The 71,915-nt window shown below is 43.6% G+C and overlaps 2 protein-coding genes across 5 annotated transcripts in view; both read left to right on the top strand.

Annotated features, from left to right (window-relative positions):
* Window positions 1–16,241, top strand: part of med25 (mediator complex subunit 25) — a 16,666-nt gene extending 425 nt beyond the window's left edge. Inside the window, exons 2-20 of one of the 3 annotated variants that reach the window (XM_076086314.1) lie at window positions 1,309–1,444; window positions 1,525–1,570; window positions 1,712–1,836; window positions 1,950–2,048; window positions 3,448–3,568; window positions 3,758–3,914; window positions 4,461–4,585; window positions 4,723–4,798; window positions 4,929–5,194; window positions 6,210–6,311; window positions 8,891–8,973; window positions 9,063–9,120; window positions 9,194–9,301; window positions 9,919–10,095; window positions 12,783–12,893; window positions 13,091–13,162; window positions 13,814–13,984; window positions 14,111–14,231; window positions 15,659–16,241. In XM_076086314.1, coding sequence (XP_075942429.1) covers window positions 1,320–1,444; window positions 1,525–1,570; window positions 1,712–1,836; window positions 1,950–2,048; window positions 3,448–3,568; window positions 3,758–3,914; window positions 4,461–4,585; window positions 4,723–4,798; window positions 4,929–5,194; window positions 6,210–6,311; window positions 8,891–8,973; window positions 9,063–9,120; window positions 9,194–9,301; window positions 9,919–10,095; window positions 12,783–12,893; window positions 13,091–13,162; window positions 13,814–13,984; window positions 14,111–14,231; window positions 15,659–15,762 — 2,247 coding nt within the window. In that variant the 5' untranslated portion in view covers window positions 1,309–1,319 and the 3' untranslated portion in view covers window positions 15,763–16,241. Of the gene's footprint in view, window positions 1–1,308; window positions 1,445–1,524; window positions 1,571–1,711; window positions 1,837–1,949; window positions 2,049–3,447; window positions 3,569–3,757; window positions 3,915–4,460; window positions 4,586–4,722; window positions 4,799–4,928; window positions 5,195–6,209; window positions 6,312–8,887; window positions 8,974–9,062; window positions 9,121–9,193; window positions 9,302–9,918; window positions 10,096–12,782; window positions 12,894–13,090; window positions 13,163–13,813; window positions 13,985–14,110; window positions 14,232–15,658 lie in introns of all 3 variants that reach the window. The other 2 variants (XM_076086313.1, XM_076086312.1) reach the window with 2 other exon arrangements.
* A 27,349-nt stretch (window positions 16,242–43,590) lies between these two features.
* Window positions 43,591–50,889, top strand: lrrc4ba (leucine rich repeat containing 4Ba). Of its 2 annotated transcripts, XM_076081097.1 has the most exons (3): window positions 43,591–43,836; window positions 48,937–50,749; window positions 50,810–50,889. In XM_076081097.1, exons 1-3 carry the CDS (start codon window positions 43,591–43,593, stop codon window positions 50,887–50,889), a joined length of 2,139 nt encoding a protein of 712 aa, XP_075937212.1. The 2 variants fall into 2 exon arrangements, with proteins under 2 accessions (XP_075937212.1, XP_075937202.1); XM_076081087.1 differs by having other exon boundaries at window positions 48,937–50,889.
* Window positions 50,890–71,915: the final 21,026 nt, after the last annotated feature.

The raw sequence follows: 71,915 nt of genomic DNA, 5'->3' as shown, positions 1-71,915 counted from the left end.
TGCATTTAGTTTCACATTGTTTCACCAAGAGCACCGAGGATACTTCCTTCATACTCTGTATAGTGAGCCTGTCACCGCTCGGTCTGACAGCCGTTATGTTGGAGCAAGTAGGACGATGATGAGAGCGCAACACTCTCCTGCAACGTTCAGTCTCCACCCGGTGTCTAATATATAAAGTTTATTATAGACGGACACAAAACACGCTTCCCCTCCGTTTACTACTGTGAGGTCAACAGCGCTTTTTCTCTCGACAGAACTGGAAAAAAGACGCTCAAACCTCTGACATGATTCGTTTTTGCAATGGATTTAGTGGGATTAACGTTACAATGTTAGCCACAGTAACGGTAGCTACGTATTACTTTCTCTCGTGGGTTCAGCTAACTTTGATGCAAAAGTCAGTTTATTTTAATACAACCTCACCTCTTATAGAAAGGCTTTATTATTGACAGAATGCAACGAAAGGAGCGAGACTTCTGGTCAGTGCTATTAAAAGAAACAACAAGTTCCACAATAATAAGTGAAATAAATAAATGCAATATAATTGTCCACTAGAATAAATGTATTTCGTGCTCTAGAATAAATGCAATTATTGCACTAGTATGAATGTAATTATTACGCTAGTATAAATGTAATTATTGCACTAGTATTAATGCCATTATTGCACTGGTATAATGCAATTATTGCATTACAATGAATGTAATTATTGCACAAGTATGAATGTAATTCTTGCACTAGAATAAATGTAATTATTGCACACGTGTGAATGTAATTATTGCACTAGTATTAATGCCATTATTGCACTGGTATAATGCAATTATTGCATTACAATGAATGTAATTATTGCACAAGTATGAATGTAATTATTGCACTAGTATGAATGTAGTTATTGCACTAATTTAGTTTAGTTTATTAACTGGATCCCCATTAGCTGACGCCTTAGTGGCCGCTAATCTTCCTGAGGTCCACAGAAAGGACAAAACGTAATACATACAAAACGTGCAAAACATGACGTGAAACAAACAGTTAAAAATAGTACAATCAGAACTCATCAGTTACTGCACTAGTATGAACATTGGTGAGCTTGGATGCTTGTAAAGTAGTGCTGCTCATCTCTCCTTGTTGTTGTGTTACTTTGCGTTGGAGTTTAGAACTTACATTCAGGAAATAAACGCAGTGTATTACGGTTGTAATACAGGTACATTCCCTGCAGTGGAAACGCCCTAATAAAAGATGCTCAGTTATACTGTGGAGGTCTCTCATTTAGACTTATACAAACATGTTCAATCTGTCCTCTCTCATTGGTTGCAGGTCTGGCACTCATGGAGCCGTCCACTAAGCCTGCGACCAACCAGGTGGCTGATGTGGTATTTGTCATTGAAGGGACGGCAAACCTTGGACCTTACTTTGAATCTCTAAGGAAAAATTATATACTGCCGGCCATTGAGTAAGATCATTAAGACACTCCTTTGCTAAGTTATTCCTTCATTCATGTTGTCATAAATGCATCTGTTTTATTTACTATAGATATTTCAATGGAGGGCCCCCAGCAGAAACAGATTTTGGTGGAGATGTGAGTGTTTCACCCTTCTTTTTTTCTTTTTTTTTTTATATTTTATTTATTCTTTGTCAATGGTTTCAGAAGGTAAATCTTAGAAAAGCGTCTGTTAATATTGCTAACATAAATGTTCCTATGTTTCTTTTGTCCTTCTAGTATGGGGGGACACAGTACGGCCTCGTGGTGTTCAACACAGTAGACTGTGCACCTGAGTCATATGTCCAGTGTCACGCACCGACTAGCTCTGCCTTTGAGTTTGTGTCGTGGATCGACAGCATCCAGTAAGTTATTCAAATCATTTACTGGATTATTACAAAGTTGACACTTTTGGCGGTTTCACATTGCTTTTAACAGATTTAGTAAATCTTCAACATTACCCTGTTTCTCCACACAGGTTCATGGGAGGTGGAGCAGAAAGCTGTAGTCTAATTGCTGAGGGACTCTCTGTGGCCTTGCAGCTCTTTGATGACTTTAAGAAGATGAGAGAGCAAATGTAAGGCGCCCTGTTTGGTTCACACTGCTCACTAATTCCGTGGAACAGTCTACACATTTTCAAAGTACAATCTGTGCCCACCAATGAAAGGATCATTACTAAGCATTGCTCTATTAAAATGTGTTTAACAGTTAATATATTACAGCATGGAAGTGTGTCCTGTTTGGTCATGTAGTGGAATAATCTTCCAGAGTCTGTCTTTCTCTGCATGAGTTTCTTTATTACAAAGAAATGAGCTTGTAGTCTGCAGAGTACAGAACTGATTGATACACACACTACACTGGCTTATACACACACACTAGTGATTCTTCCTTCAGCCCGTCCTGTTACCTCCCTTTACTAGGTTCTTCGGGGGTTTCCACTCTTGGGATTTTGTTCACAGCTTCTGGTGTTATGTCAATCAAATACAGTTAACCAATGGCCAAACTTCTCCCGCTCTGATGCAAGTTGTGTCAAGGGTAGCACAGGATTACCTTTTCTCCACGTTTATTAAGCAATTGTTGACCCAAAGGGGAGTATCGAGGATGGGCTGCACACTCTTTGGAAGTCCCTACGCTTTTTGTCAATATATTAGTTTCCTTATATCATGATCAGTGAATGTTGGTATATGTTTTGTATGGATGAATAGTGTCAGTCAAAAGTTATGGATCCACTGTCATGCTTGTTGCATATAAACTACTACATAATAAGGGAAAGGGGGTTCTCGAGGATGATATGAACAGGATTAGGTAAAATGTAACAGATGTATGAAAACGCAGACAATGTCCTTCTACCTTCTCTTTCGTATGAGTCCAGTACCACTGTCTAATCTAATGGGGAGTCTTCACAGACATCCCTTACTCAGAGCTTATAACCTTCTTTCCTAAAGGAAATTGGTTGCATGCAGAATAAACTTAATAATCTGTGCCATATTTAATAGTAAACTGGATAAGTACATGATGAATATTTTAGATCAAAAGTTGTTTGATCTTATTGTGGGCCCACTTTGAACCCCTGGACAACCTGTATTACTGAGATTCATGTGTTTACTAAATTCTCCTGGGAGGAGAAGCTGAATCTGGGTAAACCTGAGCTGCAAATCATTCACAGGGCTCCACACGGAGTCATGTTTTACAAAGTAGTAAACTCTGTGTGAGCCATCAAGGTAACGGAACCTTGTTTACGGATAAAATTGTAGTCGTTTATTTTGTCTCTCTGTTTGAAACCATGAAAAAATGCAAGCTCATCCTCCTCTAAGTGGCAACCACCACAGCAGTGTGTTACCTGTAGTTGCTCTGATGATGTTGTTTAAAGGCCATGAAAATATCCTCCAAATCCCAATATTGAATTCAGGTTTTAAAGAAATCACTCACTAGTAGTGATGAAAATGTTTTTGCTTTCTGTTTCCTACATTTGCCAGAGGTCAAACCCACAAGGTGTGTGTGCTTCTTTGTAACTCTCCTCCATACCTGCTTCCTGCTGTGGAGAGTGTCAGCTACACCGGCTGCACAGCAGACAACTTGGTCAAAATCATCAGAGATGTGAGTCCACTTATATTGTCTCCATCAGGTACTTCGTTGTGTATGACAAACTTAATTTGCGTCAATATTTTTATGATGAATATTTCTATGATTGGGGTAGTATCAGTGGTATTTGTATTTGCTTTACTTTATTTGATTAGGTCAAAAGCATAAAGGACATTGAATACATTTCATTTTCATATTTCTTAGAGAGGAATTCACTTCTCTGTGGTGGCGCCTCGGAAACTACCTGCTCTACGGTCTTTGTTTGAGCGGGCGTCTCCAGTAGGAGGTGCGGTCGAACCCCATCCAGACTACAGTCAGGACCCCTTCCACATGGTCCTAGTCAGCGGCATCTCGCTTCCTGGTGAGAAACCACATTGAACACGCGTTTGTGTGGGGGCCATCTTTGTTCATCCCAACGAAATGCCCCTGATAAAAGAGCTGGCATTAATGTTGTTTGTCATCTCCGTCCATGCATCTTTTTTGTCTTTGCTTTTCAGTGTGGCACTAAATTTGCCTTTTTTATTATGCATTTTCTCTGAGGTAGCAGACTTTCCTCCAGTCTGGTTTTGATTATTTCATTTTGACCTGTTTCCTGTAATATCATCCAGACTAATATGATTGTAATTTGCTAATTTCATGTGTGATAACTACAGCAGAAGATGATGTGATTGTTCATGTAAAGTCATTCTTCAGTTGGTGGTAGCTTCAGCAGTTGTAATTAAAGACTTGAGCTATTCCTACGGGTTACTCTACACCTTTCTGTGAGCAGGTAGGAATTCCTTGATCAATTAGTCTTATCCGTCACATTTAGCAAAGCACCATTTTACTCCCACATTGGGAGCATTCTTAAGTTTACATCTCAGAACTGTGTAAAAAGTCTTAAGCTCATCCCACTGTCTGTCTCCAGTTTCCTCAGGTGGAGGACCTGGGCCACTCAAACCTGTCCTCCCTCCTCAGCCACTGCCTGTCAATCAGCCTCTTGGTGGAGCTTCACAACCCCCTCCACCCATGAACCCAACCCACCCTTATCAGGTAACGGGCAAGCAGCCACACAGCGTAAGGCGAATTCCTGCCGCCTGCTTTTGGCTCAGTTTCAGACAGTGGTGTTTATGTTCCTTCCCTAAAACTTTTTACCTATCATTGTCTTCCTTTAATCTGCTTGCTGACAGAATACAGCCCCAATGACTGCTGCTCAGGTGGCTGCACAGATGGCTGTGGAGGCAGCCAACAACCAGAAGAGTCGCTGTGAGTTACCAGTGGACTCTGGGCCTTTTGTCAACAATTCATGTTTGCCAAGCTTTTAGTTGTGGTGTTTCTGTCTGCATACTGTATGTCTGACTGTGTCTGCATTTTTTGTTCCCGCTGCCTCCTCCAGTCCCGGGAATGGTCAACCAGGGTCCTCCGTTTACCAGTCAGCCAACCATCCCATCAGTTGCTGGAGTGAAGCTCAATCAGCCCAGCATTGCAACAGTCACTACATCAACACAGCCCATGATGCCACAGCAACAAGTTCCTCCCAATCAGCCAGTCCCACCGCCAGTACAGCCAGTACAGCCAGTACCAAATCAGCAGCCGCAGATACCACCTCAGCAGCAACCCACTGTGAATCAGCCCACAGTGCCATCAGCACAGCCCAACATGGTAAGTTATACCCATACCATCAGTTCTGTTGTTTCCGCTACAGGATCTTAAAAACCCGTAACCATGGACAGAGCCAGGCTAGCTGTTTCACCCTGCTTCCAGTCTCTGTGCTAAGCTAAGCTAACTGGCATACTATATTTAATGGAAACATATGAAGGTGGTATTCATCTTTTAATTTAACACTAGTCTAACTTCTCCTTTAAAAATGCAGGACATATTCTGAAAAATGCATGCATTGCTGCCTTATTTAATTGTCTGTGTAAATTTAAGACGCACCGTTTTAATGATGTTTATCCACTCTGTTTGTAAAACACAGTGAAAACACAATGGATTCAGGTCAGGCAAAGCCCCACATTACGGGCCAATAAGTTCTTGTAGTGGAAAAGAGCTATTGGAGAACTGTGGCATCTCTTTACTGCATGCTGACATTTTAACAATAGTACTAATTGTCTTAAGGGGGTCTTATAGTTACAGTTTAAAATCCCAACCAAGGTTTTGATGCATCTCTTGCACTGTAAATTAAAATTAGATTATGCACATATTCAGCTTGTCTTGCTCTAAATATTTTACTCCAGCTCCATTAAATGACACCGTGTTGAAATTTCTAAATAATTGTTTGCTTTTGTCAGTGTAAAAGGGATGTGCTGAGTCTGGAGAACAGGGTCAGATAAAGTTAAAAAACTAAAATATAAACACAGAGTAGATAACAACGTAATGCACTGTCTGTTGTTTTTGTCTTCTCTGTTTTCCAATTCATTCAATCATTTTTCTCATGTTGATGTAAAATAAACTATTATTTAATGATGTCCCGCATGAATCCGCTGTAAAGGATGACATGTTTAGTATTAATCACTTCATGAAAGACATCTGTTTAGTCTACAGTCAGTGTCTTTGTTTCATTTAAATTGACAAGGACACCTGTAATTCTAACTGGCAAAGGGATCAAACTGTACTGGTACACTACATGTAACCCCCCCCCCCCCCCCCCCCCCCCCCCCTTCTGTTCTCTTGACAGCCTGGTGTGTCTGGAGCTCCAGGCAATGCAAATTCAATTGGACAGCAGCAAGGTGTGGCCAATAAGATTGTAGCATGGACTGGTGTCCTGGAGTGGCAAGAGGTAATACCTTGTGAAAAGGTCTGCTTTTGAATGCCCTGAAAATAAATCTGTGAAATAAAGCACTTCAGTCACTTATAGTACGGACAACTGAACATGAAATGGTTAGTAGGGATAAAACTCAAAGTTTAGTCCTCAAGTTTAAATGGACAGAAGTCAGTTAAAGGAATAGTTCAACATTTCACAAACTGTGTTTATTTGCCGTCTTAGAGAAAGATTGATGCCGCTGTCATGTCTGTACTGTAACTACGAAGCTGCAGCCGGTTAGTTCAGGTTAGCATGCACACTGGAAACACAACAGAATCTGCCTACCAGCACCTCTAAAGCTCACACATTTTACAAACATGTTTTATCTCTTTTTGTTTAATGTACAAAATTAACATTTTTGTACGCTTTAAAAGAAATGTTTTGTGTTTTTTTTCTTCTTTTTTTTTCTTATTTTAAGTTGTAAGTTGTGGCTTTATGGGGGATCATGTGCAGGAGTTTTTTCTTGGCGCCAGGCGCAGTAACTTTCCAGAGTCTTAGCTGGTTACCTGGCCAGCTCACTGTGACAACATCACGAGATACAATTTTTTAATTAGTGAGCTTGTAAGAGGTCCTGGTAGGTGGATTTTATTACCTTTCAACACAGCCGGGCTAGCTGTTTCGATTTTTTTCAAGCTAACTGGCTGCCGGCTCCCTTTTTATATTTATCTAACAGATATGAGAGTGCTATTGATTTCATAGTTCAACTCTGAGTAAGAAAAGAATCAGTGAACTATTGTTTTAGTTAACTTTGTTATCTTTGTGGGCTGATATCCCAGCTGTGAGGACTGGAGTTGGGAGTCATTGCCTTGCCAACATGCTGTGAGCATCACCAGTGTCTAGGACCTAGCACTGTTGTGGGTCTTAATAATAACCGCTCATTGATTATCGTACAGTATGATTAATTGCACATTATTTTACCGCCTCACTACTAGTGCTTTAGCTCAAGGTCAAATCAATGTAGTTTGCAGTTGCTGAGGCAGGACAATGGATGCTAATGGCTTTCATGCGACACTCACGAGGCCTTCGAATGTTTGCGTTTGTGGACAGACTCGGATCAATCGCCTCTATCGACTATAGTCTCATTCTCCCCGTTGTGTTTGTCAAAATTATCTAAGTCAGTTAAACGGACAAGAAGGAGAGTGGGAAGCTCAGGAAACTCTAAATCTAGCCTGTGAGCACGTACAGACACACGCAACCTGAGTGTGCAGATCAGCAGCACGAAGCATTGCTCTTAATCTGCTACTTCCTCCTCCAGTTCACTCATTAGGCTTTCAGCTCTGTAAGTGATTCTGCTGTGGAGTAATCTGTAATGTTGAGGAGAATTTTACTGCAGACACTAAAACTCGTTTGAAGAAATGGCTGTTGATGAAAACTCTCACAGGGGATGCCAGCACACTTGGCTGGAGCTTGCTCTGAGTACAGTTATCAATATGATTCTCCCGGTTTGGCTGAATTTCAATCTGTTAATTCCCGAAAGCTTTATTAGTTTAAAATGTGGGGTAAGTTTCCCAAATGGTTCTGCTCACATTATTTCTTTAATCTGCCACTAATTTAGGTAGATGCGTTTTGAAGATGATTGTTTTGTTACTGTTCACATTTCAGTCTCCCGTTCACTCCAGTTTTAGCGAGCCCTGAAATAGATAACCCATTAGTCTGCAGAGAAAACCCAGCACAATACATTAGCAATGGACAGCACAGGGACTACAGTAGGCCTGACTAATATGTGATTGATTGATCATTGATCCTTCATTGATGCTCTGGAGATGAAGCGTGCTGGCGTTTTTCCCAGTGGGATTGCAGCATTGATGCACTTAGAAAGTAGTTCTTTATGTCTTTCCTTCCTGACGTTTTACTAAGGAACAGGTTATCTGCAGATCTTTAAAAGACCATCTGTCCGTCCATTTTTTTTAATTGCTTGTCCTGATTGGGGTCACAGTGGCAAAATGGTGAGCTGGGCAGCGCACCACATGTTCTTTTCCTCAACAATATTCTCCAACTTCTCCAAGGTCCTCTGGAAGATGTAATCCCCCAGCATGTCCTGGGTCTTCCCTTGTGTCCCCAGCAGTTGTTCATTTCCAAAGCATCTCCAGAAAGAGACAGAAAGGAGGCAATCCTTAGCTCACCACAAGTGTAATCAACGGGTCACAACAGCAACTTATGCTCGTTTAAATGTGTTAAAAGTACCTGCAGTAATGCGTTTCCTTGAGCCACTGAGAGGGGCCCCATACTGCCACCTGTAGACCAGCAGCATAGTGTGACACCACTGGCAGAACCTTTTAAAGCAGAACAAACTCAGTGTTTTTAAAAAAATGAAACACAATCAGGATTTATGCTTAATTTTCAATTATTTTATTGTGTTGGCTCTGACAACTTTTACATTTTTTTTTAAACTCTTGTTTGGTCTAAGGGCAGTATTTAAAAGATGACTCAACAGTTATCATGTGGGATTTTAAGTTGTGTGCATTGTGCTCCTCCAGGTGTTATTCAGGCTCACGGTCTAACTTTCCTCTTCTTTTTGTGTCCCACCTCACTGCCCCCCCCCTTTCCTGCAGAAGCCTAAAGCCTCTTCCATGGATTCAACCACCAAACTAACACGTTCTCTGCCATGTCAAGTGCATGTTAACCAAGGGGAGAATCTGTGAGTAGCCAATCAAACCCTATGGACATTAACTAGAGGGGGATTGTTTTGTGCACACAGTTCACCGCTGCCATTTTCTCTCTAAACAGAAACACAGACCAGTGGCCACAGAAGCTCATCATGCAACTGATTCCACAGCAACTACTGGTGAGACCATTTTTTTTTAGTTTTGTGAAAGTGTCGTTTATAAATGATGCGTAACTAAGTCCTGTCTTTGTAGACCACCTTAGGTCACCTCTTCAGGAACTCTCGAATGGTTCAGTTTCTCTTCACCAACAAAGACGTGGAGTCGCTGAAAGGCTTGTACCGCATTATGGCCAATGGCTTCGTGAGTTTTCAAGCACTCTATTTCCTGAGATTAAAATGATGTGTGTTCCCTCCATGTCCCCGATCGTATCCATCATTCAGTGTACCGCAATACATTTTCCATGAAGTGGCAGCTGAGTGCAGGTCCCACCTCTGTCCAGTAGTTGGCCTGAAACATGAAGCTGTGTTGCAGTGTTGTGTTAAAGACTGTAGAGGGGGTTCCAGGCCATGCATTTAGTCACTTTCAAGCCAGATTGTATGATTTTAAACATGCTCTGCCATCAATTCAGTCAAAAACCTTTGAGTTGTTTAGATTCAGTTCCAGAAAGCTTGCATAACGACAGAGGTTTTGTCAGTGTGGTGCGTTGTTGATGAAGTAATACCACTGAGGGATAGCAGAGGCATTAATAGTATTCAGTCCAGCTGAGCTCTGCCTCTTTGCCTGAATGTGATTTACCGCCCAGTGAATCCACAGTATGAGTTAAGTTAATACCATTTGCATTCAATTTATAAAACTGATATGTTTGATTGGGCAAAGGAGCTCAGGAGTACGTTATGTCCACAAGCCCGAGCACATCCCATAATTCTGACCCATGTCCCATGTCACGGTCTTAATCTGCCCTTTGACCCTCCCTGCAGGCCGGCTGCGTCCACTTCCCTCACACTACGTCGCCCTGTGAAGTGCGGGTGCTGATGCTGCTCTACTCGTCCAAGAAGAGAATATTCATGGGCCTCATCCCCAACGACCAGAGCGGCTTCGTCAACGGCATCCGGCAAGTCATCACCAACCACAAGCAGGTCCAGCAGCACAGAGCGGTGAGTGGTGATATCCAGGAGGAGGTGGTGGTGGGGCTGGTGGGAAAGAGAGGAAGGCTTCAGTGGGGAGGCCAAAGGGAGGTGATAACGAGGAGGCATTATTGAGGAGCATTGTTTACGGCGTTAAGGTGCATCGTTATTGACATTTCATTTAGCGCGTCCACTATCTTCACAGCAGCGTCTCTCACTCTAGCCAAGGCTAATGGGGCTAGCATTAGCTAAATTTCTGTTGCTCTCCCACTTCATTGCCTCTGCTTAAGTGAGGGTAATGTAGGCGCAATACATACAGCATGCATTCTTTATTTTGAATTGGTTCAAATAGAATTGTCTCTTTAACACTCTGCAGTGTTTATTGTGTAGGTTATTGTTTATGCACTGTGTTAACATGCATTTTGAGCAACAGTGGCAGTGTAATATTATCCCAGCAGTTTAAGAATACCTTCATGTGATGTCGTCAGTTGATGACTTCATAAAAACTGAATATACGCTCACTGGTTGCTCCGTCCTCTGTTGTAGTTTGTCGATGTAGAACGATGTAGATTTGGCTTTAAACAAAGCACAACTGGGGTAGATGTAATGTTTTTTTAACTTTAGGCAGCCCAGATGTTAACATGAAATGAGATGCGCTAGGAGAGGCGATGGAGTGTATGTGTGTTAGTCTTTAGGGACAGGATAAGGAAAGGAGACAAGGCCCCTCATCCCAGCCTCGCTGCTAAAGGTAGACCACTTCTTGTCTCTGAGTTCATTACAGGTTACAAATGTTGCTGCCTTGTCCACATGACGTGGAGATATTCCCTTTCCCTCTCTGCTCATCCTCATCCCAGCAGACAGGGTGATTTAAAATGTGTCCTCTGGATTAGCTGTCTTTTCTATCACAGGGCTCCACTCCAGCTTATTGCATCCAGTGAGGAGGGATGAAACAATGCAGCATCCAGTCACAGAGAAGCAGCAAGTCTCCATTTAAAAATGAAGCTGGCCGTCTTGGTTTACATGAGTTGGATTACATTTTGTCCTCGCAGTCTGCTCTCATCAACGGTGATGGCGCTTGTTTACTCACCCTACTAATTTTATGTCTTCGTTTAAGCTCTTCAGCCTTATATGTTACTTGAAGCCGTGTGTGCCTGAGCATCAGGGCATTTAGAGGAGGCAGAAGACATGAAATTGTAATGAATATGTTTTTCATCACATATTCAGTGCTGCATTGCTAATAGGGAGTGGCTACAGCAATCTTAATGTAATTAAAATTTCCAGTTGGACTGGTAGCACAGGTTTCTCTGTGCAAAGCGCTGGAGTGGCGTTCTTCAGTTTGTTCTGTTTACAGCAAGATAACATTTTATATTTCTCCCTGAAATGTGATCCAGGATTTTACAGGTTACTGGGTTAAAGACAGAAGATATATCATACACGGGAGAAGAGAGAAGGAGTTTAGCTTTGTTAGTTCCTTCAAAAGACCTAAAGCTGTTATTGTTGGTCGGATAACACACCGTGCATTAGCTAAATCCCAGGGTGATTTGTTCGGATTCAGTAAGATGGATGGGTGGAGGTGTTTTTCTATTGCGTTTTTTTTTTTTTCTGGCTCTGTAGTTAATAATTAGTGCTTGAAGGAGGGATGAAACGCCCCTCAGTCTTCCTCGTCTCTCCCTAAGTGTAGAAACACACACACACCACCACAGCACCTGCATAGCGCAGCTAAGTGCTGCCTGTTTCAAATGTTGCCTTTCTAAGCAGTTATCAATCTCCATATTGCAATTTTAACACAGAATTGAGCAAATTAAATATGCAATGGGCTCAGTTATATCTTTAGAGTGTTAGGAGATATCCCTAAATGATCAGGACCTGCCCCTGGCAGGTGTGTTTGCAGAATCTGTTGGTGGGTAAAGCAACAGGTTGCTTCCTTTCTCCTTCCTCTGCGTTCAACTCAGGATGGATATTGTATACGACTGCTTTTACACTCCAGACTTTGTTGACGGCTTGAGTCATCAAGCTTTAGTTTGTTTTAAACTGTGAAATCGGAAGCAGAAAACACCTCACCAGGTGGTGCTTGAAGTTTAAGTCTCCACCAGTGTATCATGGTATTTTTTTTTTTGTTTTTTTTCTTCTTCGTCTGCACGCTGAGCAAAGTGACTGTTTTGTTTTCAGCCAAACAATATACAAGAAAAAAACTGATTTTGTCCCCAGTCACTCACACTGAAATAGCTTTAAGAAGGAATGTCTTTGGGACCAGTATGAGAAAGAACAGTTCCAGTGATTAGTAAAGCTGTTAATGTACTTACGGGCTTGTGAGCATTTATGTATTTAATTCTTAATCTAAACAGTGTCATTGAGATCAAAATCTCTTTTTCGAGCAAACATGCACAGTAAGAGCAACAATTTACACAGAAATAGCTTGTTAGTAGATGTATGAATTGATTACAGTGACCTTGATGCTCTCCACTACTTTCACTGTTGTGGTGCATAAAAACCAAAGCGTTCAGCCTCAGTCACCTTCAGTCCTTAAGCTCAACAACCGAAACAAGTATTTGTACTGCTGGGCAACTTTAAGGTGTTAACGAGTAAAGAGGTGAAGCAGAGGAGAGAGTGAGCCATGTGCATGCCGAGTCAATAAATAAAGGTGATGAAATGTTCCGCATGGTACCGTTGGAAAAATCAACTTTCTGCGGTTTCACTTTCTGTCCGTTTCTATGTAGCAGTTGGGTGGTGTGGGGCCGATGCAGCCTGTTCAGGTCGCCCCCAATCAGAACTTCCTCAACAGGCCCCCTGGGCCCATTCCTGTCTCACATGGCAGCGTCCAGCAGCAGGTAAATGAACCCACTCGATGCTGGCATGTCTGCCTGGGTTTCCCTCTCACGCTGCCTGGTGACACCTTTACTGCCCTCGCTGATCTCTGCATGCCTTTCTGGTAACCCTCTTCTCCACTGTCCTTCTTTTTCTTTTTTTTCACACTTCCACCACTCTCCCCCTCCTCCTCCCTCTCTCTGATCTGTCCTGTGTCCAGTCTGTGGTGGTGGGCATGCCCCCTGTTAGTCAGGTCTCTATGATGGAGGAGCAGCAGAGGCAGAACAATATGGTGAGACCTTCGGTAGCCTCTAAACATACAAGCAACATGTGCTCAAAGTGTCCACGGGTACTGAATTTAAATTTGAAGGGCTTTAAAGTATTCTATCATCATTCAGTTATAGGTATCCAAATGACAAGTTTCATTGAACCACATAGATTAGCACACACTGGATTTATCAGTACAATGCACATTTTCCAACACAATTACCTTTATCTGCCCTTGTTTTTATTATAGTGTCAGAAATAACCATGAATGAAGAGTAGGCTGCTTTTCCGTTTATTTTGAATTATGTTAAACTCAATTTATGTCTTTGTGGACATCCTGTGTCTTCATCGGAATCCATTTTTTTTTTCCACTACAAAAACACATACACACTGTTACTTCATCCCACTGCTCAGCATCAGGACATTTAATTTCCTATCAGCATGTGTTGACTTTACCGGTCTCTGTTGACTGTTCTCTCTTGTAGCATATTTCATTGATAACATGCATGCATGCACACATTTGTATGTTTGAGGTGACGAGCTCAAAACTAACCGCACGGGTAGACCTGTTCCAAACATGATGGTTTACTTCCACCTTCTATAACTATAAGTATGTCATAACTGGTTTTCTTATATGACAAGAATGTAATGTACGACATCTTAAACTGTCCTTTAGATGACGATGAGAGCAGCCGGACCAGCCAATCAACAGCCGTCGGTCGGCGGAGCTCCACCCAACCAGGTCGCACAAAGCGGACAAGCCCAGCCCCAGGGTCCCATACTCCGCCTCTCAAACCCAGGAGCCAATCCACAGCTTCGCAGTCTTCTCCTCAGTCAACAGCAGCCAGTAAGAGTGCAGCAAATGGCTGAGTGAATTTGCCTGTAGTCAATGTCTCATGTAGTAACTGCTCTTCTGGAAGTCTGAGATTTTGTAGAGGTTAACGTGTCTCCTCTGTCTCTTGTGTCCTTGCAGCAGGGTGGGGTGTCTCACATGTCAGGCATGATGTCTCACCAGGGTTTAGGGCAGCAGTTGGTCCATCCGGCACCAGGAGTGGGGCCACAAATGCAGAGCCAGTGGAGGCAGCCCTTAGGAGGTCAGCAAGCACCCCCCACAATGGTGGAAAGAGTTCAGAAACATATGAGCCAATTGGACATTTTAGGGTATAGGTCTAAAAAATGTACTTTTTGAAGGGTGATCGGGTTGATATCCAAAAGTATTTAAAGGCAACTTCGAAAAGTTAAATGTAGAAATTAGTTATTCTAGTTCTTTGTATCCCATTTACATGGGATTACTTCATGCCAATGTTACATTACTACAGACTGCATACATTTCATTATTATAGTATTTTTATCCGATTTCACATGCAGCCATCTGTGTCTAATAAAAATCAACTTGCAGGCTAGCTTGAGTTAGATATTTCATCCAAGTGTGCATGCTGCCCAAGCTCTAATTGTCAAACTTACTTAATTTTTGTACACATTGATTTAAACGGTTTGGAGAACTTCTGGTGCATTTATATATTGATTTGATGCTCTAACTCTGAAGATATCCATTGCTAAAAGATAAGTATCCCTTTGCACTGAAGATGAGTTACAGCCGGTGAGAGTGCACATTGGGTTTCCCAGGCCCGTTATCAGTCATGGGTTGGCCCTTCGTATTTTGACAGGTGACTTGCACTGCATTTCCTCAAAAAACAATTCAAAATACATTTATGCACGATGTAAACCTTTAAAATCCCTAAACGGTACACCACAGTAAAGACCTCGATGTTTACCTGTCAATCAAATCTCAGGTGCCTCGAAGTTGAAATTCCTAGCAAGTGATTGAAAACAGAAGTGATTGAAAACAGATGGCAGCATGGGAGAAAAAAACATGCTTGAAAAAGTATGTGGTATCATTTGTAAATGGTATCATTTGTAAAACGGTGTGTAGTAATGTAGATAATTATCCAGATGTTGGAGGCAAAACATGACTTTAAACTCCGATTGTCATTCAAACAAAAAATAATTCATTGAACTTATTATATGTTTAATTAATGGAATAACTCACCCTGTTACCTTGAATTCTACAAGGAAACTTACCTCCACTGTGAATTGAATTGAATGAATTAAAGTAAATGGGGGTGGCGCTTAACAACAGCAAAACTATATCAAAACATACATTTACAAACTCAACACATAACAATCACAACTCGTGCTTTTATGATCCAAGTGTCATTTATCCAGTCGTATGCCCGATACTAACACGGCCCCCATTTAACTTACTCCGCTTTTTGATTCTCCGTTCACCGTGGAGGTATGTGAGAAAAACAAGTTTTCTTCAAGATTCCAAGGCAGCACGGGGGGAGTGATTGATATACAAACTGTCATTTCGTGGGCAAAGTATTCCTTTTAAGGATAACACTTGGTACTCAATACTGTCAAGTATTCCCAATAGAAAGTATCAATTCTGAAATAATACAGAGGATCCCTAACTTAAATCTCTGTCCTCTCTCCACTCTCCTCCCAAACCTGTTTGCAGGTCAGATGCTGATGTCTGGAGGTCAGCGGGGCGCGGTACCCCAGCCAGGGATGACTCAGGTCTCCAGCGCCATGGAGGATGAAATCCTCATGGACCTTATCTGATCCTGCTTTGTGAAGTCAGGAACTGGATTGTCAGTTGTATCGCAGCAGCCATTTGCCAGTCTGGACACATGCATCCGCTCTGTTGCTTTATTGCTACAAATGTTCAACATAATTAGGGAACAAATCATGATTTTCTTTTTTTGGGATTTTTTGGGATTTTTTTACGGGACTGAGCCGCGGAAGTTAAGTAGGGGCAGACAATGCGAGCATTAGTTTTTCATGTAAGTGGTCAAACCGACGGCACGCTAATCCTCCATGCTACTCACTGGATGAAGTCAAACCAGTGGAAACAGTTTGATTATCTTATGATTCTGGAAACTCTGCTTTTCTATATGTTTTTTTTGTTTCGAATTTTATCACTGAAATCAGAAATATTGTAATTTTTTCCTTTTTTAATTGAGATTTCACCTTTTCTGTTGTTTCTTGTTTTATTATTGATGAAGTCGTTTTATGAGGACACAATAAAATGATGGACTGTACATCATTGAAGAAGTCGTCTTCATTTTGAAGAGGTATTTGCTGTCGATGCATGCACTTGAGCTTGTGATGTCCAGCCAGAGTCTCCACAGTCCCGCCTCCCCCCTGTGTGAATGTAAGGGGGGGGACTGAAATAGACACAGTAATAGATAGTTCAGGGTATTTTTCTGCCAAATAGTGTCACAGTGTTAATTTTAACTACTCCAATATGTCGTGGAACCACAGAGAGTCCCCTCGTGCCAAGTAGTCCTACCAGATGGCATCAGTTGGCCATGTTTCCTTTGGCATAACGTACAATCAGGCTGCCCGCATGCGCACATGGCACAGACTCCACATACATGCCCACAGTCTGCTTTCGCGTGCACACACCAATGCATGCAAGTTAAATCCTGCACACCATCAAACACTATCCTGTCCTGTATCAGATGGTGACTGATGTGTGCAGAAGCCGAAGCTGCCGAGCCGCTCGTACACGGGGAAGAGAAACACGTGAACTTTGCTCAGCCTCACACATGCGTTCATGACACTGGCAGTGGCTGTCTTTTTTTTTTTAACACTTTGACACTGTGTACACACAGATACACACTCACCAACAGGAAGTGATGTCAGTCCCTGTCACCTGGGAGACAGAGACGGTTGCTAAGATACCGTGACAGTGGGTTCTTGTTTCTGAGCTTTTCCTCAGCCCCGCTTTCACATGGACTCACACAGATAGACACTAGTTCCTCAGTGGCTGGTGTTCATCCCTCCCATCCCTTAATCACTGGCCGGCCCTCGGAGCCCCGGCTTAGCTTCACTTTATCTTCCTCTCTCTCTCTCACTCTCTCTCTCTATCTCCATCTATCTGCCTCCATCTCACCATCAAGCTATTAGCGCCTGTCTGAGCTCATAAGTTTTTCAGTATCTCTTTTATTAACAGCGAAAATGTTCACAGGTCCATGTGATGAACTGTAGTGGTAAATAAAACGGTGACTAAACTGACTTACAGTCACGTTGGGCGTTTGACAAACATTCCCCATAAAATAAAACTTAACGAATGACATCATAAAAATAGCAATATTTTGAATGTTTTACCCTTTAAATCTTCCTAGATTCATATAAGCTACATTCATTTGATGTTTTTTATATGACGCTCTTCAAGGAAAACTCTGGCTCCAGTTGGGTCCACTACATTTCCTCAACATGGTTCATGGTGTTAGTGTGACATGGTGATACTGAAGTTGTGTGCGGTGTTTCCATATTTTATTCATTCATTGAAATAATGAGTTTGATATAACATTACAAATAAATAAATAAACAGTAGAGGACTTCATGTGTGGCTTAAATGTCAACCTCTGACACCACCACCGATTTCTGTGGAGACACCGCACCACATGGACCATAAAGAAAGATAACTTAAAGATGTTGCCTCATTGGAAATAATGTATGAGCCTTGAAATTAACGAGGATTATGAGATTGAAATTACGAGAGTTTCCCTCTATTTGGCTAGTCAGGATTTGGGTCACCGTGGCTGTTAGCTGCTTCGGCAATGTAGCCCGTGTCCTTCTCCCTAGCCATGTCCTCCATCTTCTACTGGGGGATGCAGAGGGGGTCCCAGGTGGGTATGGTAAATGGTAAATGGACTTTTACTTGTACAGTGCACTCAAATGACTTTTACACTACATGTCATTCACCCATTCACACCCATTCAGTCCCTGATGTCAGGGGCTACCATGCAAAATGCAGATAGACAGACCTGGAAAACCAAAATGTGTAGAATGGGGGGTCCCAGTTCTGGACGTCCACGCCGGTTGTTTTCAGAGGGATTGTTCCGTCATTCTTGGGGAGGCTGGGGAAATTGAAACTGAGTGAGCAATGTTCAAAGCCTCCATTGTGGAGGCAGCTGTCTACATGTGCTTTGTGGACTTGTAGATCGTGTCCCCTGGGGTGTCATGTGGGGGTTGCTTTGGGAATATGGGGATGCAGGGCTGTTGATATGAGCCATCAAAGCCATCTGGGTCTTATACAACTGGAGAGAGAGCCATAGCATGTTCTCTGATTAAGAATTCCCTCACAAATATCAGTCCTTTATTTAAAATTATTGTTAAAATTCTGGTGTAGTAAAAGACCATCAGTGTAATGTTAAGAGGGAAAAAGCTGTTGAGCTCCAAGTGTTGCTTCTTCTGGGAGAACTTGTTTGACTGCAGTGAAATATTCCATATGATGACCAATTTTACTTCCAAGTCTGACCAAAATGCAATGCTGCAATACTCCCTCTGTTGCTGTATCCATTTCTGTAGTCAACAATTTCTCCTCATAAACACCCCATAATGCAACATGTTCAGACAGGCCTCTTGTGGAAAATATTCACTTCTATAAAGCCCAGTATTCCAAGTGTACTGTAATTCCAACCACTGGACAAATGGCTAATTGAAGTATTCAGGCAACAAAAGTGATTTGATTTGTGGTGTTGATATACTCAACAACTGTTCAACAAAGCAACCTACAACCGACATGATGACCTACTAATAATTGGATTCAATTGTTAACACTCGAACTAAGGCTACATCCACACTAATAAGTTTCTGTTTTGAAACAGGGTTTTGTCCACACAGGTGTTTTCAGCATCGTTTAAGAAATGATTTACCGCCATACTAACACGCCTGGAAACCAATATCACATGACTGTTCACGTACACTGGACATGCGGGTGCCGGTGTAAACAGGAAGTAGATTGGTTGCTTAGTTGCAGAAAATATGACTATTATTTATACAGAATATTTAATGATAAAAGATTGGGCTTGAAGCTTAAGATCTTCCTCTATAATTTTCCTCTACATTCTCATGGAACTTTCATGGAAAAAAAAAAGTTTTATTTTTTAAACTTGGTTACAAAGCTGCAGGTCTTGCGCTATCTCTCTCTCACACACACATCAAATTTACTTTACAAATGAACGCTTACAAATCAAAGTTTTACTAGATTATGGGTGAATAATCTCTCACTCATTTCCTCAGTTTCGTTGTTGTCTTTTCTCACACTCGGAGCTCTGCCGGGTGGCTGGAAGTGCTGTCGCACTGGAGAGCATGTCTGCTTTTGTTCGTTTAAAGTTTCTTTGTGAACTTTACAGTAGTTGTGCAGAACAAAATAGGCATTAATGAGAAAAGGAAAGTCTTCCATTCTGTGTATATCGCTATCTTCAAAGCCGCAAACCGTGACTTCAAGCGTTCACTTTGTAGGGCTCATAATGCCGTTAGACACGCCGCTCGTTAATTGTTCCAATAACAGCTTGCTGCTTAGAAATTGACAAAAGGTCTTCAAAGTTGCAGTTGCAGGTGTGAGTGAAGGGGTGCTTCAGTTTATCTGACAGCGCTGTAGAGATAGGCCTACTCAATATGAGTATGGAACTTTCCTTTAATATGGCTCGTATAGATATATGACATTTGCTTTAAACATGTGATTAAACACTTTAAGTGCACTTAACCTTGCCCATTACATCCATGACCATATCCTTACACATGACCAACGTCTGAGCTGTTTGACTGCTCTTTAATGCCATTTTCTTAGGGTCAGAGCAACAGTGGCCTAAAATTAAAACACTCCTGCTACGTGTTGGTCATGTGGCATTTTGGTTGTTTGCCCTCCCTGTTGTCTCCACGAGGAAAGAGGCAGTGGTCCAGTATGAGGGCCAGTCAGGGGAGGCTATGGGCTAGAGATGATGATTATACAGCCCGGTGGCAGAAGTGCTGCTCAGCATAATGGGGTTACTAAGCCTGGGGGCAGAGTTTGTTTTACGCCTTGCCAGAGGAGGTGTTGACAGGAGCGAGCGATGGAGGAGCAGGAGAGACAGTCTTATTATTAAGCCTCACCTCACAGAGAGTGAATGTGTTGTGATGGTCGCGGTGGTAGATGAGTGTAGCCTGCACACGGAAAGATTAAGAAGAGGGTGCGGGTCAGAGGAGCATATAACACCTAAAATTGGATTTGTCTTCAGGGGCTGGTGGTTGAGGTCCACTTGGCTTGGGTGTGGGAAGATCAATGGTACTATTGGGCCTAATGGATGCGGTTGCCAGATAGGGCTGTTTCTGATAAGGGAGGAGTAGTGGCTTTAGTAGAGGAGATACAAGCTTGGTTAACTCTGTGTTTAAAAGAGCTTCTTTCTCTGTGGGTGAAAACACAGTGTTTCAGGATGTACACAGGCATAAGCGTCGGAGCGTTCAACCCTTGCTTGCTAGTCACGACAGCCCGAGTGTTCAATTTGGTATCACACAGGTTGGAATCTCTGCAGCCGGTGGCGTGCTGTTTCACCATCAGATACGGATCAGGGCTCAGTTAGGGCCTCGGAGGCTGTGGAGAGTTCAGTCTTGAGATAGCGTGTGAGGAAAGAGGGGGAGGGGGGGGGGGGGTGCAGAAACGGCGGGAGGAGAAAGGCGGCCGACATGTTCTCATCACCACCAGAGTTTCTGCCCCACTCCCTCTCACCACGCCGTTCCAGCACAGCACGACAATGGCAGAGGTTTCACCCCAGCGCAGCAACTGCCGTTGTGGCCTCGGGACCTGAACATAACCCAGGGCAAAGAGAGCGCCTGCATGTCTCTCAACCAATATGCCAGCACAGCATAACACACAGCAACACAAGGGAGAGCACAGAAGGAGAGAGCAGCCTCATCCACAGAGCAGAGGCACAAATACTTGATGGCAAGCTTTCTTTCTTCATATGAGGCACATTAATCCTCACAGTGGATCCCTTTATTCATTCATCGGCCTGTGGTGTCCACTCAATCAGTCAGTTAAAGGCTGGCCTGGTGGAGCGAGCCCTGCACACCCACCACAGTGAGGGAGGAGGGGAGGTTATACTCCACACCATATAGCCTGAGCAGACACTGCAGTACAGAGATACAAACAGAGTGGGTTGGGGAGGAAGAGGAGGAAATGTGAGGGGGCTCTTTTAAATAATGAGGCAATGGGGGGAGGAGAAAGGGAGAGACAGAGGGAGATGAGACAACTGGAGGTGAAAAGAGAGCAGCCTTGTATCAAGAGTGAGCGAGATTGAGAGGTTCAAAGTAAAGGAGGGAGAGAACAGTCAATATCGAGAGCGAGCGATAGGGAGACATCCAGGACGACTACAACACCTCCACAGACTACAGAGGTATGTATGTGTGAGAGAGGGCGGGAGAAAGGGAGGGAGGGATGTGGTGGGGGAGAGTGTGTGAGAGTTAGAGAGAGGGAGGGATATCCACTGCACTGTTGTGTGACTGGAAATTTAATAGAGAGAGAGAGAGGGAGGGAGGCAGGAAGGCAGCAGGGGAGGGGAGAGGAGCGAGAGAGAGAGAGAGAGAGAGAGAGAGAGAGAGAGAGAGAGAGAGGAAGGAGCGACGCAATGCAAAAGCACTGAGCTAGAGCCTGTTGTTGTTGGAATTACAGAGGACTGGGACAGGCTGTGGACGCTGCTAGACCCTCACTGCAGAGCGTGGGGCTGTGGGGGGGTCAAGTGAATGAGAACATATTGTGCATAAAGTGGAAAAAGGCGGGCAAGGCCATGCGGAGTGTGCACTGTGTACAATAAGAGAGATACAGGTTGGCCACCCTGTTGCTGCACCCAGACTGAATATGCAGCGGTCAGTCATTACCTGGTTTCTCATCTAAATCGTGTGTGTGTGTGTGTGTGTGTGTGTGAGTGTGAGTGTGTGATAGAGCTGAGCTGGAAGGAAGACACGTGTGTGAGGAGTGTGTGTGAGAACACGTGCCTGTGATGGAGAGAACTGGCGTTGAGGAGCAAGGATGTGAGAACGAGCGAACCTCTGAGTCTCGATATAGAGCGTTATCAATCCAGCACTAATCACCCGTCTGAAGCCCCCCCCCCCCCCTCCCCCCTCCTTGCATCTGCTATCTGATGGACACTCAACCACCCACCCACTCTCTCACATACATCCTCATGTTAATATCCTGCTGAGGTGATTAATAACGACTCAACCCTGATCACACCTGTAACCTTAACCTGACCCCCCCCTTGATTATGCCCCTCCTCCTCTCCGTGTCAATCAATACACCTGCACGTATACTGCGCTGTATATACCGTTATACCGTATATATATGATAGGAGCTGCTAAGGCAGGCAGGACTCCAGTCCGATGTGTCCGTGCTGTACAGGTGGGGCTCAGCACTGTGTGTGCTTGAGCGTTGCCAGGGGAACCGGCCAAGCAGCAAATGTTCCCCGAAACAAGCTGTAAACACCACCATCATCATATTATAGAGATTATATGACCATATGGACACACATGTGTGATCGCGTCTGGATGGAAATACAAACATGATAGAAGACAGAAAGAAAAGATGACAAAATGTGGAGTTGAATATTGAAATGCAGCACTGTTCATCTAAGTAATAGTACAATTATTATAATGATTATATTAGCTGTTTATGATGTCCTTATTTGGGCTTTGCCATGGGCTGTGCAACGTTCCATATTTGATGCCATAGTAGCAGCAGTGTAACGTCCCCTAGACGTTGGACAGTGGTTCTATCCACCTGAAGATTTCTGAGACAATTCTCATTACCAGCGGTGGCAGCGCACTTGGAAAGGGTGAATCAATGAGAGAGAGAGAGAGAGAGAGAGAGAGAGAGAGAGAGAGAGAGAGAGAGAGAGTCGGCGGCGGCGGCTCTGCAGTGGAATACGCTGTTATTTGAGGGGAGGTGGGAGCTCTCGGAGTATCCGACCAGCGCGTGTTGAGCATGATGTGTTTTCAGGACTTGAACGCAGCATCCTAAAATAAAGGTGAGTGTCTCATCACTGTTTCTGTCGATGACATCCACACAGTCGAGATGCAGATTCACCAGCTCTGATTGTGATTCCGTCTGGTGTGTGTTGTGTTTGTGCGCAGACAGTTTTGTGCATTTCTTTCACGCGCTACAAACTACTAATGCGTTGGAATGGAAATCCGCATTCATGACCTGATATGATGTGTGAACTGTCCCCGCGTGTGTCCCGGTACACAGGCTGCATGGCTGATATCCAGGAATTACATGTATGATGAGACAGACGTCTGTGTGCGTGAGAGGGGAGAGAGAATTGGGGGAAATGAATATGATTAGCCTTATCCAAATCAAACTTTTCTCAGCTTTTGTTTAGTCTTTTTCTGTTTATTTCATCTTTGTTCGTCAATACAAGTTTATCTAACCTTGGCGATAAGAGGAGCATCCGCTGTAGCACAAGCTGTTGACAGCTGCTTAAATATTTGATCCGGTTAACGTGCAGCTTTCACTCAAATATACGCAATTAAACCGCCCCAATCAGACCCGTATGCAGTGTTCATTTGTGTGTTGGGGTTCAGTTACCCTCGCTGGACCCCTCTGATGACCCCAGATTTGGAGGAAAATGCGCAGGCACCTTGTGGCTTATGCGCGGTGGGTTAAACTCTGAGTCAGAGCCTGGGGCCCCTCCGGCTGAGAACAAGGAGCAGATAGATTAGGACTGATGAATGAAGATCTGCCTCTATCTGCGACACAATGATACGGTTATGAGAGGATTTGAATGCTAATGTGCAGTGTTTCAGAGAAATCCGAACGGGCTGGACCTGGCGGGAGGAGATTGTGGGGAGCAGTGTGTGCTGTGGACCAGCTGGATGATCTCCTGAGTTGTATGATAGAGAAAATATGTTATTAATGGGGTGTTGGAAGGTGAAGTGGGGCACTGGGGCAGGATTAGACAAGGGGGGGGGGGGGGGGGGGGGGGGGGTGTATGGGCTCTAACGAGGAGGGATGGGGGGGTAACTCACTGACAGAACTCTCCAACAATGCAAGTCTTTGTATATGTGCATGTAAGGAAGGTAGAAGATGAAGGAGAATTTAAATTCTGGAGGAGTGCTGGGAACCATTTTTGTTGGACAGATCACTGTTAGATGGCCGGTGTCATTTCAAATATTTTGTTATCCCCACAAGTCGATTAATCACCAGTGTTTTGCTGCTTGCATTTTACGTCCTCTGATTTTTATTCATGCAACCGTATTACATTTAACGCTTACCTGTAAACTTCTACACCAGCTCAACCCTCGCGTGAATGACCCTGACACATACCATTTATGAGCCCTCACTTCACAGAATATTCATTTCATTAGATCCAAAATGGGCCTGCAGAAGTAAAAGTTTAAGAGGATGGTAAGCTTTTATGTTGCCTGTAAAGATATGTATTTTATCGTATTGAGGGCTTAACGTTTAGTAGTGAGGAAGTGAGGCTTCTCTCCCAGCTGATCATCATGGACTGTATATGCAACAGCACCAGTCACTTGAAGGCCCCGGCTTCATGAGAGGCTTGTCACATGATATCACATTTAAAAAAGGCAAGGTCTTCCAGCTCAGGGCAGCGCTTCAAAATATCAAGACGTCTCCCTGCTGCAAAAGCGAGGCCAACATGTCTGTGGAATTTGTTCGTCTTGAACTTTTTCGCTGCCCTCCTCCCGCTCCCCAACCAAAGCGTTACCTAAGCCGAAACAAATTCGAAGTGGGGCAGGTGACTAAAATGCAGCCATTTATGAGAATGTGGCCCCTCAGAGAAAAACAAGAAAATGGTCTATTCAGCGTTTGTGGTTTTTTTTTATGGATGGAGGGAGGTGAATACCTACAAGCCTCGTTCTTTGGACATTCGGGGACAAGCTGTACTGAATTAGTAAAGGCCTGGGAGTAGAGGGAAACTATTGCACAACTTAGGTCACATCTCCTTTTAAGTCCTGGAAGATCAAAGTCATGACAGCACTTGAACTAATATGCATGTTATTAAAATTGAACAATGTCATGATTCACAAGGAAAGGTTAACACAGATTAGTTAATGTGGTGCTGGTGGAATGTTTTATTCAGTTTATTCCCCCTTTAAGATTCTACACCTGCAACAGGCTCCAAGTTTAGACTGTTCTACTGGGGCCTTCAAGCTCTTTGTTGTGGTCATTTTGGCAGATTTTTCTAAATTCTAATGTGTTTGCCCTGTTAGAATCCTGAAATCATCCAGCTTCCTTTTAACAATTACTACAGCAGGGGATCCACGTATTGTTCCTCAGCAGCTGAGCTGCTTTGGAAGAAACGAAGCAAGAATATCCAGAACTTTTTCACCAATCTGACGACTTCAAAAAAGACCAAAGGAAGAGTGCGGCCATCTTACTAATATTTACTGTCAACCGTTAATTTGAACACATCGGCACACGTGTCCCACACAACCAAGCACTGACTCCTTCCTGTGTCGCAAATTAAGCAGCGGCTGAGCGATTCTAGTCATTTGAGGTATCAGACCACGCTGCTCTTTAATTTCCGAGGCACACCACTTATGCATGGCCGATGAGCTTGATGAAAACAAGCGAGTAGGTTAACAGGGACATGGTAAATTACACCTGCACACCTGGCCGAGAGGGAAGGTGTGACTTTGAGATAATGCTCAGCACCCCGTTGCTCCAACGCTGTTGGAATTGTACAGCTATTGCGGATTATTTCCAGAGGAGACGTGGAAAAGTCAAAATAAACACACAAGTGGGGGAAAGGGCACGAGAGGAGTCCAGCATATAAACCATTACCCCCTAAAATATTGTCCAATGTCATCGATGTGTGCATGAATTGAAGCCTGGATACTTTCCATCTGGTTATTGTGTAGTTTGCCTTTCCTCGTCCCCTTACTGTACTTAAAAGGACAAAGAACTGCATTCATTTTGAGGGACGTCTCTACTGCTGCATTAGAATGCAAAGAGAGTAACTGTTGCCCTAAATTTGGTGTCTGTGTGAGTGTGCATTTGTGCATGCTAGTGTGTTTATGTAAAAAAACACTAATTTCTGGGAGAGCAATAGAGAGACAGAGATTCTAGATGACACTAGAACTGCTCTAATTAGGGCAAGCTGGTCCCTGATCTCTTCACAGGGCGAGGCTGTCGTTGAGTGATGGCTGCACAACTTGCTGATGTACAGAGGTTGAAGAGTGAGGGGAGAGTCGCTGATCGGCCATGAGAGGCTGAAAATTGTGGGAACAACCTCCGGCTGTCCCTTGATAATGCAGCACGACGAGCCCCCCATCTGAGACGCCACGTGCTCTCGCCATGCCTGAACTTGGGGACAGAGATCTGAGATTCTGTTTTTGCGCATAATATGGCACAATTTGAATCTCAGTAACCGGGGGGGGGGGGGGGGGGTGGCTGAGTGTGCATGAGCACTGACCCGTCCACAGCAGAAATGCTAAGCTGCCTTTGACGGCGGGGTGGATATAATTAGCCGTGATTGGTTTGATCAAGTCTCCCATCTGGGCCTGGGTGTTGACCCCTCTGGGATCATGGTGAATCATAGCTGGAAGAATGGCAATGGTTAATGACAGAAAATGAATGCTATAATCCATTGAATTGACATAATTAGAAATGGTGAGATTTCCCCTGCGGAATATATTCTCATCATGACCTAAAGTGGCGAGAGATGCCTGAAAAATGGACAGAGGCGATTCCTTTCCCTCCCTCCTCATGAGCTTGTGAATGCGCCGTAGGAGGGCTGTCTGGCTGTGCTCGGCTAAATATCTGATCATGCGTTTCTAAAGATGGTCAAAAGTAGCTGCTCGCTCGCGACTCACCGCAGTAACTGGAGAGACTGAAACAGTCGGGTGGCTTTATGCTGTTTAAAACGAGCTGGCCAGAGAGTGGTCAGCCCTGCGTGTCTGATATTGAGTTTGGCAAAGAGAAGAGATATTATCTCCTTCTGGTTAGATTAAGTATTACTAAATGTGATTGGGTAATGAAGGCGGTCAGGCCTCAGTGACCATCGTGCTTTGCAGCCACTGCCGGCTTGGCTGCATCTAGGCACAGAGTCTTGAGGGAGTTTGTTTCGGGTCAGTGATGGCATAAGAGCTCAATACAGCGTTGCAGAGTCAGGCTGGGGCCTTTCCTCTGTCTGCCTCACTGACTGGCTGCGCTGGCTGGAGGCACAACAGTTGTGGCATACTGATCCTGATGATGACACTATAAATATTGATGATGTAGATGGCATGAAATTAAAACCTGATGACCGAAAGTGTAACGCTTAACAGTTTTCTTGTTTTCTTTTTCACTCCTTGTGATTCAAGCCTGACACAGACAGGTTTGTGTTCCACAGCGCTCTGAGAGATCATGATGAGACGCCTAGAGTGAAGCGTGGGCGCACTGTCGCACAAGATGACACGTACTCAAACGTCATTTTTGGATGTGGTTCGGAGGTTGTCGTATATTTAGGGGCGGCAATGGTGGGGGGGGGGGGGGGGGGGGGGGTTTGGGCCCTGATGTCACGGTGCGATGGTGGCTCCAGAAGAGGGCGATGAGACAGTGGTCCCTGGAGGCCGCTAAGAGCCACAGAGGAGGTAGTTAGTGAAGCTAGGCGCCACCGCTGTGATAAATCACAGATTGGGCTGTATGGTTAAGATGATTACTCTCAGTGCCGTCACGTGAATCCGTACATGCCTTCACTGGTTGTTTTCCCCATTCCCTGGACTCTCCGGTATATGTAGAGTGTTGACTCAGTTGTGCTAGTTTATTTATATATTTTGCCCCTCTTGCACTTTTCTTTTGCGGTAGCTTTGGAAAGGGTGGTGCAGCGGTGAGGCGTTCAAGCTCAAATTTCCCTGTGTGGACGACAAAAACAACGGCTGTTGATTGTTGTACTATTTGACATGCCTAAATCCCAAGTGAGTACCAATGTGATCGTTTTACTGAAATGGAGAGAGTTGGAAACCATGAAAGTTTATTTGGAGCATTCAGAGCCAATTTTCTTCTCAGCTGTGTTCCTGTGGGGACCTACGTCTAATAAAACATCACAGTGACCTGCAGAAAACAGCTGTTTTGTCAGTTATCAGTCATCGGCTCCCTCAGAAATGTTGTCATCTGGAAGTTTTGTGAGGCGAAAGCAGATTCGATCGAGGAACTTTCCCATCACACAGCAGGGCTTTACTGAACTGATGCCCCGCTTTGGGAGCTGCAGAGCAGGGCCGCAGACGCCCCGAGCCCCCGCCGACGTGACGGAGACACGCAAGATGGTGAGTGGTTACTATGGCAGGTTACTATGGCAACCTCAGGTCTCTGTGAGAGCTTCCATTTCACACAGCGTGGGAGAGAGGGAGATAGAGAGAGAGCGGGGTGGAGAGAAGAACCCGCAGAGAGAGAAAGGAGAGAAGGGTGGAGAAATCAGCAGAGGAGGTGAGGTGTGGAAATAAACAAGCCTTAGGTGTAGGAAAAGAAAAGGGGGGCGAAGAGAGGAGCAGATGCGGGGGGTAAAGAGAGGAGAGGAGTGTAAAGGAGAAAAAGTGATGGAGGTGTGTGAGTGATGGGGTGAGACTGAGGTGTGAGAGGAGCAGACCGAAGGGCAGGGAAGACGATCACGTGGCCCGTTAGACCAGATCTGCACTGCATCCACACGGACGCCGGGATATTTCAGCACTGCCTTGTAATCATTCTGGTGCTGCACAGTGTGTTTCCACTCTTTATCTCTCCCTTTCCTTTCTCTCCTCTCCCTCACCTCTCTGATTCAGTTGGCACAGCTCTCGGATGCAAGAGACATTGTGTCAGTCTTGGTGACTGGTCTCCATGGGGACGTCCATCAGTCAGTCCATGTCAGTGTTTGGTGGGCATAGCCTTATCGTGTTTGTCAGTGTGAGTGTTTATCTGTCTGTGTATTAGTCAGTGTGTCACTCATAGAGAAGGCTGGGGCGAGGCCTGAATGGATGGGGGCCAAGAGAGTGTTGCTTATCACGCATGCACGCACACGCTGTTTATTTTGTTTGTTTGTTTGTAAAAAAAAACTGCCATTTATACATAGAACTGCAAGGTGACGTGTACAGTCATGGAGCTGGAGATCCACCTCTGCTCCACATGTTGCACCACACTGTCTGAATGTTTATTCCCCCTTTTTCACGTCTGAATTCCTAATTAAACACTGAGCCCTGTTACAGTGTAAGATCTGCTGCAGAGCACTTGCTGATGTTGCACTCCTTTGTCTTCTGCATATCTTAAATGTTATCTTGTTCACTCAGTGCAATGTGCCACAGTGTACAGCAACATGACACTGTCAAAACACTATGTAACTGATTCACATTCACACCGTGGTCTTTCAACTACCTCACTTATTTACACTAGAGATGTGTGTGTACACTCCCCTTTACCTATTTCATAGTGTAGCTCACTTGCCCCCCATAGACTGTAAATAAGAAGTCGACGTAGTCGCTGTAATGTCACCCACTGGTTTGTAGACTGCCGCTCTGAAGCCTTCAGTTTGGCATTTTGGCCGCCACCATCTTGGTATTTGGCCATTGCCATACTGTATTTTTGCAACCAAAAGTGACTTTTATATTCATTTTCTTTTCTAAAGTGTGCAGCATCATAGGAGGCCACAGCTCCATTTGTTAAATCCTATATTGATGACCGTGACTTTGACCTTGAGTCGTAAGCTAATGCTTGTAATGACATTCTGATCACAGACTAGTGTGCTGCACTGTAACAGAGCTCAGGTGGAGCGGTTAGGTTGAGTGCGTGTGTTCATGACATGACATGTATTTGGGTATATTGAGTTCCTGCTAACCCACAAACTGAAATAAGACAACCCAGTCCGTCTTTTGTGGGCTGCCATCAGAAAACATGTTATTCAACAAGCCATTCAGATTTGGCTCCCCATCCTGTCTCACATGCAGGCTCATATGCTGCTCCCCTCTCAGTATCTCCATCCACGGCTTGAGAACTGTACCTGTGCACCATATTTTTCTCGCAAGCCAATCACAACAAACTGGGCTTTTCACGAGAAGGGGCTTAAAGCCGCTAAAAGGGTGAATACTGGTATATTCAGACAGAATGATACAAATAATGTGTTTTTTGAACATTAAAGCATGTAAACATATTGTTGTAGAAACCCAAAATACAACTATGAACCTGAAAATGAGAAAGATATGTCTCCTTTAACTTTAAAAACTGCAACTGTTAATGCCAAAGTCTTGCTGTTACAGCGTTGTTGAAACTAAGCAAGTTCCCCGCTCCAATTAGAGAATCAGCGAGCTGTGTCCCGGTATGTGGATGCACAGCACACCAGCCTCCTACTGTTAGATTAATACTTAATAATAAGAGTGCACACTCTGGGGCTCTCCACCACCTAAATTGTGCAAACCATATATCCTCTTAGCAGTGCATTACACACAAATAAATGAACATCAAGGCAGGAGGGGACTCGCAGAGTTTCAAAATCTGTTGAATGGTAAATAAAATGACGGCATGGCACAAACATTGGGCCTCATGCTGCAACATTCTCTTAAATGGATCTTATATTTTATGTTAAGAGAAAAAATAAGCAATGCAACAAACATTCATCTGCTTTGACCAGTTGTGACGAATCCCACTTGATTAATTGAAGGGGTGTAGCTGATTGTTTATAATGAGCATAAGAAACGTAAAGAAGGAAGAAGAAACCTAAATATTATATACGGGCAGCTGGTGTGCTCTGTGCAAATACTCTAGAGAACTCAAAAAGCCTGAAGAAGAACTTCAGTAGTGAAATGGAGTTGAATTAACTTAAATCAAAAAGCATCTGCAGTATGTAAGCCAGTCAGAAGCTGAACATACATATTTCTTTAATAATCCAATAATTATAATTACTTTAAATCATATAATAATCTAAATTTGACTATATGATATTCATATATATATGTAAAACAATATGCTGTCCGTTAAAACAAGATGTTTTTTTCTCACGAGCGAAAATGATAATGAATCCCAGAAATCAATGGGTACAAACAAAAAATGATAAAATTGTGGATGCTAACAAAATAAGAGGAATATTTTTCATATATCGCTTTCTGCATGATGCCCGCTGTAGTATTTACTATAATTACCCACAGCTCCTTATTTGTTGCGTAGCTGCAAAACATTTCCATCACTTTACATAAATTTCAGTATAAATATTTAAAAGTAATCCATCAGTGTAAATATATAATTTACATTCATATAATTTACATTTAAAGAAGTTTATAAATGCCACCTTATTGTTTTATGGTAATGCAGTTTTAATTGTAGAGCTCTTTGGAACATAATATTGCTCATTTGATGATGCGTTCACATGCTGACGAGACGCTCGGAAACATGACATCCGATAGTTGTCAAAGCTGCCAAACGGCACACAAGCAGCAGTATGTTGTCAGAAATCCAACCCAGAAGAAGCAAGTATATATTTAGTTAAAAGGAGAATGTGAACTTGACAAGCAAATATTGTTATGCTGCTGTTACACTTCAATATTATCATAAGTGATTGTAGAACAGTCATCAATAATCCAGGGGAGTGTCAGTGAAAGAAAAACTCATCTCCAGTTTTATCCAAACTAAAATAGTCTCAACAAAATGAACAAATGGGTTACCAGAGAAGCAAAAGGATACGTGCAGAAAAATCTATGGCAGAAAATGACTCTAATGATGACAATGAGGATTTCACAAGATGATTTAATGAATGACAGGTTTGTGTTTGTAAGCAAACCTTTATATTTGAACCTGAATGTAATCTGGGCGGAGGTGACATCTGTCTGTCTCCTGCCTTGTGCAACTGATTGTCAGGTAACACATTTTTAAAGCAACAAAGGAACATCGTGAATGTCACCTGTGTGTAAATGAGCGCACGTTCATGGAAATTGAAAACGAGCATAATCAACGCTCTAATAATACCATATAAGGCATCCTGCCCCACATGTCCGATATTGTTTTCCTGTGTCCTGCTTTGTCCTGCTTTTAGACATCCATAAAGGAAGATCTGCTGTCACTGAAATAAATATTCCATATAGAAAATTCCTCGCCACAGCAAAGGGGTCAAATAATATTGTAGTGTTATACTATAGAATTATTTTTAGGCTATATGAATACATTTAGAATTATATTGACCTATAATCCGAATTGCAGAGTCCGGATGATGCCAATATAATTATGAAGTGTAAGGTTTTCAGACTCACAATTGCTTCAAAATACTGAAACATACAATTAGTTAACAACTGACTGGTCTGGACCACAGAAATTGTGTTGTTACCTAGAGAAAATAAAAAATACGAGAAAATGCAACACAAATCTTTTCGTCCAACGGTTCTTGCATGAGGCCCACTGAATGCATCATTGACTGACCCCATCCCAGAAATGTGACCAAACACAACACAAACAATCACATGGAGTCAAAGTTGACATGCCACAGTTTGACCTGCCGAAAGAAATCTCACACACACACACACACTCGTGGTTTCTCCTGAGCAAAAAAAAAGAAGCAAAGCAAGGGCAACATGAAACACAGAAACGCTGAACCAAGTCCTTCTCTCCAAAACAGCTGGGGGCAACAAACGCTCAGCTCAGAAAGACTGGAAAAAGGTTTTAGAGCAACCCAAAAATTGTGCAGTTTAGAATGCTCTGTAAATGGCTGAGAGACATTTTGATTAGCTGCTGGCTTTGGCTTCCCCCTCAGCGTACAGGAATTGAATTTATCAACACACTTAACAACCTTAAATACGGATTAATTGTTGGCGTACGGACCAGGCAGCGCCACAGAACGGACAGTAATAACTAGATTTTATTTGAAGTTGAAAGCTGGCGTAGTGAATGTGAAGATGTTAACATTGAAAATACTTTTATCCCAGCATGTAGTGACAAGTGGTATGAAGCTCCCAGTTAGGGATTTGAACATGTGGGGGTAGGTAATGTAATGTCTGTTAATGGGAGCGCTTTAGCAGGGTGATGAACACAGTGACTTTTAATCTGCAGCTCTTGGCCCCCTCTGAAGGGGAGGAGGTCCCCGCTCCTGTAGGAGCAATTCTGAATAGATCAGGGCTCCTCTCTGCATCCTGCATCCTAATGAGAGCAGCAGCGCATCTTTGGACATTCTGAGTGGGAGGACGAGGTGGAGGCAGATACAGTGCAGAGGGGGGCTGCAGTATATCCTATTTGACAAGGATGAGTGGTGATTAAAATGTGGAACGCTGAATGCTCCGGTTTAAGAAACCTCATCAGGCTGTTGTGCTGTTTTCTAAAAATAAGCACTTATTGTAGTATTGCTCCAATAAACCAAACAGAGCTGCGTGTCGTAGGAAAAAAGCACACATACAATGCGTGAGAGTGTAATAGCATCTGAGGCTACACGTCCTGTCATGAGATGAAATTAAGGAGCTTAATAAGTAAACAGGGAGGCAATGAGGAGGAGTTCTGTCTAATTAATAGTTTATCACACAATCATAAGCTCAATTGACCTTCTGTACATTCACTTGAGGAGTACAGCATGAGAGATTAGTACAACTATACAAGGCATTAAAATACATCAAAAGTGCTTTTACTGCATTATGGATTTGGTGCATTTATTACATGATATAGTGAAACCAATGTGAGGTAAAACACTTTGCAGTGTTCTGTGTACCGTTACGGAAAGTCTGTGTAGTCTTCTGAAGTTTGTGATAATAATGATTTTGATTTTGTCATCTTTTTATAATCCATTTTAATGCAATTTAACTTTGAGAGCATCTTGTTTCCAATGCTGAATGAAAGCATGTGATGAAAAAAATTGAGATTATTGGAAGGAAATTCTTAAAGGCACGAGTAGGATTATCCTTAAAAACAATGTATAGACTAATACAACCAGAATTACCGCCTCGTGATTGGTTTACATCCACGTCTGTCCAAAATGTCATCTACTCATCATTTTATCCTTTTTGACATTTCTGTGAAATTGGATAATTAGCGTTTCATCAGTTGTGCCGGGACAAATCTCTCGTTTCCAGTTTCTGCTAACAGTTTTGACTTTTGTTCCTGTACTTGAACGGTCTGTAGGTCTGTGTGTGTGTGTATATATATATATATATATATATATATATATTGTAATCAAGCAAACAAGCAATTATGATATTTTCTGTAATGAGGATCTAGATATTCTAAAAGGAAACACTTTGGGGTTATTATCAATAGTCTAAGGGATACAGAGCCACATTTCCAGAGGCCCCATCATGGTAAAAACGTAGAAGTTTTTTTTTTTACACCTTTTTGTGTTTACTGTTATTATACTGTTTTGTTTTGTATGCAGTCCAGTTAAAAAAATTGCAACTGCTGTTAGGCAATGTAGACTCATATACCGCCTGCAGCTTATTATGCAGTTAAATTGGAGTACAGCATTATGATCTAGCAAGGTGAAAAATGATTTCATTATTACTTTAAAGTGTTTGGTGCACTTCAGAAGGATTCATAAGATTGCATATCTGTACACAGGACAGGTTTGTCAGTGTAACATTAAATCGCAGCAGATGCAGATCTCTCCTTCAAGAAGCCTCGACTCATTTCATCAGTAATAATAAGGAACCATACCTGAAACCAAATTCCCCCCCCCCCCCCCACACTCTCACTGCCCAGTTTGTCCCATTACAACCAGCCACTTGATGATATCAGCTATCAAACACAGATTGAGTCAATAAATGCAGACTCAAATATGTCTCTACATAAACCTTTACTTGTGGGGAAATCACTGCGTGCAATAGGAGAAAAACAAAAACAATATCAAGTACAATAGCAATGTTTTCACCTGAATCTGTAGCGTGCTGGCATTACACACCCCTGTCCTTAAATCCCTGTCGAGGGGGGAGTTATCGACTGGCATCATTGATTCACCTGTACTAACATCTAACGTCTGAATATTTCAATAACCTGGGGGGCTCCTTCCCCTGGGAGCCAGACGTGAATCAGGTATAACTGAGGCAACACAAAGGACGTTAGTACTCTATTAGTCACACTGCTTACGGTGTGTATCTGTCTGTGTGTGTAAGTTCGTGTGTGCGTGGGCAAGTGACGTCAGGGCTTCATTCACCAGCAAGGCCAGTGCTCGTCCAGCTTTCTATCAGTGCCGTTGGGTGGGAGGGTACAGCGGAGGAGGCTGGCAGAGGAGACAGAGGAAAGGAATTGCTGGGCTTCTTCTCTCCCATCAGCACAATACGACACAGCGCCACAAGCACCTGCTGTCATAGCCCCGCATTCCCGCCCCCATCCCACTTCCACGATCATTAAAATGAGAAAACCCTCTGCGTGACTCTGCTACTTCTGCAGAATAAAACTGTTTTTTTCCCTGTTAAATCAGGGCTTCTGTGTCCTGATGCAGAATTTCCCTTTTCATTTTTTAAAAGCCCCCTGGTCTTTCATCCCAAAGTCAATTTTGCCTGGCAGTTAGTCAAATGCTTTAAATGTTTATAAGTGCCTGTGAAGAGTGTAAGCTTTAAGTGTGATAGACTACCCTGGGACCAGGACGGGGCTGAGTGTGAAGGAAAAATGAGGCTAGATGAGCAGACTGGGCTAAAAATGAATGCTGGTTGGTGGCAGACTGTGGAAGGTCTGGATGGGATTATAATGGGCTGATTATGGTGGAATTGTCTCTACGGCAGGATTACTATCTGACATGACTAGAGAGGGATGCTGAAACAAATGCAATTTGTTTCATTTTATTATTTGAATTATTAAATATTGATTTATCTTAGATGGCACAGTTTATATTTGGTTTGGCCTCCGTGGACTGCATGCTATTCTGCATGAGCAGCTTTTTTCCCTGGTTGTGACAAACTACATATTGCAGGCTGAGTGAGGAGCGCCTCCCAAATTACAATTTAGTAGTTGTTTTATGTTAACACTGAGGGTATCATATTATCAAATATTATATTATTATCATATTAGCACTGATTTATCATATCCTACATTTGTCTGCTTCTTATGAGCTGTGCAGCATGGAGATCACACTTGTGATAGAGCAGCTCCGCCTTCGGCCAGGGAAGGCCTGGAGAAATGAACGCCGGGGGAAAGTGAAAGACCTCTCTGCAGCCTCTTGCTTGATTGTATTGTGGTCCGTCATATTCCCTTCTAATAAGAAGCAGTGAGATGAGACTGATTTGGTTTGGCGCTTTGTGTTCAAATGCAGTTCACTGGAGGGGCCATGCCTCTTTGGAAATCTGAATCGTTTTAAGAAATGATGATTGAGCTGATGTGGTATTTAGAGGACGTTTGTCTGCTGGTCAAATGACTTTCAAATGATGAGAAGTCTGAAATTGTCTCCGTCTCCCTGGTGTTGGTTATTGCATGCTAACACTTCAAGATTGTATTTTGAGAAAAAGTAAGATTTTAGCACTTTTGTGTACTTTCAGTACTAATTAACGAAATAAAAGCAGCTATAATCAATATTTTATATGAAAGTGTCAATCCTGAAGATTTCAGTCTTGGTGGATTTGGCGACACTCTATTTGCTGGTGGTAACTGCAAATGTGGTTTCATTTCACAGGTCCCAGAACAGTGTTGACAGCAAAACAAACAATTGTTGTTTTAATGAATTGCAAAGCATCGGTTGGCCTTTTTTTCCATCATTATGTGAGCAACCGTGATCTAATTTAATGCTGCACACAGCATGAGTTTGTGAAGTGGGTATGTAGTCTGTCGCCTTCAGCTCTTCATACAACAGCTCACTGTGGCCGCTCCGGACTCTTCCATTACTACCTGCAATATTTCAAACTGATTTGCTGTCCAGAAATGCTGAAAATTACCGTTGCTTTGTTTTGTATACCAATTGTGATGAACGATAACGGTCAGTGTCAAGCTCGCTGACAAACACATTGCATTTCCTACGACTGCTTCATAATAAAAGTCAACTCGAGTTTTGCTAGTTTCATGTTTTTAATGTGAAGCTGCAGCAGTGGGAAATATTCAGTTTGCATTAGTAGTAACTTAATACAGAGGTTTTTTTTCCTGGTAATGGCACCAAAGAGTTCTTAAATCTGCAAATATATAGATATTGCAATGCTTTCATCAGCGGGCTACAGGCTCAATCCCCATTGTGTTACCTTATTTGGCGATAGATAGTGACTTAACAGACATTTACGTAAATTAAAATCTTTGAGATTGGATCACATCATGACTGTTTGTGAAAGGGATCACTAATAATGGCGGATCCACGAGGCTTTCGTACCGGACTTTTTTCAGTAAAAAAATGGAGCTAAAAGGACAATAAATCTTCTACTTACATTTCCCATGTGGCCAGAATCGACTCCAAATTAACAAAAACGTTGCTCCACATATATGTACACGCGTGAGTAACTGATAATAAGTATATAAGCTTGTTTACACTGTGCCCAAAAGTCAGTTTATTGCAAGTTTAAACATTCACTGGGCTAATGTTGGTTTTAGAGAAAGTGAGCTTTTAGCATTATGCGAAAAAGACTGAGCTTTCCTTATTGTCAGTGCAAACCCAAACTGACCGTCCCTTCTATTATAGTGTGTTAAACTGTATTGGCCAGGGACACAGTCAGTTCACCATTTAGATAAGCACCCACAAATGTATGTAAAAATGGAGATCAAAAGAATCTCCACAAATGATCTTCTGTTTGACACAAGAAATTCACTTTTCCCAAGAGACTCCGCCCCCTAGCGATGCCTTAGGTGTTAAGACTGTGTCAGTTTGTGAGGAGACATGTACCCGTCGCTGTTGGCATCCATACTGAAGTGGGAAACAGAAGGGTTGGAGGGAACAAGGCAGGAGGTGGATCTGGGTTCTTACTCCTGCTCTTCCCCCCCCCCACACACCAACCAACTCACTGCCAGTCGTAATCAATTAGACCACGAGCATTGTTCCTATTTACAGACATCTTGTGTGCTGCAAATTCTGCAAGGCTGTTTCTGCACATTTTATTTTATTGGTATCTGTTATGTAGGCTGTTAAGGCTGATATTAATGCTGTTTACATTGAAGGAGCCAATTTCCCTCTGAATTGTATTTTTCTCAGGGTGGTAAAGTCTCTGAAACAGTAGTTACAGTAGAACATGGGGCACTAAAAGTGTGTGCCGAAACACAAGATAATACCACGAATGTAACTGCTTTCTGAGGAATCTGATCATTGAATTGAGCCCAGATTAAGAGCTTCAGATGGTGTCGTTGATCAATATTTATACTGTCCATTATATCAGACATGGATCAATGCTTGCTGAATTTTAATAAGAAGTAAATTGATTACATTGATTCAGTAAATTGACTGAACCAGCAGCTTCCATGAAACATACAACAGTGTCAGCAGCTACAGTAGGTCAACTTGCTTTCTGCCGTTTGGGACAAAATCTGTCTCCGGTTATTGTTTCAAATTACTTCCTTGTCTCAGAAATTGGGGTGTGTGAGAGCAGCACTGTCTTAAAGCGTCACAGGTACAACTCTGTTTGCCGAGATGTCACCGCGATCAGGAAAGGTCATGGCTCTATTCCCACCGCACACAACCGACATGATGAGCTTTTCTCTTTTTTTCTCAAACTGCCATCTTGATGTGTGCCGAGTGCCGAGTCCTTATTGATGTGCAGACACAACACTGGAGAGAAGGCGCACGCTCCCGTCTGTTCGACTCACCGCTTGTTCGACTGTCAGCGCGCCTTTCTGGTTATCTCTCTGAGTGTCTCTCACTCTTTATATTCGTTAGAGAAGTTTCAATCCAACCATCAGCTACACGGTCCATTCATGGGCAGTGTACTCAGCTAACGGTTCCTCATTTCTCTTGGAGAAAGAAGCAAAATCCTACGCAGCTTATTCTGCTTCTTTCCCCAACCCTCTACAGTTCACATCATTGGTCTGTGGTCACAGGTAGAGATGTAGTGGAGGGTAAAATTATCGAAACTCAATTACCCAAACTTTAGGGGCTGACATAAATCTGTATGTAATAAAACTCACAGGATACATCATCGCAGCGATGGATCAGAACCATAAAGAGGGTCTTTTAACCTCTTTGACCCTACGAGGCCATTGACAGGTCAAGCATACCAACCAAGCACGGATGCACAAAATGAATTCCTGTCAAGATCCCAAAGATATCAAATATGTCAGACTGAATTACACTGAAATGCTGTATGTGCGTGTGATGCTCGTATCTAGAGTTTCTCATTTTATGGAGTCATACAGCTTTAAAAATGCTCTTGAATTTTAATATTTTACAGAACAGAGAATAATATACTGTATGTATAATGCTGTCCAACAGTGTGGGAAACATGTTTTATTCAACTTTGAAGCTACTCTTTGAAGCTCAAGGGGGAATTTAAGTGGAGTACCAGGAACATTCTGGGTCGACGATTAAAAGGGGAAAAAAACCCTGAATTATATTATTTTCTGTCATTACATTTAAAGGTCTATCCCAGTAGTTTAGCATGTTTTATCCCATCCACAAACTTGTATATACTTTACATCCCTACATCCCATTGTTCAAGCCATTGTACTGTTTTAGAAATTTGATTGTTGTAAGAATCCATTGGTTCCCGTTTATGTCTGTTTAGACTCTCCTCCAGCAGATGAATGTGTAAACAGGCTTCTAGTGTCTCTGCACACACATCCTTTTGCACAGTAAAGCTCAAATATCCAAGTGAATTATGTTCACTCACCTAACCTTTCAGAAGTACTTATTCAAACCCAAACCATGATCATTCTCCAAGTGTTTTTTGTGCCTGGATATAACCAAACATCAACCACAGTGTTGTCACATCATGCAACAGATTTAATAGTTTTGGAAGGCATAGATAGACCAACAAGTTTGTCCCGCCAACAAGATCAGACAACACTTCTATGTTTTGTTGTTTATTTTGCAGCACTTGTTGTGTAGTAAGAAGCTGATTGAGAACATATATTGTCAGGGCCTTAAAGGAGCTAAAACTTACAAACACACTGGCACTGTCCTTTAATTTCAATATATGTTGTTAACGTACTAGAATATCGGTTTACACCTTTTTATTTTGTCCCTGACTCATCTCTCACAGGAGAGATGACCCTGACCTTTGCACTGGTGATTTGTGGTTGCTTGTCATTCGTGGCGACACTCGGGTCAAATTAAAATGTATTCACCTTCACTGTAAATCAATCAGGATCACAGCAGCAGCATCGTGGTCAGAGCTAAAACTGTAACGCGGTCCCGCGCTTTGTGGGCTGTTGATGTTATTCACACTCGTTTTTTTGTCCGGGCCATTTGGTATATGAGTGTGTGTATAGGGTGCTAATGAGGGAAGCGGAGGCGGAGGAGAGGGGTGCATGTGGAATTGGTGGGATACAGCTGGACGGAGTGGGAGACTGTGGTGAATAGGTAACCATGGTAACTCTGTTGGCTAAGATTTAAATGCAGAGAGAGAGAGAGAGAGAGAGAGAGAGAGAGAGAGAGAGAGAGCAAAAGGGGTAAAGGAGGTGTGTGTTTGTGTGCAGTGGAAAGAGAATGAGGTGGGGTTAAGGGTTAATACGCATCATTGCAGCAGGTTAATCTTGCATCAAACTGCGAGGTCAATGCAGCGTTTACCCTCACCACTGGACACTACAGAGCGCCGCGCAGGGCGGGGAATGGAGGTCCAGGAAGTAAGTAGTAGTAGGGAGGAAGGAGGTGTAAGGCAGCTGGGGGGGAGGAGGAGGAGGGGAGGTTAAATTAATTCGCAGAAAGAGTTCGCAAAGAGGAAGAGAGTGTTCCTACTTTTAGAGAAGGAGGTGGGAGATAGGGGGAGGAAGATATCAAGGGAGATGGAGAACGGAAGAAGAGAGATAGGATAAGGGAGGGAGAGTTACGGGTAGAGACTATTGTAACATGCGGATAGTGACAGCAGTGAGGGAGAATACAATCAACCAGCCTCTAACCAGCTGTCAGCTCCAACTAGTCTCAGCGTCCTCTGTGGACTCTCGCTCACCACATCACCCCAACATCTGAGCTTCCATCGTAACCTCAGCTTCCACCGGCATCGCTTTTTTCTTTTTTTCTTTTTTCCACCTTTCGACTCTGCTCAGACGGTGTCTACCTGAAATAGCTCTGGCACTTAGTTCTCGCTGGTGAGGAAAAAAAGGTGGCTGGAAATTAAAATACGCAAAAAGGTGAGAGTCGATCCAAAAATAACACTTGAGTGCCTCTTTATCCGTTGGTGCCTCTGTCTTCGTCGGGATACAGATGAGGAGCAGTTGCAGGGCAGCACCAGCTGCTTGTCCCTGATCACTGTTGCAACGTTGCCTGGTGTTGCAGTTGCCGTCCCACTACACCGGTGTCCTGGTCTGTCTGATCAGAGATGCAGCTGCCGATATGATTTATCATAGTGTCATTGAATTACTGCGTTCGCATTATTGATCAATCTCACCCACACCCCCCACCTCTCTCTCTCTTCTTCCTCTACATCTCCACCTGTTTCATATTCCTCTATCTGTGTTGTCTGTTGCCTCAGTCGCTCTCTGCTTTATATGCATCTCTGTATTGTTATTCCCCTCCCTCTATCTCTGTCTGTTTTAAATTCATCTCTCCATTGAGCCCCCCCCCTCCTCTCATTCTCCCTCACTCTCTCTCTCTCTCACTGAGGGAGAGATCATTAATATTAATGTGTCTCTTCTTCTCTCCCTCCATATTTCCCCTCTTCTACTTTTTTATCATTCTTTTACTACTGTTCTCTTTTCTGCTCTTCCCCCTATTTATACCTCTCTCTGGGTCTTTATCCCTCATCATCCCTTTCACTCAACCTTCCCTCCATCTGTCTCCATCTCCATCTCTTTCTTTCTCCGGCCCCGCTCTCTGCAGCTGTTCAGTATTCATCTATTACTGTAGTGTTGATAATTCCCTTCTCTGCCTGCAGCCATGCAGTCATCTATCAGATTAATAATCCTGCTCCCCTTCTCATTCTCTGTCTCTCTTCCTTCCCCCCTATCTCCTTTCTTACTGTGCCAAGTGAGAAGGCTCAGCGTGTCGAATGGGTTTGCATGTCAACGTCCCATCATTACAACCATCATCATTAATAGCCGTATCTAGATTGCTGGATGCCCTCATTAAGGTTATTCAGGTCTAAATAACCTGCAGAGGGAGATAGAGGCTCTCTGCCCCTCAAGGCTGGTGGAGCCTGACTTGAGCTGGCCATCTATTAGTGTTAATGTAGACTGCACCATTTACTACCATTCTCCAGCCCCAGCATGCAACGCTGTGCTCGCACAGGAAGGACATTTTAGTCCAACTATCCCGTCTATGTTACTGGAGTCAGTATTGTTTTCAAGGTTTGGGAGTTAATTTGATGAGTATGAGTTTGATATACATATATCATTGTCTTATTAATTGTTATTCCTTGGTATAATTATTGACAAATGAGACCATTGCTGAGATGACTGGAGGCTCTATGTTACGCCATGGGTTTTATTAATGCTTCTCAATAATAAAGATGTCCCATGAACCCTGTTGCTTCCTGTCACAGAGTAACTTCTTCTACTGATAAGAAACACAACTTATTAAATCCAACATTGTTTCACACTTTGTAAACAGGGGATTCAAACCCAAACATATTTATACCATGGGTTTCTCCCCAAGAAACAATTTTTGATTTATGAGGACAATAAGCTCTGGGGTTCATATTAGTGAATATTTTTCTACAGATCAAAACCATGACTTTTAACGATGATCTGTCTATTGATATTAAGTGCGTGTCGAGATCATTTTGTTGAACAAATCAGTTATTCCCCTCTGTGCATGTCTGAGTAGCAACATGAGGGCTTTTTGTTGCCTATATGATAAACCGATTATTTTAGAAAAAATGATAATGAAAATATTTCTATATTTTCAGCCCTAAACCCAGTGCAAGGTTCCAATTGAAGATCTGCCTTGGGAAACTAGCTAAATGTGTGCCAGAGCTCATTTGTTTCACAACAGTGATACCAATGTTTCAAAGATTAATGCTTCTCTGATTTATTCATGTTTATACGCTAAATGCAGCACTGTAAAGAAAGAAATACCATGTTGCCCTACTTTTGATTGCATGTTTCCATATCTCTTCACGTCTCCTTGAACCATTAACTACAGGAATCGGCTTCCACCTGCCCTGGGTGTAGGATTTGATTTCTGACAAAATGTCTGCTTGTGGATTATGTGGGATTTGATATGAGCAGTGACACAGAAGTTCTAATGCGTCTCAAAGATTTCTTTGACAATCCCTCCAATGATAAGCTACTGTAGATGTCTACCTATTATTTGTTCTATTCATTCTCTTTCGGTGGAAACACGAAGCACAGTCTGTGTTCTATCTTTAATATCTGCTCTCTCTCTCTCTCTCTCTCTCTCTCTTGTTCTTTCACAGTAACTCCTGGGTTCTTCTCACTTCACAAAAAGCCTCATTCAAATCCCCAGACAACACGAGAAAAAAGGGAATAACATCTGTTTATCTGCATATTTCTATGTTCAAAAAACAAGAGGAAAAAACACAGAGATTGACAGAGGACAAAAGACATCTGAGAGGATGCGGAATTAGAAAGAACAAATTGCGTCTGGAGGACCAAAGGGAAAATAAACCTTTTCTCTCAAATCCACCAGCGTGGAGTCACCTCACCTGTACCTTCGGATTAAAGAGCAGGGTCATGTCCCAGTTGCCATGCGCATCGCCACGCTGACCTGCCTTCCCGGCCCTTCCCCCTTCCTCTTTCTATTGGCCCAGCTGCTACTGCGGCTCCTCCTCCCTGGGCCGGAGTTGGTGGGAGCCGCCTCCTCCTGCCCCTCCCTCTGCACCTGCTCCAACCAGGCCAGCCGAGTCATCTGCACCAGGCAAAACCTGGAGGAGGTGCCCGAAAGCATATCAATCAACACACGATACCTCAACCTGCAGGAGAACTCGATACAGGTAAATATTGGCTTGAGGGAAGTCACTCATCAGGTCACATCATGTCATGTCAGTGTTTATTTTTGTTGTGCATTTCTAGCTGCTGGTTGTTCCTCATATGGTTGGTGTAATGGTTCACTCTTGTTTTTTATTACAGCCAAATCACAGCATAAACAACACAAACACATTTTCAGCATATCTGTTGACACATCTTAAGTTATTGATTTTCATCTTTTGCCATATTTACAGTTGCTGATAGAAGAGTTCACAGAGCACACAAAGACAGAGAGATGTACGTTATATGTTGCTCGTGTATGCATATTTGGGGGTGTTTATCAGAGGGTTCATTTGTTTTTGCGGCCAGTTGTGGATTAACTTGTTGATGCAGGTTTTCTCTTGGAAACTTTAGTTCTGAGAAAAAACAGAAACGCAAACGGCGCTAATGGTAGAAAAAGCCACTCAAGCCTCCGCTGAACCGAGGGAATATTTTATGAATTGAAAGCAAGGCATAGTTCCATGACACCATGCTGCCTTTTGTATGCATTACCAATTTATCTATAGTCCCAAGACAGCGTTATGTGGCTTTGCAGCTGCAAGGGAAAATCATTTAACCACAGGCCATCGATACAAAGCGCATGAATCTCTACATTTATAAACAGAGTGTGGTTGATTTTACTCTTTGCAGCAGCATTTGAAGTAATTGGACCCATCCTCATGCTGCTGACAGCGCTTTGTTCTTTTGTGATTTAACATTCATTTCCACTACATTTTATCTCCGCTAATGAAAAGCAACGCGTATCCTAAACATTGTTAAAATTGTCCGGTGCATCTCTCATCATGTCAAACTTCTCTGTTGATTGGACAGAGCAGTCTGATGTCCTCTATTCCTCAGAGAAAACATCTTATTATTTGACGTTAACGGAGCATAAATGGGACATCGTGCCACATGATTTGGTATCTGAGGTTTTAAGACATGCTGCTCACATGAAAGACAAATCAAAGAAATAATAACAATATTCGTTGCGTTTCGTTTTTAGCCTAGAAATTCCGATTCGGTTTGTTGTATCCTGCAGCCCCACTTGAAATGATTAAAAATCTAAAAATGTTTTAACACCTGAAGGCATCCTAGATTCTCTGGCTTATTTTTTCCTTCACTGAGTACCCTGAGAGTAAAGCCTTGACAGCTCCCACCCCCTCTTAACATATCCACCCCTCCGTCTCGCGCCTCCGCTCTTTGCCTATCACCCCCACCCGCTCCTGCTCTACATACAGAAGAGGCAGTGGCCTGACTCCACGAGTCTCCGTGTGTCTCACAGAGGGCTTTGGCCACACATATCTCAAACAATCAGAGATTTAAGGGGCTTTTGGTCACGCTCACTTGCTGTGTATCTTTGCCTTCTCGCCAACTGAGCTCCAGTTGGGCTGCACCAATGCTAGTGTGTGCTGTCCAGGGCCTGCGTTTCTCAGAATCATGTCCGCTAGCAGAAAAACATCTTTATTGGTTGTTCACTTGTAAAGCCGATCCAAAAATGTGTCATGCAGAATGTTTTAAAAGTGCATTCATTTATTTATGGTTTTGTCTACCGTGTTTATTTGGAGTGACGCTTCCATGTGAATAGTCCAACACTGATTATCAGCTAATTTTCAAGGGATTATAATGTGTCAGTAGAAAGTCCCCTCAGTCTAACTGAAACATCAGTGTGAAAAGCACTTAAGTGTCTAGAGCATGCACTGAAATAAGGTTAGGGTGACAGAGTTTGCAGTAGGTTTACCATAGTGCTTAGAGAAGAAGTCAAGTGTCTTACACCTGCTTCTGTTTGTTGAATATAAGCATTGAACTTCAAATTAAAGGTGCATTGTAAGATTAAAAAAATGGACTAACATTATCCACAGAATGTTTTGTTGCAGAGATATCTACTGAAACAAGCATACTATCCAGCTAGCCCCATCCTGTCCTGTCTTGTAATACTACTTGTACCTCTAGAGGTGATAGTGAGTCACTGTAGCGTCTAGAACAGGGGTCCCTAATAGGCGGACCGCGGTCCAGATCCGGACCCAGACGCCGTTGTATCCGGACCCAGGACCTAAAACCGATAGATAATTGAGAATTATACAATTTTGATGGAGCGCTTCTTTTTAAACCTTTACGGTACTTGTTCAGCGGTGCAGGAAACACGCCGACCAATGCGTTGTAAATCACATCACTGATGCAGCTCAGCCAATCAAATATGGGTATTCTGACAAGTTTCCTGACTCGAGTGAGATGTACACACACCGTGACACACGGGGGAGAGACGAGGAAAGAGAAGAAAGAGCAGAAGAATTGCGCGAGTCAGAGAAGTTATTTCACATGACGTTCTCTTCTCCAAAAAGAGAAAAGTGGTCAGAGAGACCAGAGTCTGTAAACATTAATGAAGAGACTCTTAAACCAGTTAGTCTCACATGTTCAGAGACCGTGACGATTATTAAAAGTGGTACTATGAAGCGTCACTACGAGACAAACTATAACTCTTTTGAGAAAACATACCCATTCACATCTGAAATGAATTCACAGAAAATAAACCTGAGAGCTCAATATGATCAGAATCCTAACACATTAGTTCACTGTCCAACAATGACGTTAACAGAGAGAATAGAGCTGAAACAAGTGGTTTAATAACCACACATAAAGTCCATGCTCACTGATTTCTCTTGTTAGAAGACGAGTAAAATATAATATCGTGGCTTTTTTGATTGACATCACTTCACACCTGAATGAACTGAATTTAAAGCTGCAGGACAATTCAGTTAAATTCATTTTTCTAAAATGAATTACTTTATTTTAAGATGCACATTTTTCAAAAGTTTTCTGTTATGTCAGTTATTCTTTACTCCAGCTCTTATTTTGCTTGAAATGAGAAGAACATTTATTTATGTATTTCTATGTATTATTTATAATCCATCCAGTTGAATTTGAAAACTGAGAATAATAATTGTTAAAATATAATTGATGTGTACTTTCTTTATTTGATTTGACAGTTGTTGACTACACAGAGACGTTACTACCACTAGACTTCTTGAATATATATATATCATATATATATGATATATATATATATATCATATATATATATATCACATATATATATATATATCACATATATATATATATATATATGGCACTGAATAGTGCAAGTTAGATATTATTGTAATGTTCCGGACCTTTGGCCGAGGAGATTTTCTCAATCTGGACCTTTTAGAATTTTAGTTGAATACCCCTGGTCTAGAAGAAGTAGAGCTGCCACGACTGCTGCCCGACTCCGACCTTGATCAGCAAACCTTCTGTTGCTGCAGTTACACAGCTTAGACCCAGTGCTCCCCCAGCCCACTGTGACTTCAGGCACCGGGCTTTTCGCCGGCCGAATCTGAGCTGCCACAGCCGCTAACTGAAGCTTGATCCCTGGAGCCGCGTCACGCTCCTATCCGGTCCAAAGCCGCTAAGCAGCTAAGCAGTCCCCCGTTGTTGGGGAGAATGAAACAAAAACACAAGCCGTTTCCTTGACTCTGCCACTCCGGATTCATGCCAATATAACAACTATCAAAACGAAACGTTACACTGATCATACATCCCTGGGGTAGTGTGACAGTACACACAGAGAGCTGAAGTAAACTATAGGCCAATGCCACACATGAAGATTATACGATTACAGTGTTATTTTGACGGGCTCTTAGAGTTCAGAAATGTTATCGTATTTTACAATAATTACCCTGCTGTTCGTCAGTTATTCCATTTTTTTAAATATATAACTTATGAAAGTTAATTAACATTGTATGGACCCAGTACTAGAGGTGAAATGCTGCCCCTATTTCTTTGGAGCAGGTGACTCGGTATACACGTTGCACCTTTAAATGTGAGAATATTTCACCATCATTACCCCGCAAATTGTGCCGCGGAAATGCACCATGGTTATACAGCAGGTTTTGGATGGAGTGAAGGAGTGATGCATATTGTTTTATCAATAAAATCCAATATGGAGGTCAGGGTGACCCTTGGAGTCAAAACAGAGGCTGGGAGACGCACATGTCTAACTGGCTGGTGTCGCTGTCAGCTGTCAGTGGGAGTCTGTCTGAAAAGCCCACCTTTCCCTGCAGACAGCAGCAGTCACTGGGATGGAAAGATCAGCTGTTACCATTATGAGCAGAGAGATGACTAATTTACATTTGTATCGTTTGTTTACTTAAACATGCATTTAGTCATATTTGTGCCTGTGAATCATTCATTGACAATGTTTTTTTCTTGACATGGTTTTGTAATATTTTGCTCATCTCTGAATGTAATAAATAATATGTTAGTATTAGAGCTTCATGTCTGTTACATATATACTCCAATAAGGTTATGAAGTAAAAAATCACCAGAATGAATACAAATTGTATTTTTAGGAAAGCTAAAAGAGGTAACAGTGTTTACCTGAGGGGTAAGCAGAGGGTGGGCGCTGCGCTTCTGTGGTGAAGCTGTCATTCAGGACGGTGTTTTCAGCAGAGCAGTGGCCATGATCACATGCACGAACATGCAAACTCACAAAAATGGACACGCCCCAGCCTGGCTATGTCAATAAAGCACAGAGAAGTCCAGGAGAGTGACTTCATTCTCTGCTCAGACATTACTCCACCACCTGACATTATCCGAAGGCCACCGTAGTTCTCCAACACACTTGTGAAAGTGCGGTAACGTGAGCCACAGAGTGCAAAACCGTGGTATCGCCAGCCGCCTTCTGACTTTCGTTGCTCCTAAATTAGTCTAATTATGGCGTAGCCTCTGAGCGAGGCGAACAGCAATACCACAGCTTTGAGCTTGTCGGCTCACATTACCGCAGTCCTAGAAAGGGAGGAGTGAGCGGAGGGGTATTCAGTTGGTTGCAATCTGCCACCACATCTCTAGATGACTCCAAATCCTACACACTGTCCCTTTAAGTAATGACAAGTGAAATATGAATTAATATTTTGTATTTGTATTTTGTTTGTCAATAAAACAGAAACCAGAGTCCACTTCAGATGTGTATAGTTGGCTTACACATATATGTTTAATCTACATGAATCAGTCTAGATGTTGTACAGTAACTTCATCATTATCTGTCCCTCCAGGTCATCAAGTCAGACACTTTCAAGCACTTGAGGCACCTTGAGATCCTCCAGCTCTCCAAGAATCAGATCCGTCAGATTGAAGTCGGAGCATTCAATGGCCTCCCCAACCTCAACACACTGGAGCTCTTCGACAACCGCCTCACACTGGTGCCATCACATGCCTTTGAGTACCTCAGCAAGCTGCGGGAGCTGTGGCTGCGCAACAACCCCATTGAGACTCTGCCAGGCTATGCCTTCCACCGTGTGCCATCGCTACGTCGCCTGGACCTCGGTGAGCTCAAGAAGTTGGATTTCATCTCTGACGCAGCCTTTGTGGGCCTTGTTAATCTACGCTACCTGAACCTGGGAATGTGTGGGCTGAAGGACATTCCCAAACTGACAGCTCTTGTGCGTTTGGAGGAGCTGGAACTGTCAGGAAACAGACTGGAGATCATCCGACCCGGTTCCTTCCAGGGCCTGGTGTCCCTCCGCAAGCTGTGGCTAATGCACTCACAGGTGTCCGTCATTGAGCGCAACGCCTTCGATGACCTGAAAAGCCTGGAAGAGCTCAACCTGTCACATAACTCTCTGCACTCCTTGCCCCATGATCTCTTCACGCCCCTTCACCAGCTGGAGAGAGTACACCTTAATCATAACCCATGGATCTGTAACTGTGATGTGCTTTGGCTTAGTTGGTGGTTGAAAGAGACGGTGCCCAGCAACACCACCTGCTGTGCCCGCTGCCATGCTCCTCCATTCTTAAAGGGCAAGTACATTGGAGAGCTTGACCAGAGCCACTTCACCTGCTATGCGCCGGTCATTGTGGAGCCACCTACAGACCTTAATGTCACTGAGGGTATGGCTGCTGAGCTCAAGTGTCGCACAAGCACCTCCACAACATCTGTCAACTGGATCACCCCTAATGGCACACTAATGACCCACGGCTCTTACAAGGTGCGGATATCCGTCCTGCATGATGGCACACTCAACTTTACGAATGTCACTCTGCGAGATACGGGCCAGTATACCTGTATGGTCACCAATGCTGCTGGTAATACCACGGCAACTGCTGTCCTCAATGTCACCGCTGCTGATGCCAGTGTCAACTACACCTACTTCACAACAGTCACAGTGGAAACAGTGGAGACCCCAGGAGAAGAAGAGTCTGCATTGGTAGACATCAATGAGACGTTCATCCGTGTTCCTGGGATCACGCCCTCAGGTCACCTGTGGTCAGAAGGTGTTACTACCACAGCCTCCTCTCTGTCAGCAGACTGGTCCTCCTCCTCTCCTCGGGCCACCCGACCCACGTTCACTGTGCCCATCACTGAGCCAGGCTTCTCGGGCCTGGATGATGTGATGAAGACCACCAAGATCATCATAGGCTGCTTTGTAGCCATTACCTTCATGGCAGCAGTGATGCTGGTGGTTTTCTACAAGCTGAGGAAGCAGCACCAGCTGCATAAACACCACGGCCCTGCTCGTGCCATCGAGATCATCAATGTGGAGGATGAGCTGGGGGCCACTGCCAGTGGTCGGGGCAGTGGTATCTCAGGAGGCTCCACGGTGACGCAGAGCGGAAGCAGTGGAATAGGAGGGGGCCAGAGCCTCAGGCTGCACCACCCAGAGATAGTCAACCTGCCGAATCTGGCCCGATCGGAGCACCTCAATCACTACTACAAAACCCATCACTTCAACAACAACATGATGGGCCTGGGCATGGGCACATGCTCTGGTGTGGGCCTCAACAACAACAACAACCCCTCGCCTTGCTCTCAGTCTCAGAACACATCCATATCCTGTTCCCAGGTTCAAACCAGTGGAGGAACCAGTGGTGGCACCCTACCCTCCTCTGTGCCCCTGCCCCAGTTGGGTCTCCACAGTTCTCTGAAAGGCCTCATGGGGAAAAGCCAGAAAGAGCCCCTGCTTTTTAAGAGCAGCTCCAAGGAAAATGTGCAAGAGACTCAAATTTGAGTAAAAGTGAGAGTGAAAGTAAGAGGTAAGAAAGAAGAGACGCTGGTAGAGAGAGTGAGACAGAAAGAGCCTGTGAGACCGGGTATAAGAGACTGATTGTAGCCTACTGTCCTCATGGACAGATTCCACAGAAGATTATATTTCACATAGACACTGCTTTGTGTTGTCAATCTGTTGACAGAGATAAGCAGATACGAAGACTGAAGGAGGCAGAGTTTGATATCTGATCAGCACTAGTCCCACCAATAGCATCCGCACATAATTTTAAACTTACTCAGACACAAACATATACGATGTAAACCACAAACATCAGAATCATTGGTATAGTCTTTGCCAAAGTCAAGATCAAGCCAACTCTTTTCATTTGCGTCCACAATCAAAGTGGAAAGCTATGAATTGAGCGATGAGCCTCTCTAGGTTTTCTACAGATTGCTTCGTATATTTCCAGACACATTCAGTGTATATATTTGGAGGGAGACATAATATTGTCCATTGAACATGTTGTCAGATTAGTGTTTGGCAGAGACACTGAACAACAAACAATGGTTTGGGTGAGCTGTACGGTCCCAGGTTTCCAGGAAGCACTAAAACAAAACAGAGGAAGCTAAATTAGAGCAGTGCAGCGATTCTGTCCGGGACACACGTATCTGAATAATATTTCGCAGGGAGACAGAACAACAACTATTATTTTTTTTTCGAGCAGTTTCACTCTCACTTTTTCTCCTCTTACACCTTACTGGCTGTTGTCTTCTTTGAAGAAGGAGAGAAACAGAGTGGTTATCATGGGAGAAGAAACATATAAAGGACAATGAGAGATATAAAAAGGACCGAAAGTACATATTATATATACCGTAAATATATTTTCATTCAAAGAAATAAATTATAAAGAATCTTTATCAGGCTTCTGACTGAAAACTACAACGTCTAAAGAATATATATAAAAAAAAAAAAGAAGTACACACAGCTGTTGTAGTGGCCCTCCCTAACAACTTTCCAAACTTGGAACAAGATGGCCGCTCTGTGCTGCATAAGGACACGAGTAGGACAGTGGCATCTGTTGAGAGGGAGCTAAAACAAAAACCTGGCAAAGTGTTTGAGTGAATTTTCTTTTTTTTGTAGCCACACAAAGTGTTTCCCCTCTCCTGTCGCATTCACATGAACAGGGTCTTTGGAGGAGGGAGATCTCTACGCTCTACCGCAAAAATATGAACTGCGACTTCAGCTCTTCATCATTTGATATACAGTATAGCTATAGCATTAATAATCATGATCATAATGATAATAATGATAACAAGCTTTAGCTTTATTTGGCATAATGGTCATTTACTGACCAGCACATTCAATTATCAACAATATGTTACAATATTTAACTGTACTTACTAAAAAGTCGAACATGCTAGTTCAGCATGTTCTCTAAAAAATACATTCGGTTTCAACTTATACAGTATCACAATGATGATATGACACATTATTGTTATAATGTTATCATTATTATCATCCATATGACTATTATTATTACTACTTGTGCCTACAAATAGCTGAGAAGTACTGTTTTTTCATTTGTATATGACACTGAAGTAGTTTTGTGACTGATCTTGTTGGACTTTGGCTCATGAACGGCAGTGGGACAGACTCAGCGTGCCACTAAATGAACTCCACATGCATTAGCAGGAAATAACCTGGCCCTCAAAATGGCTTCCTCAGTCCAGCCCTCACTGACTCGCCTGCTCTGATGTCTCACGCAGACAGGACCTCTCATGTTATCACGCATTAAAGACAGGACATGGACCTTTGATGAAGACTGCTCCTTTGCAGGGGATTATTTCACAACTGTATCTCAGTGTTATCGTGTATGAGTGGATTTCATGGCAGCAGGGAGCTAAATGGACGACAGGCATTGCCAAGCATTTTTAAAGGTAAGCGAAGCTCGTTAGTGAAAGAGAAGGTGGCATACATTACAGTATATAGTGGTGGGTGGATTTTTTTCTAAAGAAAAAGGACAATTAAATGAAAAAAATATAGAACCTTATAGATCTCTTTTAAAAAAAACAAAATTATTATGATAAGTGTTTTTCATTTTGGGTTTTTATCTAGTTTGAATATTTCAGTTTTTTAAAAATCAAGTGATATCTTTATTGTAATATTGTTATTGTTATTATAATTAGCTAATTACACTGGTTATAATTATGAGAGATGTTCTGTTAGCAGAGGTCACTTTGAAAATTAAAAAAACCTGGCACATAAAATGGCAGTTGAAGTCTGTGAAACATGACGGCTATTTTTCTTTTCTTCCCTTTTTTGTCATAATCAACTTTAACTGTCGTGTCACTGTTTGTATCCCGTTGGCTCTGCTTGAGACGACACGTAGCGAACGTGCAATGGTCAGCGCTGGCTCCTTTTTGTTTCTGCACAGGGGGACAGGAAAAGGCCCTGCTCTGGTTTACAAGCTCAACCACACTCCCTCTGTGCTTTCCTGAATGTCATCGCCATCACAGTGCTCGGAGTGCGATTGCGCTATGTCAACACCTCGTTGCCATGGCTACACACTCAGACAAATGCGGCAAACGGTCGTCACCACCGGCGCCTCTCAGGCGCCCCCGTTGGCCCCCTCGGCTGTCACGTTCGTTTCAGGTCGCCATATCTCGACGAGCCGGCCAGTGTTCCTTCAATGGTAGCAAATCAATCAACCTGAGCATTGTACCCATGTCCTCGCATAACCCCCCCTCCTCCTCCTCCCCTAAACCTCCACATCCTGCCATCAGGTTTCCCTGGCAACTGTTGCCGCTGCGACAGCCCTTATCACAGCGTCTTGATTTGGGTTTCGAATGCTAAACAGACGGGAGCAGACAGTATGGAATTTCATCCATGTGTGCACGTACATCCACCTCAAAGATCTTTTCCTTGTTTCCTCGTTAATGTGTTTAATTTGTTTACGCCAGCAACTATATTTTCAAAGGCCCCACACCATTGCTAAACGCATTTATGCACCCTACACTTGTGATGAACACTCATACCCTGCATCAGTCATTAACATATTCCTTTCCCAGCACAAGGGATCCATATTCCCCTCACAAGTTATTTACATATTCATCTGCCTCTGTGTGTGCAAATAACGGAGAAATTATCATGTGGGCATGCTGGTGGGTATGAGTGCTGTGTGGGTGTGTGTGCGTGCATGTGTACATCAGTGGCTGAAAGCAAGGACTGTTACAAAAAGCTATTTCCCCCTAATTCCTCAGATACTGTGTTCCCTGCCTATCGCCTGTAGTAGCTCATCACTTTGGAAAGCATTGTGTAGCCCCTATAGCACCTGTGAAGTGGCACAAACCAGAGGCCATGTGATTGAGGCTCGGTGGTAGAGAGAACAGCGGTTGAGCCGGAGACACGCAGTCACAGTGCTGCAGTGTCTGAGTCACAGAGCAATGAACACACTCCCAACACTCTAATGGAAATGCTGTGTTTACTGTGCAGGAAGGGACCCGCTCGTTCACCCATTCAGGGAATAGGTGAAAAACACCAGTATGTGTGTGTGTGTGTGTGTGTGTGTGTGTGTGTGTGTGTGTGTGTGTGTGTGTGTGTGTGTGTGTGTGTGTGTGTGTGTAATGTCTTCTTTTTGGGTTTTGCATGTACAGTTCTGGATTACAAAACGCCTGTTGTACTGTTGTCTATGGCAAAGAAATGGCAAAAGATGCTACACCATTGTTGATGCAATACTGCTCAGTGTGTGTGTGCATGTGTGTGTGCATGTTCAGGTGGGCTCGCGCTAGCTAGGTTGTGTAAGGAGGGGAAGAGGGAGGAGGGGCGGTCAGACCTCCATTTTAAATCCCTAGTTTAAACCAGCTCTGTCTGTCTGCCTCTGCTCCAGGCTACTTTTATGATCCTCTCACTGACACTTTTTCTCTTTGCTTAAGCAGCCCCCCCCCCCCTCTCTGTCTCTGCTTATTGGGATAAACCCAACTGATGAAAGGTCTACCTCCTTTCAAGCGAACAACCCCAACCCAAACCTCTTTTTATCTCACAACCCATCTAGGGTCAAAGGTCAAGTCTAGAGGCAGCTTCTGTCTACCGCACAACCTCAGCTAGCTAATCAAGGTTAGCGTTCGCATTTTGAATTGTGCCATTTGTTTTTATTGTTTTGCCCTGGCTCAGCTGTATACGAGAGTAACACCTGTTGGTGAAGCTTAAGTGATTTTTAATGTGCATTTTCAGCGGCTGTATTTATGGTTAATCGCCTTGACAGTGATGTGACTTTTAGTCATAATCGTAACGATGCACATGAAATGATTTGCTGCTGCTCTCTCATGACGCGTGAGGTTTTGCGTTAGCACAGATATAAGGGCGATCCAGGTTCAGTCTTCTGCTGATTGCGGGCACACTTGTGCCGCCCCCTGAAGGTGGTGTCGCACACATGTTAACCTCAGCGCTTACAAGGCTGTGAGAGCTTCACACGGCTAAATTTCTTTTCTGTCACCCCCCCTTTATAAAAATAGCAGTGAAGCGACAGCATTATTGATACATATGGTGCATTATTGATACATATGGTGTCAATGATGCATGGCACTAGCGCTAATTTTTCTCCTCGTTGCAGAGGCCAAGAACATCAAACCGCTGTGAAAAGATATGCATCGTTATTGCTATTATTTCTCACACGGCCGTCAGGACAGTGCGTGAGAGCGGAGCCAAACGTTGCAGCTTGTCTCCTCACATGATGGCTGCTGAGATTCTGTTAAGTGCAGCAGTGTTTTGTGCGCCACTGTGTCACCGAGCCCCCCCCCCCCCCACCCAGCAAGAGCAGCCATGTCTCACTATTCGCTGTGCTTCTGCTGTCAGGAGCTGGTTTCATCACCATCATGCTGGTCTGAAGGCCGATTTGATGGCACCAGTTTCTAGATGCCCGGGTCATTCTGTTATGAGAAAAAGAAGAGCTTTTTTTTTTTTTTTTTTTTGTCACTGTAATGTTGCTTCTGCTGGGGCTTGAGTGGAGATGTGAACAGACATTTTTCTGTGTCATCACTGTGAAAACCCTGCCCTGAAGCCACTTATCAAAGCTTACCACACACACAACATGTGCACGTGTAAGAAGAACACACAGTCTCTCACACACACACACACACACACACTGACTGAGTGATTTATTGATTGAGGTGGTGCTTTCTTAAACAATTTGCAGCTGAGTGCATTGGAGGTTAACACAAACCTCTCAACCGCTGCCACCGTGCTTCAGGTTTATGCGCGTGTGCTTTATATCCTGTGAAGGTGTCCTTAATTTGAGAATGGCCGGAGCATTAGCACATGGCGTATTTCCTTGTTGCATTGGTAACCATGTTGTTGGTCACAAGATGTCCGTTGTGGTCGTCCTGCGAGCTTATAGCTATACGTGGAGTCGGACGGGGCTTATAAGTGTGTGTGGGCTGTGACGTAAGACTGATGAGTGGTGTCTCATCCCAGATGACTATCTCCTCTGTGTCACTCAGTCGTGGGTCAGCGAGCCTGTGAGCCGCTGCTCTGAAGAAAACTGAGAAAAATCGACACAGTCATTGAAATAGTAAAATGGGACACGCTCGCAGCCCATGTAATTGTAAAGTACCGATTAATGGGAATAGTAAAGCCGGAGCGCCGCTAAACACAGAGCTTCTCATGAATGCTTTATAAAGGAGGATATCAGTGTCTTCATGTGAAAACTATGTAACTGATTACATTTCATATTTGGGCTGAGAAGCTCTACAAACCCTTTCGGAACTCGGTGGGGTAAACTGAATAAAATGGCGCGGAAGGTTCCAAAGAGGGCTGTTTTTCTTAGGTCCCTGAAAAGCTGGCATTTGGAGACGATGCGAGGTTTTCACCCGACAGCGACTATATTGCACTTTGAAATACAGATTTGTGTTTTGAGAACAATCTGGGATGTCGCGGCTCGTGTTGGGAGTTGGAGACAATCTTCTGGAGCAACTTCATGCCCTGAAGCGCTTTGGAAAACTCCCCTTCTGTTTTGTGATGTGTGCGGACTCGGGGACTTGTATCAAAATGTCCTGAACCATTGGTAACTATTAAAGGATGTGTTGACCCAGCAGCTGCGCTCCTCTCAGAGGAGAAGCTCACAGTTAAGTTTCCAAACGCACATTCCACCCTATCCACAGAGGCCCGGCTCCCAGATTTACTGTTTATGGGCACCTTGGCTCGGCATCATAATCACACTCTGCTGTGTCTGATGTTTGTTTGAAGCTGGGTGGGGGCCATGGAGTACATTTCAACGCTTTGAAGTGTAAATTCAGGTCTGGTTGGAGCACCGTATGGAGGGCAGCGGGGAGATAGCGACAGCCATATGGATATAAGCTGGTGGTTTGATAACAGAGCAGTCTAACCCTTATCTGTCTGCTGAGGTGGCAGAGGCCCGGGAGGACGGGAGGACGGGAGGTCCAACCCAGACCGGACGTCGACGACGAGGGTCAGAAAATGTCTGGGCTCAGAGAGGTGAAGCCAGAGCAGAAATCAGCCCTGACCTAGATACGCCTCCTCAGCTGAGCTGTGAATAAGACCTGCAAAATCCTCCCAGTGAAAGAAGTTTAAAAAAAGCAGGAAACAGTTGTAAATAGTCATCAATATGAAATAAACTTTTACTGGAAGATATTGATTTTTCTTCACCCTTTTTTGTCTCCACCCCCACATGTCAGCCAGTGAGGCATGCTGCGTTTCTCATCTGTGCTGATTTATTTATCCGGTCTGGCCCTTAGTACCCTCATTTCATGTCTGCTCTTATTTCTGCTCCCGGTCTATGTGACACCAATCTTACAAGTTATATTTTTACCCCTGATGCTCATGAACGGCTACGAACGGCGTTCAGCAGGCGTGACAGCGGCCTCCATTGTGCTCGAGCTGCAGCGTTTCTGTTCATCCCATCACGGCGGTGCCGCGTTCACCTGGCTCAGTCGGCAGTAGAAGCCCGCTTATACCACGCAACGGCTTCAGTTGCCTCAGGCCTCCCCACCCTCTGAGCCCAAAGGAAAGAGAGTGACAAGGGAGGACAGTGTGGACAGAAATAGAGAAGGAAAAGGGAGAGATAGATTGAAAAGAGACAAGGATGACAGGAGGAATGAAAGATGACACATCCTGTCACACCATATCTATGTAGGTTTTACACTGAGTGTATTTGCATGTGTGTGCATGAATGCAACATGGCGTACACACACAGAGGCCCCAGCTCTGCGTGCTCAGTGCGTGTTTGTGTGACATCTGCATGAGCGGTATGTAAGTATGCATATTCATGCATACGTGCGTACTTGTGTGCACTCGAGTGCGCACGGTATCCGTGTTTGTGTATCTGTGTGCGGCAGAGATAAAGACATGAAGGAGGAAGGGCTGCCGTGGTGCTTATATGTCACCCAGCGCTGGAGGGGAAATGACTCCTCTCTGTCCCCGACCCAGGGGAGGCAGAGGAGGAGCACAGCTGACTTCTCCTGCTTCTCTGCCTTTTTCTCACCCTCTCCTTCAGAAATGTAGCTAAAGCTTCTCCCTTTCTCTCTGACTCTCTCTCTCACACACACACAAATGCGCGCTCGCTCACAGGAGTACGTCTCGCATTATCCCCCTTTCCTCCTCTTGTGCTTCTCATCCCGTTAAACCTCCTGTTCCCCTCCTCCGCTCCTCTCTATCTACCTCATGCTTCCTGGTTCACCCCTCCCACCTCCTTCTTCTGCCATTTTTCACCCCCCTGCAGCTAGATGTCAACTTGTGATTCTGTATTAACCCCTTGATCCCTTCTAACACACACACACACACACACACACACACACACACACTCTCTCTCCCACGCTCCTGTTAGCCCCTTGCACCACTCCGATCCCCTCTCAGGAAAATGGAAAATGAACCCAACAACAAACCAAGGCTTCTGATATTTCCTTCCCTCTGTTCAATTAAACATGGCCTCCATCTGCTTCTTTGTTTCACGTCAGCTTTTCTTCTGCAATATTGACTATGGTTGTTCTTGTGATTGTTTCTTAAGACTGTGTTTTAACCTGTTATAACCACAGATGTACGTGTTAACACTGGAGGAACATGTCACGGGTGTGTGTGTCTGTCTGTATGTGTGTGTATGCGTGGAGTATAGGGTGGATTTGTTCTGCTTCAAGGTTCTGTGCCAAAACTTTTTCAGAACATTCAATCTTTGTTCATGTGCCATACTGAGAAATTTATGAAATAAAAATAACGTTTTTTCACAAAATTCAAAGTGCAATTGGGGTGCTTATTCTTTACTGTAGGTCTATTAACTTAAAACAGTGTGTGCCAAAACAGCAGCAAACCTGCAGGTCATTGTGTCTGCATGTGTGTGTGAATTAATTTACGTGTTAATGTGCGCATTCTACTACGACCAAGTTATTTTCCCAGAGATCCTCCCCTCCTTTAGTCAGCATCAGTTTATTCCTCAATGTGCCGTAGTGTTGCAGTGTGTGTGTGTGTGTGTGTGTGTGTGTGTGTGTGTGTGTGTAGGCATTGTGTCAGTGTGTTAAAGCTGATTTGACACTGAGGCTGTGGACCGGCTGGCTGCAGGGTGTGTATTGTGACCCAAGCTGCTGACCTACGCCTGCGCCCCACGTCTGTCCGTATGCGTGTGTGTCTTTGTGTTCATGTGGGTGCATGTCTGTGTGTGTCCGTGTGTGTGTGTTGTTCGTGGGATGCTGTTGAGCCTGCGGTGAACACTTAGCTTGTGCTGGCTGGAGGTTTGCCAAGAGGTCAGGTTCTGAATGCTACTGAGTCAGGGTTACAATTATTGGCTTGTGTGTGTGTGTGTGTGTGTGAGAGTGTGTGAGAGCAGGGATAGGGCTGCAGGTTGGGGTCAGTGGGATTAACATGGATTCATTGTGTTTTAACAGTGATTTTTCTGTAACATTTGGGGAACAAATTGTTTTATTCAACTATTTCAATATCTCAGCTCTGCAACAAAGGCATTACGCTCTGAAAGTGTTCGATGTTATTTCAGGGAAACTATTCCAAACCTATCACTAAACTTTGCTGCAAACCTGCTGACAGACAACTAATGATAAAAAGATTGAATGTGTGTGTGTGTGTGTGTGTGTGTGTGTGTGCGCCCTCACAAGCAGAGCTCAGTGTCCTTATTGAGACAATGCATAATATAACAAATGCCTGGGTTGAAACTGTTCAATAATGTAATCTGGAATGAAACATAATCAATGACTCAGCAGGAGCTGCAGACATATAGTAAGACTTGAATGCTGTGAGACTCGACTTACTTAAGAGTTGACTGACTAAAGACTTCACCGGACTTGAAAAACTCTCAAGTCTTGTATGAATGGATTGTTAGATCTACACAGTGAGGGTGTAACCAACCCTGTCTACTACAAAATGACCTTCCCATACAGCTAAATGGAATTCTCACTTATGTTCCTAGTATTAAACACATGGTTTGCCACCTTTTAAATGGACTTCCAATCAGGGCTGACGGTAAATGTAGTCCACTGAAGAAATACAATTCCCCTGTGAGCTATATTGACCTAGAAAGCTGATCTTTCCTGCGGTTGCACCAGGATGCATTACATGCGAGCGGCGATTTTGCTACGTCCGACAAATAAACAAAATCAACTCACAAAACATCAATGAAGCTATTCTGGCTTTGGTCGAAGAAAATCTTTAATTAACCGAGTAAAAGGTGAAAGGTTTTCCTTTTTTGTCTCTCTGCTGTGCTAAGCTGCCCCGCTGCAGCGGCTCGATGGCGGCTCTCACGCTTCACTTCTTCAGAGAAGACCATTAAATAAAAAAAGAAAAAAAAAGACAAAATCGCCCTGCCGGTCTTGGTTGTCTCTTCCAGTTTATCTTCGGGATCCTGAAGAAACTTTCATGTAATGCACACGTCTCTCTCTCTCGCGCCCGCTTGTCGTCGGTAACAGCATCCAACAAAAACTGCGCACGCTGACATTCATTACAGCAGAATGTTTCCGTTTCTGTTGGCATCGGAGGGTGAGTCGTGTTTGCTCTCAGCAGCTCAGATTCTGGAGGGTCCCTGCCGACTATATCTTCCCAGCTGCAGCCTTGAGTGGCCTCTCTCTGGCTGAATACGGCTGAATCTCAGCCAAAACATCCTCAAATCTGCAGTGGAAAAAAATCACTGTTGAGGTTAGAAACGTAACACAAGCGATGACAACTTGGATGAGGAAGAACACAGACACAGAGAATATCAATAACAACTGCGGGCGTTTTCTCACACTATATAATGGACTCATATAGAGATACACTTTGGAAATCATTGAATTTTACTTTACTGAAACAAAACAAAAACGCAAAAAAAGCACTTTGTCATGTTTGGTAAAACATCATAGTTTGGCTTTAAAATAAGCTATTTAACTAACAGTGTTGGGGGTAGGGGGGCACTGTGCAGTATCTCAGTCCGTGGGGACTTGGTTTGGGAACTGAAGTGTCGCTGGATCAAGTCCCTGCACGGACAAAATATGGCGTGTGGACAGTTTTGCCTCTTGGGCACTGCTGATGTCCCTTGAGCAAGTCACTGAACTCCCAAAAACTGCTCCACGGTCAGTTGTACAGTAGCCGCAGTAGCTGCCCACTGCTCATAATAATAGTGCTGGTTAAGTGAAGACGCTAGATGTCACTGTGTGCTGTACAATGTGGGAAAATACGTTGATTTAGTTATAGACGTAAATCCAAATAAGTCACCGTTTACTTTCACGCGGGACACGAACAACAGTCATCTGGGTGAAAGTCTTTGTCTGACTCACCCACACAGCCTCCTTCTTCCTGTTGTAGGTTTCGTTGTAAGGGCACATCATTTGTAGGAGACCGGGCTGGTTCAACAAGACTCAAGGATCCGAACCCAAATGGGTTGCATTAAAACCTGAGAATCTTGACTTCTTGAGGATTTGACACTAAGACTTAAAAAAACAGCTCTGCTCTTACTTTACATTTTTCATAGTTAGTCCGTATGGGAAAATTCAAGTCACAACAATCTAAAGCACACCGATAGAAAAAACAAATCCAAGGCACCTGGATGTTTCATCCTGACAAACTAGTTACCCTACATTTAAAACATGCATGCGATACAAAATCTACTGCATGAACTAAAAAGCTCGACAGCTTTTACATGTAAACCAGGATGCGTTTATTCTTTTTTCCCCAAAGCTGGTAATCTAGCAATTTTAGCTTTTCTTTTTTCTCTCTCTCTCTCTCCAAAAAATTCAGTAAATTCTGTAATCAGATCACTGTAATCCAGTTACACATTATGTATTACTCCTCCAGCCTTTGTGTGGGTGTGCGCATCAGAAGCAGCAGAAAAAAAAGAGGATGCCAACAAACACTGTCCTGTTTTGCATGATGTCTGCGCACAATCCATGTTAAAGCAAACAGGTTTGAATTGCATTAGCATCATATAACTTGCATTACCATATTAAAACAATGTTCTCTGCATGGCTGCATGAGCTTCAGTGCACGCTGGAAGGTTAGTGCTCTTTCTACATGGAGTCATGTGTTGGAACTTTAAAACGCTGATGCGACACCACCTCCATTCCCACACATGCTATCCAGTTTACGCTCACGCTGAATAGATTATGCAAAGCCACCTAACAATTCTCACTTTCACCTTACCGACACTAGTATCTACATGACTCAAGGGTAGAGCAGCAAGCACGTACTCAAGATTGGAACAGACTGCATGAAATCCAGGGCAATTTATATGTGACAAAACAGTGAGGCTAAAGCATGCAGCTCAATCACAAGGCTCTATTTCTCTCTCAGCTCTAGTTAGGTCAAAATAGTTGTGATGGAAGGTGGGGGGGGGGGGGGGGGGGGGAGCTGTCAGGGAAGAAATACAAGCTGATGGAAGGACAAGGGGATCTGAGAAGGAGAAAGAGGAGGAGGAAGGGAGTCCTAATGATGAGCGGCAAGGAAGTTTCCGTTTTCTGCCCCCCCGCCCCCCTTCTCATGAAAAGGCCAATTCTTTCAGTTGGCTGGAATCTAAGTGATTTTCCCCCCTGCGCTCCCCTTCTGGGGCTTGTCGCATGTCACTCTCAACCTCGCTGCCATTTGTCTCTGGTTTTCTGCTCTGGTGCTCATGCGGTGTTGGCGTCGTGGTTACTCTGGGAGGTGAGCTTCGTCCGGAGGTCAAGGCTGGCATTAGTCCTGGATGTGAAGGTCAGAGGCAGAAGAAGGAGCCTCTGTCTTCTTTAATTCGGCCTTGTGTGATGAACAGTCCATGTCACCCCTTCCACAGCCCCCACGCGCTCTTCTTCTCGCCACTCTCCCGTTCTGCAGTGATACAGTTGTAAAGTGTAACCTTGGAGACAGGGGCTAATCATCCATCCCATGGCTACCCTTTCAATCCTTCTCCCTCCACCTCACTCTCTCTTTACACCTCTCCTCCTCGCTTTCGCCTCCCACCTCCTCTCCACCTTTCCCCTCCTCTTCACTGCAACAGGCTATTTAGGTGTTTCATTGGGTTTACAGTATTTTGTCAATTATCTGCCTACCTCTTTACCTCTCCTCCCTCCTTCTCCCCCCTCTTCCTCCCCTCTCTTTGTTTGTCCTGTGGAAGGACGTTTGTTTTCCTGTGGGGGTAGAGGGGAATCGACATCGAGAGATGAGTTATTGATTAGAAAGCAGGTTGCAGGGGAGAGGTAATGCGGCTCAAAGAGAGAGAGAGAGAGAGAGTGAAGACAGGATGACACGTACAACCTATGACACATCCTGCATACTGTAGCAAGGCAGCATACCCACGCATGCCGATGTGACATACAGTATATACATAACATATGTGCAATGTGGTGTCTGCACGCTGTTCCATGCACACATGATTAAAGGTGACACGAATTGTCCCTGTTGTGTGAAAATCTTTGTAATTCATTAATGTTGAACAAATTAGGAGATACATGGTTATCTGTGGGCGGAAATCAACATCCCATCAGGCTCTTAAAACTACTTGTTGTTACTGCTTCACCTACTGTATAATAATCACAAACCCTTAAGTTTGATTAGCTTGTTTATTTCGATCAGTGTGTCATCGAGCTGACCAAAATGACTTTGCAGGTGTTTGGATCACCCTTCAAACGAACCAACTAGTGATTGACATTAGTTGAGACTAAATTAACCAACACATTCTCACTCCCAACTAGTCAAATACCGTTGTTTGGACAGTGACCCTACGCACATTACGGTGTACTTCGTCATTAACGGACAATGTAGTCAAAATCAATGTAATGCTCACTGGGTAACCGTAGAGGAGAGGACATGACAGTGACAAAACGACTTAGGCTTAGGAAAAGATTGTGCTTTGTACGTATGTAGTGACTGCCGTTTGTAAAGTATGTAGGTAACTTACAAAAAAGTTTCAAAACTACAGTTAAATAAGTCAATGCTGACTTGGTTTCACACAGGACAAGCCCACCCTATGCTGACTTTCTTGCTCTTTATACTACATCAGTTGCTTATTGTTTAATTATGACGAAGACAGGGTTAATTGAAAGCCCGGTGTGTCTCATACAGACGCCGATATCATGCCTACGTGCACCGATTTCAGACGCCAAGGTCCTCTGTCCAAAAGTTGTATTTGAGGAGTCGGGAGTGAGAACAAGATGTATGAACAAGCCACTCATTGGCTCATCCTTAAGTTTTTTTTATTGAATTTGAAAACTGGAAATCATGACAGCTAATCAGGAAACCATTTCATCCAAATCATTTCTGAATGGATTTGAGTTGACAAACAGGATGCCCAGAAGGTAAATCCTGCTTTATTTTAGATCTGCAATGCTCACGACTTGAGATGCAATGAGTTGGCGTTCAGTTTAAATTGCTGCTGGTTGTTGTCATAAACCACTCTCCATAATTTGCTGATTTGTCTGACTCTCTCAGCTGCCAGAAATGGATTCTCAGTGGATGCTTTTTTCGGACTAGTATCACAAGATTCAGGGTAGCTTTGCAAGGCGATGCATGTTGGTCAAGCTCAAAACAAGGCCGTTTATCTCAAGTCCTGAACGGCAACACACAGGGGATATCATTTTCCACCTGACTGTGACACATTTTAACTGCACCGTTAAGCTCGCCATCACATAATGAAAAACCTACACACTTTGGGCCACATGTGGCTCACATACGAGGGCAGGTATGACACCAGCAGATTTGCAGTTAGGCAGCGCAGAGAATATGTCATCCCAGGAGAAGGTCGAAAAAATCCAGCAAACAACACAAGATGTAATTTATAACAAGGATTTACCCAGGGACACTATTTCATGCACAGTTATCCATGAAGAGATGTCTTTTTTTTTCTTCCTAAGAGCAAGCATATGTTCTGTCAGACACCGGTGGAGGCATCAACATAACACCAGTCCATCAGCCAACGTGTGTGTGTGTGTGTGTGTGTGTGTGCGTGCAGTAGAAACAGCTCTTTAAAGAAGGTGCCAGAGCCGTCTCTGTGGTGCTGCACAGTGTTTGCAGCATGTTGACTTGTGATTTGATGCTATCACAGGCTCTAGTCTGGACCCTGCGATGGGCTCGCGCCCACGCATCCGTTTCCATAGAGTTCCTCAAATCCTGACATCCGACAGGACTCTGACAGAGGAGATGAGAGCGGCCCGATTGCAGCCTGCTATCTCGGATAATTATCTCTGATATTCAGCATTCCTGACTACAGTACAACAACGAGGAGAGTGACTGTACAAACAAACACGATGCGATTATGAATGCATTAACATCCAGCCGACAGGCAATCAACGCGCAATGTCTTGTCGCGCAACCCTGCAGATTCCTGAGTCCTCTCAGGTTTCTAACACACTAGAGATGATTGACATGCAAACAGAAGCCGCTTGTATAGAATAGAGTCGGTTTGCCTCTCACCCCTCCCACCATCACCCCCCCTACCTGCTCTTACTCTTACTCTCTGTGTCTCTTGCTAACATAAAGGTGCTGTGTATGTTTCCCAAGGTGAATTGTCTGGCTTGATGGTGCACGCCGAGATGTGATTGTGCACTTGTAGTACATTTTAAGATCCATGTACTGTGCAGCGTGCAACCTTCGCTCGTGCACATGGTCACTGCTGCCACCACTCCCTTCCATCCCTGTGCTGCAGCGCTAAACGATTCAAGTAGTTGCAGTAATGACTTGAGGCAAAGGAGGCAATGGTTGAGGTGAATCTCTCTCTCTCCCCCCCTCTCTCTCTCTCTCTCAGCATCTTAAATCCATCGATTAGCTACAGAGGAGTACTGACAGGCAGCAGCCACTGCGGTCCTGCAGGGTTGCTTGTGTGTGTGCGCGTCGGCCCGCGAGTGTGAACAACAGATAGGGATGCAGACAGCAGACACGGGGGCAGAGCCTGCAGTTGTGCACACCTATGCGAGGGAGTGCGAGAGCCTTATTTACTCCACTACCTGGTTTATTGAGTCAACCCCCTCAGTCAGGCTCTGATGCAGCTGCCTGCCAGCCCGCCACCTCGGCTGCCTCCGCCACCGCTGCGTGCTATGTCACCAGGCTTCAGCAGCGTCCGTGCCCCCCTGCAGTCGAACGCAGCCACAAAAGCACTCTCTTGTGCACATGCGAGCGTCGTTGACCATGCAGGAGCACGCCACCTCTGCGCCCACACACGCTGGGCCCGTTTAAGCTTGGACCTGTGACGCCAGCAATGGTGCCGAATGAGACGACATTATTTATAGTCCGGCGTGACAGAAGCGGCCTCGCCATTAGACTGATAATGAGTCACTGGGATATTGATGGATGCTCGTCTATATTGGTATTCACCAAGGAACCGGTGCCACTTCTCCGGGTTGCCGTGGATACCAGTGTTGCCTGCTAAATGACCCAATAATAATAATGATAACAATGACTGCACTGTGTGGAGATTGAGTTTTAAAACCACAGGGAGAGGGACGCCGGCCGGAGCGCGAGAGTAATGAGGACGGAAAGAGAGTGATACAAATGAATAAAAAGGATATGAATGTGGGGAGGAGGAGGTGGTGGTAGTGGGGGGGGGACACACACAATCGATGATCAGTGAAGTAGCATTATCATTGTTCACACATCCCCAGCCTCGCCCCCCCCCAACCCTCCACACCAACCCCTTCCTCTTGCGGCCTCTCTGTCTTTCTTGCTGCAGTAGCGTTGCCATGGCGACCGAGAAATGTGGGAATACCTCTGTCCTTCAGAGAGAGAGAGAGAGAGAGAGAGAGAGAGAGAGAGAAGGAAGAGATGGAAGGAAGAGATGGAAGGAGACAAAGGTAGCGAGGAAGGAAGGAAGGAAGGAAGGAATGCAGGAAGAAATAAAAGAAGGAAGATGCAGGGGCGCCCGTGGGTGGGGGAGCAGACATTGCTCACTGGCCGCTGAGCGCACATTAAAAGCCTTGTTTAGCCCTTGAAGGAGCAGCTAAAGTATGAAACATCGGGATCTCAAACACTCGTGTACACACACAAACAATTGTGCGTCAGAGTCGGCGCTCCGCTAATGCATTCAGCTCCCTTCGCTGACTCCGGTTCCATGAAAGAGAGTTAGTGGAAAGTGTTTTGAGTGAGTTTGTGTGCGCAACACACACACACACACACACACACACACACACACACACACACACACACACACACACACACACACTCATGCACATGCTCTCTGACACACTCTTCTCTTCTCACTCACATTTGTATCACACATGTTAATCAGTTGCCAGCCAGGCTCCACATATATATATATATATATATATATATATATATATATATATATATATATATATATATATAACTATATATATGTATATTTATATATATATGAATATATGTATATATATGTGTGTTCACCTGGTCTCTGTCTCTGTGTTGTGAAGCCATGGTTACTACTCATTTAGACTGAAATAGTCTCAGTGCCTTTTGCTTTCCGCTGCGTGGCATGTTTCCCTCTTCTTGTTTACTCTAAATTATTCCCTTCGTTGTCGTCTGTTGGTGCAGGTGACCGGTGCATCAGCAAGCTAGTGAGGTGCCCCCCCCCCCCTCCCCAACTCTGTTGCCACTCCTGTTGTTCCCTTCCCCAGCATCGCTCTCACCTTACTGCCAACCTGCTGCACAGATCCTCCTCCAATTCATTTTATTGGCAGCTAGCATTTCCATGGAAACATCTCGAAACCATGGCAACTATTTGAATGGAGCCAAACGCTTTCAAAACTGCTGCACTCGTCCCCTTGCTCTACCTCTTTCCTCCCTCTCTCCCTCATGCTATCTTTACTCGCTCCTTTTTCTCCTCTTCGGTATGGACAATGTTGCTGTCAACTGTCAACCTGCACGAGTGTATATACATATATGTATGTGTGTGTGTGTGTGTGTGATAACGTACATATGCAACACAGCATGTGATTACTGCATCTGTGTGTTTCATTGTCCTCATGCATGGATTTGAGCTTTGATGGGTTTTGGCCGTGTGGCTGTGTGAGCCGATTGTCTTTAACACACACGTGTGGGTGTCCATGCATGTGGCATCCTCTGCTTGTGCACTCTCTGCAGGAAACAAACATGATTATGGCCGAGTGCCTAATGCCTAATGCCTCCTCTCCTCCTCCACTACTTACCTTGAGCTTGTCCTTCCAAATGTTTCAGTAGCATGCCTGTCTATCAAACTTCTGACTCCTCCCCCGGGATGCAGCCTTGTGATGTGAACCGGAGTAAGACTGAACTGACTGGCTGCCTGGGAGTCAAGTCACAGCAGGACTCTCCTGACTCGGCCTGGCATTACTGCAGCTACTGTGGTGGTGGAGTCCACACGCATCCAGCCAGACGAAGGTTTGATTTTAATGCAGCAGTATAGGTCACGTTAGTGCAAATCAAGTGAGACGCCACAGATTTGCCATATTTGAAGAGAAGTGTTTTTATTGCGTTTTTAATACTTTCTTTTACAAAATATTTATATATTATGTACACCTAGCAGAAACTAATGTAACAGACCTGCAATAAATCCTCCCTTCATGAAGGTTGTGATGTTTGGTGCGAATGGTGTTGATTTAACCATATGATGATTTTAAAGGATGTAGCTTATAGACCTGTTAAACTGAATTGCATTCAGACCAGTGTTTCTGTTATTTAGCCGACCCTCACTCATATAGATAGGGTGGACAAAATAAAATGGTAATCATTTATAACCAAACATTATAACTTTTACTGCAGGACTGTTGTATTCAACTCCATTAGTCTTAACAAGGTGTACCTAATATACCGTCATTATACATATGATCAGAAAGTTGAGGAAATATGTGAATGTAATTAAGGAAATATATTTAATTTAATTAAAGCAGAAAGATTTTTTTTTTTTAAGTTGGATGTCAGTGCCATGGATGAATTACTGTACGGGCCCAGACTCAGGGGCCCCTCTGGCCTTCACCTTCAAAATGTCACTCAAAGAGACAAGTACCAAACAGGAAGATACTCAAAATGACCACAGAAATACACTACAAAGAGATGCAAAACAGCTGCAAAGAGACACAAATAGACTCACTACGACTATGAAAATGAGCAAAACAACCACGAAGAGAAACAAAATGACAACAAACAGATACAAAGCAAATACAAACAGACTCAGAATGACTACAAAGCGACATAAAACGACTACAAAGAGACAGAAAACAACTAAATAATAATAAATATATAATAATAAACTATAAAGTCTATGTGTCTTGCCCCTATGTAGGAGAGTGAGGTGGGGGCCCATCCTCTCATAATCTGCTCCTGTGCATCAGCATGTTGGTCTGCCTATTTTGCCCACAGAGAGTGGACCAATCAGGTAAACACGACGGTGCTCGGTGCACTTATAGACATTGTGCTGCAGGACTCCTAGTTGAAACGGATCAAAACCTATACTATTTGTTTCCATTTGGATCTGTGAATGCGCCAATATGTATCTTAAAAGCCAAAGGTGCACCAGTTAGCTTGAGAACCAGAATATGTTGTTCTAGTGAAAGGCAATGCTCACGACACATAAAGCAGAGACATTTAGCTTGAAATGGCTTTCACGTCTTGTCAAACATATTTATTCCAATAACCAACTCTGATGGATCCTCTTCAGATGAGACAAAGATGTATAGTTCAGGATGTCCAACAGCATAACGATATAGCTCGAGGTCGTATGTGATAATGTACTGGAGCTTTTCCAAAAGAAGTTTAACAATAGAAGTCACAGCTTGACTGGACTGCATGGCTACAGTGAGCTGGATCTGACTTATCATCTAAGAGCTATTTGAAAGTTGTTTATTTTTATTTTTTTGAGGTACATATCAGAGTAGTTCCATTAACACAGAGGGCTTTGGATGTGACAGTGCTGACTGAGGCAAGAGATGTGAGGAAAACATTTACACAGGATTGCAACCAACAATGCTTTGTGTGACTTCTGTTCTGTGCCAAAAAGGGAAGGGGAAAAAAAAGTGCCATAACTGTGAAATTTAATCTGTCCTATTTTAGATCCGTCTGTAATAATTGATATATCACCACAGCTCTGATGCGACAGAAGGCTTTGATTTTATCTGAAAGATCTAATTGTAAGGCTGTGGTCATACAAGTACAGGGAAACTAATAACATCACTCTCAACACCAAACTTGCAGATACAATTATTTCCATCCTTAATGATGAAGGAAGGAGTGCAGATATGTGGAGAGCAATCTCTCTGTGCTTGCAATTTTCCGACCCTGGATTCCTTAAAATAAAACATTTCCTTTTTTTTTTGCTTTTTTTTTTGCTTTAGCAAGTAAAGTGAAATTAGCGTAATTGTTTTAATGAAAAAGACCTCAAGGCATTTTTTCTCCACCCTGTGATAGCAGATGAGCCCTCTCACCTAAAGTGCAACGCTGTCCCCAAAATCCGAGAAGAAGCAAAAAAAAAACACAAACCACGGTAACAGCAGAAAAATATGACAAATAGTGCAAAAAAAAAAATTACCAAAAACAATAGCCTAAAATAATAATACTATTACTAAACATAATGCAGATGAAAGCACAGCTATATACACGCGTCTATTCCCCAAAGACCTGCTCAGGATTTGCTCAGTGGGGGGAAAAAAACAATTACAGTGGCATGAAATGAATAAAAGGTATATTCAGTTATCTGAGTCCTTTGAAGATGGGTGAGGACGAGTAAGCAAATCTAATTCAACAGCGAGAGTTTTCCGTTGCAGAGAAGCATGAGGGGGGAAAAACCCTCCCAAAATGCAGAGATTAGTTGGTACCAGTTTCTTCTTCTCTGGGGAGTCTGGGTTCGAGGGGGGGGAGGCAAACTAAAACAGTTGCAGGATTCCTGTGAGTTAATGATGAGGAGTCAGCAGAGGTGAGGACATTATGATCAAACACATGCAGAGAGAACAAAATGAACACATTTGGGGGGGTTGACGAAATAACAGAGGCACCCTGACAATATGTGAATATCAAGCAGCTAATAAGGAGGACGACCACCCTTTGCTGCCTTTCAGAACAGCTCCGGTCCTCGCTGGGAAGCTTTCATGTGGTTTCCTGGACTGCGTGTGGTGGCATCTTGGAGCTTCTTTCAAGGGGGAAAGTAAGGGACGAGGGAAGGGAAACTCCTCTGATAAAAGTTCAGTGATGCTTCTGGTTGAGGCAACGCTGCTGTTTGCGAGTTTTTGTTCAAAACATGCTGTTTCCCATAACAAAAGTGTTTATGAGTCATTTATTCTTCTAGGAAAGAAGAGACTGAAAATGTTTTACAAGAGTCCTGCAGTGTTTTGCTCGCTGTCTGGCCTCCAACGGGGAATCAGGCCTTCTAAGTTCTTGGGCAAAGTACCATGAACTATTTCTGGGCCTTTTTTACATTTTTTTTTATTGCAACGGGTGCACAGCAGTAGTTCCCAACCATCTTTGTGTGATGTACTCACAACCTTGTCAAATGATCAAGTACCCCACCAGTCATGTTCCAAATGTGTTCATTTGAATTGACTTTACACTGGATGTCCCTTAAAACAATTCATTATATTGAATTAGACCTGATCCCCTGTAGATTTGCAGGGCTCATTCTCAGCAAACAAAAAAACTAAAATACTTCTTATTCACTAATGAAA

Source organism: Anarhichas minor, unplaced genomic scaffold (genome assembly GCF_050575085.1).
Source record: "Anarhichas minor isolate MPS153535 unplaced genomic scaffold, ASM5057508v1 ptg000007l, whole genome shotgun sequence".
Classification (NCBI taxonomy): Eukaryota; Metazoa; Chordata; class Actinopteri; order Perciformes; family Anarhichadidae; genus Anarhichas; species Anarhichas minor.
Note: the sequence above shows the minus strand (reverse complement) of the source record. Positions and strands in the feature narration are given on the sequence as shown.

What these genes read in the sequence shown, in the direction of transcription:
- lrrc4ba (XM_076081087.1), top strand. Translation starts at nt 43,591, where the DNA reads ATGCGCATCGCCACGCTGACCTGCCTTCCCGGCCCTTCCCCCTTCCTC. An exon ending in TGCAGGAGAACTCGATACAG is followed by an intron (nt 43,837 to 48,936) that starts GTAAATATTGGC and finishes CTGTCCCTCCAG; the next exon opens with GTCATCAAGTCAGACACTTT.